This window comes from Pongo abelii, chromosome 17, assembly GCF_028885655.2.
Source record: "Pongo abelii isolate AG06213 chromosome 17, NHGRI_mPonAbe1-v2.0_pri, whole genome shotgun sequence".
Taxonomy (NCBI): domain Eukaryota; kingdom Metazoa; phylum Chordata; class Mammalia; order Primates; family Hominidae; genus Pongo; species Pongo abelii.
Window position 1 is genome coordinate 10,343,502 of NC_072002.2, and position 72,089 is coordinate 10,415,590.

General features: G+C 40.3%; 1 protein-coding gene across 1 annotated transcript; it reads left to right on the forward strand.

Moving 5' to 3' along the window:
• Positions 1-4,014: 4,014 nt before the first annotated feature.
• On the forward strand, positions 4,015-45,048 carry LOC134759396 (protein FRG1-like). The gene is made up of 7 exons (XM_063716999.1): positions 4,015-4,049; positions 12,921-13,046; positions 13,826-13,883; positions 15,675-15,786; positions 18,051-18,155; positions 21,785-21,792; positions 44,910-45,048. The coding sequence occupies exons 2-7, from the start codon at positions 12,977-12,979 to the stop codon at positions 45,046-45,048; spliced, it is 492 nt and encodes a 163-aa protein (XP_063573069.1). The 5' UTR covers positions 4,015-4,049; positions 12,921-12,976.
• Positions 45,049-72,089: the final 27,041 nt, after the last annotated feature.

Here is a 72,089-nt window from a genome sequence, read left to right on the forward strand (position 1 = left end):
CCTAAACTTCTATGATATTAAATATTACCCTTTCTAGAAATTCTCCTTAGCTTTGATTTTATAATTTTACTCTAACTCTGTTCATTCCTTCTTTTATAGCCTTTCTTTTCTCTATCCCTTTACTGCAGACATGTTTTAAGGCTTTGTTCTTGACCTTCTGATCTCTCCACATTCATTCCCTCAGAGCATGAATCCATTTTCTTGGTGTCGGCCTTCCTGACTATCTGATTATTACCATCATATAACGATGTTGGTGATGAGCATAGCTAACATATCCTAGGCATTTTCCATATACGTTATAATAAGCACCCTATATAATTCCTACCATTTAATTCTTCAACCCTAAATGATACTATTACTAACCACATTGTATGAGATGAGGAAACTGAGATTTTCATCAAAACCATGGAAAGCCAACGTGAGGAGCGCCTGTGTGTTTCCTTTGTTAATGCCTCTGGGCATCATGGCATGTGGATTGAGGTGGAATGGGGATTAGTAAGCACAGCACTCTGAAAACACCAGAAAATATGATAGCGGGTAAGGACGCTCATCTCTGCACATTGAGATGGTTTTGTTTCTGAGTCAAGTTTGAGATGAGCCAATCCTGAATCCATGGTGCCACCAGAGATCACGAATTTAATAAGATCTACGTGGATGCTTGGAACCCAACTGGTCTCTGTTTTCTACTTTAGGGAAAGAGCCACAGCTTGAGTGGGGTGGTTTTGGTGTCACATACGCTATCAATAATACCCACCTTTTTGGTGTCACATACGCGATTAATAATACCCCCCGCTGCAGAGGAATCACGGTGGAGTACTCCTCGTTTCATCCCATGCTCTTGTGATGGATCCCTCTCACCTGTTTACTGATTTCTTTCAAATTCTTCAGCGACCACAGGACCCCGACTTGCCTTCTCTATACTGGATCCCATCACTGCTTTACAGGCCTGGCCTGGTCGCGGCTCCTCACACCAGCGCTGCACGGCTCCCTCCATGCCTCTGCCCTGTTTCCGCCAACAGACAGGACTAGCTTCCTCCATCTCTATCGGGCAAAAGCCTGCCCAGCTCTCAAGACCCTCCTCAGATGCTGCCTCTGTGATTAGGCTTCTTCCTGACCCCTGACCCTGTAACACGCGCCACCATAACTCTCCACCTTAGCCCACTTTCCCACAGCACTCGCGACGTCCGCGGCCCTCAACATGGTGCTTCATTCTATTTTAGGGTATTTCCTGCTTGTTTCCTGCACACACAGTCGCGCGAGGCACAGCCCCGAGTGACCCGCGCACAAGTGGCCCACGCTTCCAGAAGCGCCGCCGCGAGACAGCGAGAGTAACCTGAGCCGCTTCCCGCCCCCGCGGGGACCTTAGCCAGCCCGCAGCTCTAGCGGGAGGCGGTTCCACAGCGCGCATGGCAGCCCCAAAACCATCAGCACCGGCGCCTGGGGCGGGCTTTCCCCACCTCTGGGAGGCATGAATCCTCAGGGGCTCCTCGAGAGGGCGCCAGGGAGCAGATGCGTGCGGACACCTTTCAGCCCTCTGCAGCCGCTGTAGCTCCCCTCCCCCCTCCCCCCCTCCACGCCAGAAATCCGGAAGTGGAAATGTCAGCCATTCAGCGTTTGGGTGAAGACGAAAGGAGGTTCTGGACAGACGTACGCTTTCAGGGAGTGTTTACTTCACCTCCACTTCTGTTCCTCCCCGCCCTGGTGCTGCTCCGGGTCACATTCTCGTCCTGGGCCAGCTTCAGACTCTCTGCGCAGAAGTCTCCCGGAGCCATGGCTGAGTACTCTTATGTGAAGTCTACCAAGCTTGTGCTCAAGGGAACCAAGGCGAAGAGGTGGGTCCTGCAGCTCCGGCGGGAGCCTCCTCAGTTCTTTTCGGATGCACTCCATCCCCGCGAATCCGGTGGAAGCCGTGGTCTGGAGAGCCGGCTTCGTGGCCTCCCAGGCTTCGCCCTGACCCTTTCTGGGCTGGACGGAGGCCAGATCGCAGTTCCTGGCGCCTGTGCAGACAGGTGCAGCCTCCCGCGCGGACGACCCTGGAAACAGGATAGATGGTCGGGTGATCCGTGGATCTGTACCCATGAGTTTCGGTCCCCTGAGGCATCTCTCCAGGCCTCTGCCTGTTGGGTCTGTATTAGTCTGATCTTGTACTTCATGATAATAACTTCCTTTATTAGGGATTATTCTTTTCTCCATTGTCTCTTCTTGGAAAAATTATTGATTAATTTTTTCTAAGCTAATATGTAGAGTGAAACCAGGATGAATCACCCAGTGGTTGAGGTGTATATGGGCTTTGATAGGGATATGGGATGGAACCTGCATTCTGTCATTTACTAATTTTGTAATTTGTGGCAAATTGCTTAATATGTCTGAACTTTCATTTACTCATTAAGAGATCAAGTATCTTTGTACCTCCGTTTACACATTTATACTTTCAGACCATTTTTTATACCTTTAGAAGACTGTGAGGATTAAATGAGAGAACATACATGCAGTAAATACATTGAGCCAAATGTGAGGAGGAGGTCGTAGTGGTAATTTATTAGCTCTTTAGGAGAAAAGTACCTGTGCATTCATATCCCCGCTTCTTTTTTAACTGGCAGATTTGCCTGAGGTTGACTGTACATACAAATATTGAGCATTTCCTCCTGGCCTCCGTGATAAATAGAGGTTTTGATATTGGTAGGCGAGATGGAAAGAAAGTATCAAGGAGTGAGCTGAAGCCACTGCCCTTGAGAGCCCTTTCAAGGAGTCTGGCCTCATGAAGATGCCAGAACAAATGCAGGTATATCCCGAATGAATGTTAGATTTTTACTCTGTGAATTTCCTGTGAGGAATGGTGAGTTATCTTCTGAAAACTTTATGATGAAAATGCAGACAAGAGTGTCTTAAGATTATCGTAATAATCATAATTAATGCTTATATAGCGCTTTCAATGCGCCAAGAAATTGTTGTAGGCACTTTGCACATTAACTTTTTTCAAATCGCTCTTGGGTTTTTATTTTTTATTGCGATGTAATTCATAATTATAAAATTCACCCTTTTGTACAGTCAGTGGTTTTTAGTATATATTCAAGAGGTTCACCACTGTCTAGTTGATCAGCATTTTCATCATCTCAGAAGGAAATCTCTTCCTACCCATTAAAGCAGTCACATCCCATCCTCCCCCTCTCCTAGACCTTGGCAACCACTAGTCTGCTATCTATGTGAAATTGCCTATTCTGAATATTTCCTAAGAAATCATGCAACATGTGGTCTTTTGTATCTGGCATCTTTCACGTATAACATTCTTCAGGTTCATCATTGTTGTAGCGCTTGTTCCTTTTTATGGCTGCGTAGTATTCCATTGTATGGATGTAACATTTTGTTCATCCATTCATCAGTTAATGAACATTTAGGTTGTTTCCCCTTTTTGACTATTGTGAATAATGCTAGTGTGAATGTTCTTACATAAGTATTTTTGTGGGTGTATGTTTTCATTTCCCTTTGGTATACATACTTAAGAGTAAAATTGCTGGGTCATATGGTAACCCTTTAACTTTTTGAGGAATCACAAACTGTTTCCTGTAGATGCTGCATCATTTTACATTTCCACCAGCAATGTGTGAAGATACATATTATCTCTTAATCCTCACAATAGCCTTAAGAGTTAAGTTATTATCCTAATTTTTTAAGTGGGGAAACTGACTCACAGAGAGATTCGATACCTTTTCCAAAAATTACAGAGCTAAGAAGTGACAGAATCAGGATTTAAAATCTGGCAGTGTGACTCTACAATCTGCTTTGAACTTTAACATAATATGTACAAAGCATGAAGCCAATTCTCAGTACTGTATTTAAGAGGGCATAGCAATGTAAGTCTCCTTAAATCAATAATTTATCAATGAAACAGCTTAAAGACTTCCAAGTTTCAATCTTGTGATATTTATTTATCACACAAATCAATATACCTGAACTCATCTATATAAATTATGTCCTGTAGTAAGAAGAAAAAGAGCAAAGATAAGAAGAGAAAGAGAGAAGAAGATGAAGAAACCCAGCTTGATATGTTGGTGAGTCAGTTTTCAGTGTTTTATTCTGAAAAAAGTTAACATTTCTTGAGATCTCATTGAAAATATTTTCCTAGATAGAAATTTATGATGTATTCATATTTGTCTTAAAGTGCTTAAATATTACCTACAGTTGCAAATTGCATTTATTCTTTAGCACAGTAGATGCTACTGATACCTTTACTTCATTGTCAGAACAGAGCACGCGAGAGAAGAATTACAACTCTCTGACTTACTAGGCACCATTAGACTGCTTAATAGCTGCAGATTCTGATACATAATTTTAAAGACTTAATGTAAATGTTATTCAACCAAATATATTTTACAAGTTATTTTCTTTGAATATATATACATTTTCGTTGTAGAAGTCAGTTGCCTCTTAAACAAAGTATCTTCACAGGAAAAGTCATTATTTTGTGAACTCTGAAATGAATGAAAATTTTAAATACAATACCAGGGTAGCCTGTAAATGATACTAGAAATAAACTGACCCAAACACACTTAACCATTCTGTTTTCCATTTAGCTGTTTCCATACTTTTTTTTCTCTCTCTTAAAACTTGGCAAGTTGCATTTTGAAACTTCATAAATTATGGGAGCTTTAAAAATATATAAAATATGGAATGGTATAAAGCTAATGTTCTGGAAGAATCATTGCTTTTGAAATTGCAAATCAACAATTCTAAAATTAAGGTAAATATCTAGGGTGGATATGTAGATGTGGAATTGCTGTGTCAAAGGATAGGTGAATGTTTATATAAGAAATTGCCAAAAATTTTCTAAAGTAGTTGTGCTATTTTAGCCTCCCACCAAGAATGAATTAGTTCTCCACTTACATCCTTGCCAAGAGTTGATGGTGTTATCAGTCTTTTCTCCCAGTCTGAGTTTTACATTTTCAGTTTCTTAATGGTGGTTTTTGGATGGACAGGTTTTTTTTTTTTTTTTTTTTTTTTTGAGATGGTGTCTCGCTCTGTCACCCAGACTGGAGGGCAGTGGCGCGATCTCGGTTCACTGCAAGCTCCACCTCCCAGGTTCACACCATTCTCCTGCCTCAGCCTCCCAAGTAGCTGGTACTACAGGCGCCTGCCACCACGCCCAGCTAATTTTTTGTGTTTTTAGTAGTGACAGGGTTTCACCATGTTAGCCAGGATGGTCAGAAGCTTTTAATTTTTATAAAGCTTAGTTTATTTTTTTTATTTTATGGTTACTGCCTTATCTCTTTGATCTAAGAGATCTTTGCTTACCCCAAAGTCAGGAAAATATTCTACATTGCCTTTTAGAGGCATCACAGTTTTAGTTTTTACATTAAATCTGTCATTAATCTCAAATTAATTTTTGGCATGGTGTGAGTTTGGTTTCAAGATTTACTTTTTTTTTTTAAACATCTTGATAGCCATTTGTGCCAGCACCACTGATGTTTCCTTTTTCCATTAATCCAGTTTCATATCTTCATAAAAAGTCAATTAACTTTCTATGTATTGGTCTATTTCTGGACTCTGTTTTATCGATTATCTGTTTTTCTTTTGGTATATTTCTCTTGATTGCTATAATTTCATGAAGTCTTGAGATCAGGTAGTGTGTGTACTCCAACTTTGTACTTACTATTAGTTTATTAATTTCTACCGTGAAGCCTGTTGGATTTTCTTGGAGAATTGTATTGAGTCCAGATCATTTGGGGGAGAATCAACATCTTAATATTGAGCCTCAATATTTCATAATTTTCAATGTAGCAGTCTTGCATGCCTGTTTAAAAATTTATTCTTAACTATTTTATAATTTTACACTACTGTCAATAGAAGTTCTGAATTTGATTTTCCAGTTGTTTGCTGTCAGTATATAGATATACAGTTGATTTTGGATAGTGACTTTTTAGTCTGATAAGTCTGTTTCACTTATTACTTCTAGTGGTTTGTTTATATAGGAAACGAAGGAATTTGCAATTATGTTTCCTGTGACTATCGTTTTACTTCTTTTTTTTTTAATCCTTATGTCTTGTCTTGCTTTTTATTGGTTTATTATACTGTCCAGGACTTCTATAGTGTTGAACAGAAGTCATGAGAATGGGCATAATTGCATTGTTTCCAAGCTTAGGCAGAAAGCTTTCAGTAGTCCACCATATGGTATGATGTCTGCAGGATCTGCAGAGAAAACCTTTATCAAAATGAGGACATTCCTTTTAAACTTTGTTTCTTGGGAGTTTTTATCATAACGATGGTTAATGCTGTCAAATGTGTCTTTCTGTATCTGTTGAGATGATTATACAACTTTATTCATTCTGCCAATGAATTACATTGGTTTCATTTTCAACTTTTAAACTAACTTTACATCCCTGAGATAAACCCCTCCTGGTTGTGGTGCGTTGTCCTTTGGGATATTGCTAGAGTTGATTTCTAGGTTTTTTTTTTTTTTTTAAGATTTTTATATTGGTGTTGATGGGAGATATTGGACTTTTGTATCCTTTTCTTGTAATGTCTTTATTTGATTTTGGTGTCAAGGTGATATTGGGTGTCAGAAAATTAGATGGGAAGTGCTGTCTCCTTCACCGTTTTTGGAAATAGCTGTGTAAGATGGGTATAATTTCTTCTTTACATGTTTGACAGGATTTACCAGTGAAGTCATCTGAACCTAGAGGGTTTTGTTTGGTTTGGTTTTAATTTTTTGTGGGAGAATTAAGATTTTTTAAGAGATATTTTCAGATTTTTCGGTTGTCAGTTTTGATAATTTGTGTCTTTTAGGAAAATTTCATTTCATCCAAGTTGTTGGATTTATTGGCATAAAATTGTTCAAAATATTCCTTTAATATCCTTTTAATGTCTGTAGAATCTAATCTGTATTGCAGTCTCTTCATATTGGTAATTTGTGTTTTTTCTATTTTTTCCTGGATCAGTCAGTCTAGCTGGAGGTTTATCAATTCTTTATAAGATCACTTATTTTAGATAATTAATGATCTTTTAGTACAGGGGTATTCAATCTTTTAGCTTCCCTGGGCCACAATGGAAGGAGAAGAATTGTCTTGGGCCACACATAGAATACACTAATGATAAGCTGATGAGCCAAAAAAAAAAAAAGGAAAAAAATCTCATCATGTTTCAAGCAAGTTTATGAATTTGTGTTGGGCTGCATTCAAAGCTGGCCTGGGCCACATGCAGCCCTCAGGTTGGACAAGCCTGTTTCAGTGTTACTTATTTTCTCTTTTTATCATTTTCTATTTCATTTATTTTCAGTCTTTTTTTTCCTCCCTTTAACTAATTTTCAGTTTACATCGCTCTTGTTTTATTGCTTCTTAAGAAGGGAGTTAGATCTCTTCATTCCATGTTAATTTTAGTTATAGTCAACACATTTTGTTTCATTTTGATTCCATTCAAAATATCTCCAAGTTTTCCTTGTGATTTTTCTTTTCATGGACACTTGAGTTATTTAGAAATGTATTGTTTTTAATTTCTACTACATAGAGATATTGTAGGTATGTTATTGTTGCTGATTTCTAATTCATTTATAGTATAGTTGGAGAACATACTTTCCTAGTGAATTTCCGTGTACACTTGAAAAGAATGTGTATTCTGCAGATGTTGGTTCAGGGTTTTTTTTATTTTTATTTTTATTTTTTTTGGAGATGAAGTCGTGCTCTGTTGCCCAGCAGGCTGGAGTGCAGTGGCACGATCTTGGCTCACTGCAGCCTCCGCCTCCCAGGTTCAAGTGATTCTCCTGCCTCAGCCTCCGGAGGAGCTGGAATTACAGACACCTGCCACCATGCCTGGCTAATTTTTTTATATTTTTAATAGAGGCGGCATTTCACCAAGTTGGCCAAGCTGGTCTCAAACTCCTGACCTCAGGCGATCCACCCGCCTCAGCCTCCCAAAGTGCTGGGATTACTGACGTGAACCGTGTCACCCGGTGATTCAGTGTTCTTTAGATGTCAGTTAGATCAACTGGTGGAGCTTGTGACTATGCACATCTTCTGTGTTCTTACTGATTTTTTACTCATCCTACAATGTATTGAGAGTTATGTTAAAATCTCCAGCTGTAATTCTAGATCTGTCTACTTAAGCAGTTTTTGCTTAAAGTATTTTGAAGCTGTCATGTGTACTCATTTAGGATTGTTAAGTCTTCCTTATAAATTCAGTCTTTCATTTTCATAACATTTTAACCTTTATTTCTGTTAAATGTCTTGATGCCTAGTGAAATTATTTGACCACACTTTTGCTCCTGTCAAGCCTGGGCCTTTGTTAGTTTGTGCTTATTTATTAGGTTTTTGCCTGTAGACTTAGACAGTGACTCTTACTCTAGGAAAGGTTCATCCTCACGGGCCTCAGCCACATGTTCTAGGTATATTTGATGAGTTCTCTCCACTCTGCTATGTCCCAAATTTGTGTGATCTCTGGCATCTCCAGTCAGCCCTCAGAAGTGCCAGCCACTCTGCAGAGGCCTTGTGGAGCCTGCCTGCTGTAAGCACTCCCCCCAGCCCTTGGCCCTAGACCTGCAGAGAACTTTTGCATACTCTTTTGAGGCCTCACCTGTATGTAGTTCCCTCTTCTCCAGTACCTTATTCTATAAACTTCAAACATGTTAGTACTGCAAGACTCAGCTTAGTGACAGTGACATTTCCTCATTTTTGGAGGTCTCTACCTCTCTCTGTGTGGTCAAGAAACTGCCATTGGGCAGAAAACAGAAGTGTGTGTGAGATTTGCCTCCTGTGTTTTCCTGTTCTCAAATATCACAGTCCTGTTCTGCCTGTGTTCCAATCCCCGAAAACAGTTTTCTCAAATATTCTATCCAGTTTCAGTTTTCTTCGTCATAGTGGGAGGGCAAGTCCATCTTGGCTGGAAGAGGAAGTCTTTCTTCGTCTTTTTCTCTTTGTCCTTCTACCTTCTTTGGCAATGTGGATTTTCTAAACTTGCCGTATAAGTAAGCATGTGCCTATTTGTGAAGGGAAAGAAAAAAACCTTTTAATTTTTTAAAGCTGTTCTGTTGGTTGCTCACAAGGATCTGAAGGGATTGGTAAATAGGATGAAAGAAATTCTGTCTTTCAAATGGAGAATACCATGTGTGACATTAATAAAAATGAGCATGTCTGTAAGCAAGTAGTTTCACTGAGCTCTGCTAGATTCAGAAGCAATTGAACTTACAACATCGTAGTTTGCAAAACACAGATTTGATTTACCCAGGAACTATAGTTAAGTAAGCTATGGGTTAATAGAAGGTCTGTGAAGGGTACTTAGACTACAGTAAGATTGGGGAAGAAAATTCCATTTCCAAATCTAAGCTATATCATTCCTTTGTGCCAAGCACATAATGAAGGCAGATATTTAAGAGGGCCCTTAGCACAGAAGCACTGGGTTAGTCAGAAGGCGAGGTGAGCTGTCACACAGCCTTGATGCTAGAATTAGGGTGCCCTGGTAGTATCTTATCAGCCATGACACTGGTGCATGGGTACTTTTTTTGTTTGAGACAGGCTCTTGCTTTGTTGCTCAGGCTGGAGTGCAGTGACATGATCATGACTCAGTGCACGCTCGACCTCGTGGGCTCAAGCAATCCTCTCACGTCGGACTCCCGAGTAGCTGGGACCACAGTCTTGTACCACCATACGCAGCTAATTTCTTAATTTTTTTGTAGAGATGGGGGTCTCCTTTTGTTACCTAGGCTGATTTTGAACTCCTGGGCTTAAGTGATTCTCCTGCTTCCTCCTCTCATAGTGCTGGAATACAGGCATGCTAGACATATGTAAACATTGTAAACTATATGAAAATATGTGAAAAGCTTTGTTATGCATTGTGAGACAACACAGCGGGAATATTTCACCATCTTCCTCAGGTTTAAAAGGAAATAACTTTAAGCATTTGTTTAAATAGCAAGTAATGTTTCACAGTGGATTCTCTTAAATTAAGCTTGAGCGTCTGCAGCATATACACAGCTTGAGCTGTAACCTGACGTAGAGACAGGCAACTTCAGTGCCCACTGTTCTTAGGATCCACTGCTTTTTCACAGCTAAAACACACAAGTGGCACTGTTAAGTATTATGTTACTTTAGTCGTTAAACATATAAGCATACCTCCAAAGGTTGAATGTAGGCCACTTGCAGAAAGTAAGCAGAATGCTCATATTTAATTCTTGATGATACTGTGTTTAGCTTTCTTATTCTTTGAAATGTCATTGAGAAAAAATACTGGCATCTACACAAAGTAATTTCTTTTTCAGTTGACAATATTATTAGTAATGTTATTGTATCATTTCCCTACTTGGACAGAGTGTGAAAATTTTGAGGAGCTTTTCTGCCAGAAATTTCTTCATTTGCAAAACATTAATGAGATATTATATTTAAATGATTTTATTTAATAATAAGTGTACTTGGTGAACGTGGCATAGAACATACAAAATAAAACTAATTTTAAATTATTAACTATTACATTTATAAGAAAGACTTGCGAATCATACCACTGTTCATAATGATTCTGAATAAAGCATTATTTCTTTTACTGAAAACAATTGTAGCTATAACTCAATCATCTAAATTGTCATTAGTTTTATTGCTTTCTAATCCTCTTTAGCTGAAACTTTAATTTTGATTAATTTTCTTTTTCTCCATTGGCTTTGTGTGTGTGTGGAGGTAAAATACACAGAATATAGAACTTGCCAGTTTTTCTATTTTTACGTGTACACTTCAGTGGCATTTAAGTACGTGTACCATTTTACCTTACCACCAGCATTGCACAGGGTTTCAGTTTCTCCACATCCTGCCCAACATTTGTTTTTCTGGTTTTCTTGGTTTCTGTTTTTTGTTTGTTTTGATAATAGCATTCTAATGGGTGTGAAGTGGTATTGCATTATGGTTTTGATTTATATTTCCCTAGTGACTAGTGATTTTAAGCGTCTTTTCGAGTGCTTATTGGCCATTTGTATATCATCTTTGGAGCAATGTCCGTGTATATGGTTTGCCCAGTTTTGAATTGTGGTATTTGTCTTTTTGGAGTTCTCTTTATAGTCTGGATATTAATTCCTTATAATGTATGTAGTTTACAAATATTTTCTCCATTCTCTGGGTTGCCTTTTACTCTGTTGACAGTGGTTCTTGATGCACGAAAGTTTTTAATTCTGATGAAGTCCAGTTTGCCTATGTTTTCTTTTGTTGCCTGTGCTTTTGATGTTCTAAATAAGAAATCATTGCCAAATTCATTGTCGTGAAGCTTTTACCATTTTCTTCTAAAAGTTTTCTAACTTTAGCTCTTACATTTAGGTCTTTGCTCTATTTTAAGTTACTTTTTGTATTTGGTGTTAGATAAGGGTCCAACTTCATTTTAGCTACAATTTTATGTATTTTAAACTTGATTATGAAAAGCATGAAGTGTTTAGTTGAATAGAAAATTTTGTGCAGTGGAATTAACTGAATCTTTAAAACCTTTTTATTATGGAAATATTTAAACTATTCCACACATAGAAGAATATAATGAGTCCCCCATGTGCCCAGACCCCAGCATTAATTATCAATATTTTGCCAATCTCGTTTCATTTACATACACACCCCCACACACGTTTTTTCCTAGAAAATTTTAAGTAAAATCACAGATATTATGTCATTTTACCCATAATTACATAAATGTACATTTCTTAACGTGGTATGTCTTTCTCTCATCACCTGTTTTGTTCTTTACTTTTATACATTATACTATGTCATTATCAGACCTTGTAAAATTAACGAGAATTCCTTAATATGTCATATCCAGTTAATGATTGACTCATTTCTACTCCAGTTGAAGTACAATTTAGGAGGAGGTTTGAGGATATTTTTTAACATTAAGATATAAACTTTTATAACAACTGGTAAAAAAATTGTTGCTAGAGTCTAACATTTCTATTGGTAAATTGGAAATTAGTATACATAGACATAGATTCTGCTCATTTTGCTTTCAATCTAAAATCATAGTTAAGATTACTGGCTGGGTGCGGTGGCTCACACCTGTAATCCCAGCACTTTGGGAGGCAGTGGTGGGTGGATCACGAGGTCAGGAGTTCTAGACCAGCCTGGCCAATGTGGTGAAACCCCGTCTCTACTAAAAATACAAAAAAAAACTATTCGGGCATGGTGGTAGGCTCTTGTAACCCCAGCTACTCGCGAAGCTGAGATAGAGAATTGTTTGAACCCAGGAGGCGGAGGTTGCAGTGAGCCAAGATCACGTCACTGCACTCCTGCCTGGGTGACAGAGTGAGACTCCGTCTCAAAAAAAAAAAAAAGATTACTATGCTAGAAAGTCTTCCTGTAGAGGCATTTTTAAGAAGCATTATGATAGGCACTGCCTCTGGAAAGCAGGCGTGAATAGATGCCTGAGATCTATCATGAGAGAGACCATTCTTCATATATCAATTTTTACGTTCACATGTTGCCTTTTGTTTTGTTTTAGTCTTTTTTTGAGAGAGGACCTTGCTCTGTCCCTCAGGCAAGAGTGCAGTGGTGTGACCATAGCTCATTATAACCTTGAAATCCTGGGCTCAAGTGATCCTCTTTCCCAGCTCCCCGAGTAGCGATAACAGGCATACACCCCCATGCCTGGCTCTATGTTGCTATTTTGTATTTTAAAAACCTAATCCTGACTGTGCTGGTAGTCGCATGAATCTGTGCACATACATGCAAACAAGTACATGTAAAACTAGTGAAATCTGAATAAGCTTCATGGATTATATCAATGTCAGTTTCCTGATTCTAACAATGTATGATACTTATGCAAGATGTCATCATTGAGACAAAGCGAGTAAAGGATATGTGAGATCTTCATAGTATTTCTTATGACTGCAAAATAAAAAGATTTTAAAACTAAGTTATAATAACAAAGAACTCTGTGTCAAAACTAAAATATAAAGTTGAAATATCAATTTTATTTTTTAGGAATCTGGTGGACAGTAACAAACTTTGGTGAAATTTCAGGAACCCTAGCCATTGAAATGGATGAGGGAACCTATATAAAAGCACTCGACAATGGTCTTTTTACCCTGGGAGCTCCACACAAAGAAGGTTTGTGTCTGGAAGGGAAGATCCTGCCGCAAGTGTAGATTTTAGGACATTCATTCACTTAGGCCAAACTCTAACTAGTCTCAAATGTTTTTCAAAGGAATGGAACCATTGCTTTTGATTCTTCCATTTTTTTAAATTCCTTAATATTTACCAGCCATTGGCAAGTCCCTCTTTCTAATATAAGTGTTTGAAAACATTCCGTATAGTTCCAGAAGAATATCTTTGGAAATCAAAACAATACGAATAATTAATATAGTAAGTGGAAAGAAAAAAGAAAATCTATTTGTGTCAAACATGTTTGAATTTCTTTTTTATTCAGACCTATTACCAAAACTAACCTGCGTGCATTTAACAATTTGAAGTTTCCTCATTTTCTTTAGCCCATTAGAGGAAGCACTAATGAGATACGAAGTAATTAGAAGATAAAAAGCAGTATCATTTGGTCAGCAAGGCCATACATTGAATAAATGAAATCATTTAGCTTTTTTAAATAAGTGCTTATTTATGACTGTATTTTGAAACATAAAGAGAAGCTATCTCAAAAGTTATTAAATAAGCATTATATCACCCTGTCTTACTCAGTGTATAAAATTAGCACTGTAGTTAAAAGAAGGTAAAATAGATCTTGATTCCAAAGATACAGTATTACAGTGACGTCAGTATATCTGAATATTCTTACATTTAATTGCAGAAGAAAATAGCCACTTTTTTAAAGAAAATAATGTCTTTATATTTATAGCAAATGTCAAATTTATTTTCAAATGTTTTTTCTCCAATAGTTGATGAGGGCCCTAGTCCTCCAGAGCAGTTTACGGCTGTCAAATTATCTGATTCCAGGTGAGCTTATGTTGTAATATAATTAGTAACCAGTTATTTTAAAATTTTAATTTTATTCATTAAAAATTTTAGTATCTGTCTTAAGCCCATGGTAATTTTGATATAAAAAATGAAATAGCTTTTTTGAAAAGTAGATTTTATGATCTACTTTTAGTGGATTTCCTATCAATATATAATGCTAGGCTGGAAAAAAGATATGTAAGTTAAAAAATGAAGATTAGTAATTTCTCACACCAAATAAGATAGATTAAAAAAATCAAATAGTACAAAACCTGGTTCACTGTTGCTATGATATTTAAACTCACTGTTTGGAAGTCTAAAGACAAACAGGAAGACTCAAAAAAGGAATATTGTTGAAACCAGCAGAGAATGTTACAGCATCATAACGACAGAAAGAATATTTTTACTCACTATTTTTACAGTATTTTATAAAGTAGCCATTTTATTCTCACCTTGTGCAGAAGTATAGAATGATTCTTTGAATAAAAGATACTGAAAGTGAATTTACATATTTTAGTAATTGGTTACATCAACATGATAATGATTTCTGTTATATAATCATTAACGTATAAAGGAGTAAAAGTTAATTCTGGCATCCAAGGAGATTCTTGGTAAGGTAAAAGTAAACATAATTTTAAAAAATCACATTAAGATGATTATTTCTATACTTTCTTTGAAAGTCTGATGAGTAGGGTGAAAGACAAAGAATAAAAGCAGAGGAAGAAAAAATTCAATAGTTTTAAACTGCTTTACAATTATAAACAAAAAAGGATTATAAAGAAAATTAACTGACAAATGAGGAAAATATTTGCAACAATCTTAATAGGCAGTGAGTTCTTACTCTTCACATGTATCTTGTATAGAATTCATAGCACGGAAGACCCCAGTAGAAAAATTGCGAACAATCAGATCTGAATAGAAAAATGGGCAAGGGACATTACCAGATAATCTAAAAACTAAAAAGGAAAGGAAAAAAAAAAAAACAGTTGTTATTCTAGTTAACTACTAAAATGCAAATTAATAGAATACTGCTTTTTCCATATCAGGTTTTCAAGTATTTTTTTGGAGTCATAATATTTAAAAAAATCCATGATACAAAACATACTGTGGTAATTTGAGGTAAGAATGTAAATGGAAGCAGCATTTTCTGGAAAACAGTTTGATGACATAAAGTTTTAGTAATTTATTATTGAAGTTTATAACTAAAGAGATATAATTGAAGAATGATGAATTTTGAAAATATTTGTTATGTAATATATAACGTACAATGTTTATATTAAAAAAGCAAAATATAAAACTAAATTTAAAACTGCACTGTCCAATATGGCAACAACTAGTCACATGTAGCTTTTTTTTTTTTTTTGGAAGGCACAGAGTCTCACTCTGTCACCCAGGCTGGAGGGCAGTGGTGTGATCATAGCTCACTATAACCTAAAATTTCTGGGCTCAAGCACTCCTCCTGCCTCAGCCTCCTAAGTAGCTGGTATTACATGTGCACACCACCATGCCCAGCTAACTTTTTAAATTTTGTGTAGAGATGGGGTCTCACTATGTTGTCAAGGCTGATCTTGAACTTCTTGCCTCAAGCAATTTTCCCATTGCCTTCCCAAAGCACAGAGATTACAGGAGTAAGTCACCACTCAGCCACATGCATCTTTTGAACACTTGGAATATGTCCAGTCTGAAGTTTTAGATATGTACACAATCACACACATACACATATCATGTTTTGATGTCCTATAATTAATTTTCTCTCAGTTTTTAACTTTCATCTATCTTAGTAATGTACACAATTGCCCTGAAATCTGGCTATGAAAAATATCTTGGTATAAATTCAGATGAACTTGTTGAGTGTTCAGATGCAATTGGACCAAGAGAACAATGGGAACCAGTCTTTCAAAATGTAAGTGCTGTTATGGTTTATAAAAACTTCCTGTTAGTTTAACAGAAAGTCTGTAACAGTCAATCATAATATATTTAAAAAAAAGTAGGATGTAATAGTATAATACATTAAACTGGAATAAATCAGTAAGAACATAGAGCCTTAAAGAGATCTCAAAATAGAGTGCAACAAAAATAGCATTAGTACGTTTCCCCACAATTATTTCTGTATACTCTTAGTGCCTAGATGTGGATCTCATTTCCATTGAAGAACCAGTCAATTTTAGGTCACAGAGTAGGAAAACAGAATAGTTTCTAAGTATCTTCTTTGTAGCAGAAATCATGGATGCTTTCAGAAACATTACAGACTGTAAGTGAACAGTGGAGCTAGCTAAGACCAAGTTGTGACAATTTGTGTATAAAATATAAATAGTAATAATTCATTAAAGTAAATTATCTCTAAAAGACTTTCAGTTCATAAGCTTAAAATAGTTTATGAAAAGATGGTTTTAATATAAGAAGAAAAAAGATAATATACTAATTCTTAATTTTAGTAAGTAGACAGTTGTAGCGTATGGATGTTTTGTTAAATCTTTGTTGATACAGAATACGTAATTTCCTTTTTCTGTTTGTGTGAGAAGTAAAGATTGAACAAAAATATGTGAGTGTTAAACTGTCTTTAAAAAGTAGATAACTATATCAAAAACAGTAAGGACCAGTGGGCACCACGCAGAACAAGCAAATAGAAGATAAGCTCAGCTTTTGAGTAGCAGCTTTGGTAGTATACAATAGTGAACTGAAAATAGGAACTCAGCAGTGTTTTCTAAGATGACAGATTCAACAAACTTCCCACCAGAAAGAGGTAATCACTTAGACTAATTTCCTCATCTCCTAGGATAAATTCTTAAGTCAGTGACTTGAAAACTATTTTGACCCAATCCATTGATAAATGCATTTTTACATTGCAGCCAAGCACATACATATGTGTAACTGAAGCAAGAGTTGTACTTAACAATACTTACTTATCCATGTGTTATGCACCTTGACATTTCTTATTCTCTTTTACCCCTTCCTCTGTGTGTCTGTGTGTATTCCTTTTCCTCCCCACCCACCCAATACCGTTCAGTAAACACTGCGTTGATTTCATTACCTGCTAATGTGTTGCAATCCCTTTGAGATGATCCTACTAGTTATGATGAGATGCTTCTAATAAAAGTTACACCAGTAGAAAATGCCAATATTTCATAAGACCAAGATGATAACTTAGATAGAACTAATAATACAACACTTTAGGAAAGTTCATTTCATTTTATTTTTAGGAAGGACACTAAGTTTCAAAAATTTAAATTTAAATGAAAGAGGGTCTTAAAACTCTATTGCAAAAAGGACTCAGCTGAATAATCTGTGGCACAGGTTTAAATCACCTTGGACCACACCGCCATGTTCCAGGGCTCACCAGGAGCCATCCAGATGAGAGACCACCCAGTCCTTATGACTTGACTAAGAAATTAAATACGTGTTATCAGCACGTTTTTAACTGGATGTGATACAAATTTAACACATTTTGAAATCATTGTATTTATAAATATTTTGTCTAAATGTTATGGTATTCCAAGTTTTCCAAAAGAATCAACCAAATACAGGTTATAAATAAAAGTTATATTTGTTACAGGAGTTAAGCTAACCAAATTTATAACCCAGATTTAGATACACAAGAAAATCAGTTTTTAAAGTTTTGTTTAATAGAAAGCAGTGTAATATATCAAACATTAAACAACTAAAAATATATAAGAATATTTATTTTCACACACAAAAGTCCCCCAGACATTGATTCTTAAATTCAAAACACCAAAGGCATTGTATATACCTTTTCATGTTTTCTAATTGTGAAGAAAATAAATTTTACTTAAAATGCTAATATTTGAATGAATTATGCATTCATAATTATGTTCTTGTCTTTAAAGTTAATTTTTGAAATAGAACTAAATCAGCTTTATCTTCAGTAGATCTTTTAGAAAGGAAGCAATCCTACCTCATCTAATTAGAATTTAGTCCTACTAGGAAGATACACTACAAATGTTTATTGTGGTAAACTTTGAATAATAAAATGAAAGGTGATTTTGGTTTCCTTTTCTATATGTTCTTGTATTATATTTTTCAGGTTTTTCTCTAAGTTCTTTTCTGTGATTTTTAAATCAGGGAGGAAAAATTAATTCAGTCTAAACACTTAATGTTTCTTCTACAAGAAGTATCCTCATGGCTATTTTGTTATTTTGTTTCACTTAGGGGAAAAAGGCTTTGTTGGCCTCAAATAGCTGCTTTATTAGATGCAATGAAGCAGGGGACATAGAAGCAAAAAGTAAAACAGCAGGAGAAGAAGAAATGATCAAGGTAATGATGACATTTTATAAAGATTACTGCTTTCACACATGCGATGTGACTGTATCTCTTCAAAATGTTGTCATTTACTGTCACTTTAAAGATTTATTTAATAGCTTTTTATAATGTGGTGTTTCAAATAGACTTATTTTTAATTATAAATCCCATAGCTGATGGATTGTTTATACAATGTGGTAGAGAAATCAGTGCATCTAGGAGCTACCTTGCCATTATCTCCATGGATTAGTATCGTTTTTCTGGTAGTTCCACATGCTCTTTTTAAGCTTTCATTTTCTTATTTCTTCTATTTTAAAATCTAATTTTTAAAATAGATAACATGTACACGTGGTCCAACATTTTTAAAGCATATGAAGTAAGATGAAGACATATGCCTGCATACATCTTACTCACATGTGTCCCAGCTCCTGTTCCTCTTTCCTTTGTTTTGTTTTTTTATAGCCTCCTAAAATTTCTTTATAAACATATGAATATATTTATAATTTTCAACTGTTTTACACTAAAGGCAGCCTCCTCTATAGTCTTCTTGACTTTGATTTTTTTTCCTTAAAATTGTATCTTGGAGAGTTTTCTACCATTAGTTTGAATGTATAAAGTTTTCTCTTTTTCTTGCTTTTCCTCCATTTCTCTCTCTCTCTTTTTTAACAGCCATATAATATTCCATTTTAGGGATATACCTTAATTTATTTAGCCTTTTATAGATGGAAATTTAGGCTGTTTCCAGTCTTTTGCTCTTATGAACAGTGCTGCAGTACATAACATTGAATATGCATCAATTTGTAGATGTGCGGGTGGACCTGAAGATAAATTTCCAGAAGCAGAATTAACAGTTCGGGGTATACGTGTTTGTATTTATGTAATGCTTGAGCTTCTGTGATGATAATCACGCTATGAAACATAAAAAATCATAGCAGAACTTCTGGGGCCTTATCCCTTACATTTTAAAAATATTTGTATTAATAGTACCCGTCTTCTTTGCATTAGGAGAAATATGAATCACATAAAACATGATTTTTATTTTATTTTTAAAATTTGTGTGCATCACTAAGCTGGAAATAAAAGTTGCTTATTCCAGGCTAAATTCCCTCATCCGTAGTCAGATGCATTATCCATTGCACCAGTGGCCTGTGCCCTACTTAATCCTACTCTTTGTTTACATCATTGTAAAAGTTACACAGACATCTTCATATCAAGGTGAAATTCTAAATAATACTGTTAATATAACCTAGATAAATCAGGTAGTTAACTGGAATTTGATGAAAACATTTAAGGCTTAATTTTTTAGACTCACAAATGCCACTGATCTTTAATGATAAACATATACCAGGATGTGTCTAAAGAATAACTCCCCACTTCTTGACACATGGTTTTTCTGTGTCTTGGGATTCCATCACTGTACTGACCATCGTGAACCTTGCTTTGTTTGTCTCTGTTGAGAATCACAGGTTGCATCCAGTCTGACCCATATTTGCTCTGTAAGGCATTGTGGGGGCCAGAGTGGAAGGCTCTAAGAGAGGGGGCAAATACCTTTTCTAAAATGCCCTTCGTTCTTATAATTAGAGCATAAAAATTTATGTTACATTTTTCTCTACTACCAGTGCAATTTAAAAGCATCTATCAATTCTCTGTATGTGGTACATGTTAGATATCCGATCATATGTTTGATTTTCTTTTTAGAATAGCCTTGATTTCAGATAATTTCAAATCTAAAGCTCAGACAATTTCAATCTAAAATGTAGGTATTTTCCTACAGTTAGAGAAGTGAAATGTTATATTTTTTCGTTGCATGCATCCGGCACATGCGTTGTAGTCTTGAATTTCCATAATGCTCCTGTGAGGTGGATGTGAGCTCAGCCTTACAGACAGGAAGACAGCCCCTGACCCTCCTTACATCCTCGTGGTTTTTGTCAGTCAGTTCATGCAAATCACAGTGATTTCAAGGCATGGTAAGACAGGATGTGTACCCAGGCCCAGCTGACTCCAGAGGCCACTCTCAGTATTTCATAGCACATTGCTTCTCAGGAAACAGGTCATTGAGGAAATGCAGACGGGTTTGTGACTTACATTTATCTTTACTTATTTATATTTTATTGCATCATGTTTAAATTATTTTTCATCTGGATATCATCACAAAAGTGTTATTGAAGGCAGTTGTAAATATATGTGCAGTGCTTGGCACTTATACAAAGATACAAAGATACTTACACAAAGATTGTGTTTTTCACTATTTGAAGAAATTTTCAGACGAAATACAAAGTTTTCTGGGTCTCTTTGGTTAGTCAAGTACTTGGAAGCTCTGAACAGTGATTATTTAGGACTCTTTTCGTACCATTTGATTACAGGCTGTCCTATTCTCTGTCAGCCTTTCACCTTTATGACCTTGCCTTGTCTACCAGAACACAGATCCCTCTTACTAAATGTAGCATTGTGCTACAGGCCCTAGCAGGGAATGTTTTCAGGTCTGGGACCCCTCTAATCAAAACTGTCACAAAGATGTCATTGGCACAAACACGTTATTTGTCATCACTTTCTAAGCAGCACTGGAACTGGACTCTGGCCACAGAGATCCCTTAGGAGACATGAGTCCTTGCCATTGGCAGTTGCTCGTTCTGCGGGTGATCCTAATTGATGAATGCAGATCAATTAACTTATGACATGTGGTAGTAAACATCTATGCAAACTTAAGAGGATATAAGAAGCTAGTAAAAGAGGTGGGTTCTAATTAATTAAAAACAAGTTGTGTAATGTTAAAAATTTTAATACTTTGGTAATAGTCTGTGCAATGTAAAATAGCTATTAAGCTTTCAATCTAAGCAAATAAACACTTGTCTACTAGGGATAATTTGATCCTAGTGTATTCACTTGGAGGACAAATTTAAATTAATGATTGTTTTATTGCCTAGCAGGATCTGATGTGTAAAATATTTCTGAAATAATTTTGTCTGTAGTGTTTCTGACACAAGGGCTATGGAGGAAGTATGTGATAGCACTTACTCATGTAGATTATATATATGAAGTAAAAACACATACCCAGAACCAGTCTTTTTCTGAATATAGTTGCTCAGTTAATTTTTGCTTCTGCTTAAGAAATCATCTCGAATGTTCTTATGTGATAGGTAAAGTGGGGAAGGGAGAAGATAAACATATAACCCATTGGATTCTCTTTTCCAATATCTAGATTAGATCCTGTGCTGAAAGAGAAACCAAGAAAAACAATGACATTCCAGAAGAAGACAAAGGAAATGTAAAACAATATGAAATCAATTATTTGTATGTATGCTTTTCCTTTTAGACCTACAGATTTGATGTTGAAGTGGTTATCAAAGTGCTTTCAAAATAAATTACCTAATTAGCTGCGGATGGTGGTGCATGTCTGTAGGCTCAGCTACCCGGGAGGCTGAGACAGGAGGATTGTTTGAGCCCAGGAGTTCAAGGCTGCAGTGAGCTCTGATCACCACTGCATTCCAGCTTGCGTGACAGAGCAAGACCCTGTCTGAAAAAGTGAAAACTGATGGACAAGAAGAGGCAACACAATTTAGCTCTAGGACAGAGCACTGAGCTAAATGCTTTTCTTTTCTTGAGGGTTCAGTTTTCCTAATCATCCTACCAGCTCCCAAAGCTAGTCACTCGGGTTAGTCAATCTCTCTATTCATTCATAGAATGGGCGTGATGCCAGTCAAAGGCTGTGCTATGGCCAGGACACAGAGGACTCCAGCCAGCATGCACTAATAGAAGTGGGGCCTTCTGCTACCCAATCAATGAGTGGCCCTCCTCTTGAGAGGTCATGAAGGTCATCTTTGTTGTTCAAAACTTCAGCTTATTAAAAAAAATACAATTAGACATGTTTTTCTCCCACAAGAGGGAGTCTTGCTCTGTTCCGAAGACTGGAGTGCAGTGCCACTATCTCGGCTCATCGCAACCTCCGCCTCCGAGGTTCATGTGATTCTCCTGCCTCAGCCTCCCGAGTAGCTGGGACTACAGGCACATGCCACTACGCTCGGCTAATTTTTGTAGTTTTAGTAGAGACAGGGTTTCACCATGTTGGCCAGGCTGTTCTCGAACTTCTGACGTCGAGTGATCGGCCTGCCTTGGCCTTCCAAAGGGCTGGGATTGCAGGTGTGAGCCACTGCGCCTGGCCTACAATTAGACTTTTTTAATAAGTGAAAAAGAAATTAACAGTATTTATAAATTTAATAGTAAATATGTATATTCAGAGTTTGAGATATTTTTCAATGAAGACATTTTCTTTGCAGAAAGAAATTTCAGAGCTTCCAAACCCACAAACTTAAAATAAGTAAAGAAGACATTAAAATTCTTAAAAAGGCTCAGAAAGATGGATTTTTGCATGAGACGCTTCTGGACAGCTAGCTATTTATTTACTTATTTTCACTATTTTCTGTAGCCAATGGAAATGGCATGTAGAAAACCTATATTCTCTTAAATTACTGTAGTTTCCACATTTTTGTCTTTATTTCTGATTTATGAATGTGGCAATATTACCTAGAGAGGACATCATGAGTTTGGGAAAAGACTGTCAAGAAAGAATATCTAAAAATTATAACCGATTCTAAGTATATATTTTAAGAAATTGAGGATTGACTGTATCTACTTCATAAATTTATCATTATCTTTTTATAATTATTAGAACCAGAGTTAGAAAAAAGCAGTTTGACTAATAAAAAAATTATGTGGATTCTGTTAGAGTAGTTCAGGTTCCTTAAAATAAGCACAGATCAACTAAAAAACTAAGTATAAAAGCTAAACAAGTGAAATTGAAGCAGTTTTATTGTACGATTTGGAAGAGTGCAGGATGTTTATCATAGCACATTGTTAATACTTATTACTCTTCCTATGTAGACAAGTAATGTCCTAGATTTACCATATAGAAAAACAGGTAGAGACGTTTAGCTGTGAGTGTACAAGTATAAATAAATTAATTGCCAGATTTTGACAATCACCAGCCGCTCATTCTAGTCCTATGTTGCAAAATTACTCTTATCCTTTTTTTACATTACTTGATAAATGCAATGTTTAATTACATATTTCCTGTTAACTAGCTGGTAGAATTCATACCTACAGTCAGTAAATAATGTTAAGAATTTTTTCCAGCTGAGCAAATGAATATGTATCTAGTTGTAAGAAATCAAGAAGAGGATATAAAATATAATCAGGGTGTGGACTCTAAAATGGAATAAGCTCTATGTCCTGTAACTTTTTTCACTTGTAATAATACAGCATTCTCACCCTGTTAAATGGAAATTTAGAGCACCCTTAAATTCTGGAATAATTAAAATTGCTATTTGGATTGAAAAAGCCCTTAGGCAACATTTATTGAATATTAGAAAATAACTTTTATAAGATTAGAATCTATTTTTTATAGAAACCAAATTTAAAAGTATACATATTTTAACATAAGTGTTTTGGTAAAACAATAATCAAAATCAGACACAGAGTATTAAAGCTTTTTATATTTATTAGTAGTTGAATATATATGGGATGTTTTACATAGATTAATTTTACTATTTTTCTTTGTTTAAACAAGAGAACCAAATTGAAAGCCGACACATACTGCAAATGACTGGGATTTTTGTTTCTGCCTTATCTTTTTGTTTTTTTTTTTTTCTGAGTAAAATATTCAGAGGGAATGCTTTTACAGAGTTCTTGAATTGTTGTGAAATTATTGTTTAGCTAGTAGCTAGTTTAACCAGGATTAAACAAGTTTAATCAGGATTCTTCATGGATGTACTTTTTAGCTAACTACAGTTTTTCACATGGAAATGAACCTTACAGTACACACTTAACCTACCACAGATTTTTTTTTTTTGGATTTCCTGTCCTGAAGAATGAACTGTACTAGAAACCAATTCTTTCTGCGCTACTTGTTGAATCTTTCTTACTGGATCGTATTCTTACTTTACTTTAGACAATAGATGCTTAATCAGTGCCTTTAATAGGAAGTTAGAAACTCCAAATCCAATCAACAAGGCTTTGATTCTACCTCCTAAGTACTACCCAGATCACAGACAATCCAAATATCAGAACTAGGCGGCTGGGCAGAGAGGACAAATCATCTATTAGGGAGTGGGACAGAAAGTGGGAACACTATAAAGGAGCAAGTAGGCTCAGAAAAGAGGCGAGAGTAGTACTGGGGAAACGCCCTACTGAGGACAGGTTTGCCACAGTGGATATGTATGTGATGCTTTTGTCCTCGTGGACTGGAATGGAAGCTGATAAAGAAGTTCTGATGCTACATGTTGCTTAGGTCTGCTTTGTTGTAGCCTGTCTCTTTCAGAGTTTCTAAACACAATATTCCTGTGGCATCTAACGCCAGTGAGAGCTCCAAATCCAGGCTGTGTATCAGATGCCACGGGAAATTCTGCCTCAGGACTGAGGTTGGTTCAAGCATCTGGATGATGTCAAAAGCACACGTTGTGTGTTGGCCTAACCTGAAAGACCCTATCTAGTTCTAGCCTTTAAATTAGTTCTGTCACCAAATCTAGAGTTACATGGCATCTGTACAATCTGGGTAGCTGAGGCATGGGATCAGCCCTATAAAGGAGCTTTTGGAGCTTTTGTTGTAGGTCTAGCTTCAACTTGGAACTCCAGTTCCAATAGCTGGACTTTCTCTCATCGTGTGTTCTGATCCTTGGATTGGGAACAAAGTAACCGCTCTGATCCCACAAAGCAGTGGTTCTGGTTCCCAACTGGTGACTGTTTTGCCTCCCAGGGGACATTTTTGCTTTTCACAACGGGAATACGGTGTTAGATGGTAGAGGCTAGGGATGCTGCGAAGCATGTGGCAGAATCCTGTTACGCCCAGAATGCTAACAGTGCCAAGTTTATGGAGCCTTCCCACCCATGGGCTTGGTCTATTCCTTGCTTTTGCCAGCCCCCTAACCCTTAAACACAACAGTTCAAATCTATATGCATAAGCATCTCCTAGGGACCTGAACGTTTCCAATATCGGCTACTGAGACCCATCCGTAGAGATGCAGGCTCAGGAGGTCTAGGATTGGGCTCAAAATTTGCATTTTAACAAGTACTCCAGGTCATTCTGAAGCAAGTGATACAAACCACACAATGAGGAACACCGCCTTCAAGAGACTAAATCTTGCTTCCCAACACTAGCTTCCTATCTGAGACCATCTGCCTGCTGACTCGCTTTCCTGGCACAAACGTTCTTCATGTAGGCACAGTGTGTTCCTGGACTCCATGTCAACCCATTCACCCTCATGTTCCCTTGGTTCCTGTCCCCAGTCCAGTGAGCAGAACTGATTACAGATCTTCACAACAGAAGATACAGATTTAAAATAACTTGCCTGTTCCCGTTGACTTTATCCACTAGTGAAGGAGGACAAGTGGACCAGGGGAGAGGGTAGGTAGGGGCTCCTTCCCTATTCCTAACATTCCACTTTATACAAACCCCAGCTAGACCACTGGGAGAGCAACGGAGGTTAAGAATGACTGCATCTAAATATTGTCATCTGGTCCACTCTTCTTCCATCTTGTACACAAGAATATCATGAGTTTTGTTTAAAGCACCGCTGAAACCAACATAAACTCTGGCTTAGCATGCCCCTGACAGATCAGTCTAGTAATCTTGTCAAAACCAAGATTACCTAAAAGCACTAACCAAAGGAAAAGCTCCTTCACCCCAACCTATGACTGCTCACATTTTTCACATTGAATCATTTCAATTGTATTTTAAGGTTCATTCACTCTTTACCACCTCCAAGCTGCTCCTGAACACAACTGATTACTATTTTTTAATTTTGAAAACTTTCTCACTTCTAGAATTTCTACTTTAGCCTTTGTTATTATTGTAGTTTCTTCTTCTCTGCTGTGATTTCCTATCCATTTATTTTAAGGGTTTTTGGGGTTTTGATTTTAGTAATAATTACAATAACTACTTTAAAAATCCACAGTAATTCCAACATCTGGGTCATCTCGACATCAGTCGCTCTTGATTGCCTTTTTCTTTGAATATGTTTCTTTATATGTTTGATATAATGACAATGAATTCTAAAGATTTTAAAACTAGATTTTGTTTTGTTCCTCTGAAAATTTTGATAATTTTTTGTTGTACTATTTTGTTTGTTTTTTTTATCTATTTTATACTTTACAACATATTTTCCTCCAATGATTTTAACATTTCTATTTCTCAACATATTTATGTTTATGTTAAAAATTACTCAAAGTAGCTTGATGCACTGACTCCCATCTGTAATCCCAGAACTTTTAGAGGCCAAGGCAGGAGAGTCACTCGAGCCCAGGAGTTGGAAACCAGCCTAGACAATAGGGCAAGACCCTGTCTCCACAAAAAATTATTAGGGTGGTGCAAAAAGTAATTGCGGGCTTTGCCATTACTTTCAATAGCAAAACCCGCAATTATTCTTGCACCAACCTGATAAAAAATAAGCTGGCTATGGTGGCCTGTGCCTGTGGTCTCAGCTATTTAGGAAGTGAAGGCAGAGGTGGGAGGATTGCATGAGCCCAGGAGTTCCAGACAAGCCTTAGACCCTGTCTCTATGAGAAAAAAAAAATTAGCTGGGCCCACGTACCTGTCGTACTAGCTACATGGGAGTCAAAGGCAGAGGTGCCAGAATCACTTGAGCCCAGAAGCTCAAGGCTACAAGGCACTGTGATTGTGCCACGGCACTCCAGCCTGGGTGATGGAGCACGACCCTGACCCAAAATAATAATTATAATTACAAAAAGGAAAGACCTAGAACACCAGGTTAGGGTTAAGTATTCTAACATTTAGCTGACTTACTCTGTTCTGTATAAAACAGGTTGCCACAGAAAATATAGCATGCCCAGTTAATTTTAAATTTCAGATAAATAAATACTTTTTTCAGTGTAAGCATATCCGATGCAATATTTGGGACTTGCTTATACTAAAATATTATTCCTTGTTTATCTGAAATTGAAATTTAACTGGGTATTACATAATTAGAGCAGGCTGACCATAAAAGATATGAAGGCTGATCAAAATTCTACTTAAAACTTCAAGCTTTATAATAAATGCATTATTAATCAAGAACTATTATTTACTGAGATCTGTGTAGATCCCCATATTTATCTTTTTAAATGTGAATCTAGGAAAGCTACATAAAGAACATTTATACAAATAAATGACTGTTCTATAGGTGAAAGGAAAACTCTAGTTTTATTTTTCTCCCTAAATTTAAACTTTATTCTACATTTGTATAAACAATAAAATTACAGCTCAACTTTGGAAACAGAGATCATAATATGGAAATAAAGCAAAGATCCTAGAAATATTTAACAGGTAACAAATCTTTCACATCATCTTACTATAGCAACTAAACATATAATAATTTAGAATGATCCATTAATTATAAGTAAAGAATAAATTCTTTTACAGAGCATAACTATTAATATTATTGACCATCATAAGAGCAAATATTTTAAGTAAAACACCATGAATACTTTACAGAAAGGAGCGAGTTGCAGACCCAGTCATTCTTGGATTTCTTTCAACACCAGGCTTTCTTCCCTTTTGGCCTGAACTGGGAGTTGAATATTTCCTCTCTTTTCCCTCTAGTCTCTGAAGCATCTTTTGTACTAGAGGTATGTGCAGAGACTTTCCGGAAATTTGGATTTGTAAATTGTGCTGTTGTATCTTCTAGGCACTGCAGTGATCCAGATATAGAGCTGTTGCTCTCGCTTATATAAGTGCAACATTTTGATTCAAAAAAGGAAGTAAAAGGAAGAGAGTTGATTACGTTTGGCTACTGACATTAATAATAATAAATAATAATTGTACTTCTAATATAAACATCTGAAAGTTTTAGTTCTAAGAATGGCTGCCCACATACGAAAATTATGTAAAAATAATTAATGCCTATTATAATTTCTTTAACCAATCAAAAAGTATAATTTAAGGATGGCTTTTTAAGGATCAAATTGCAGCAATTGTTAAAAGTAGATATTAGTCATATTTATTAAGTGACACACAGTGATACTGAAGGCACTTATTTCTCAAGAAACATCATTTTTTCCCAACAAGAACATACTACATCCTAGACATCAAATGAAAATAAGCTTTAATTTTCACCACAGGAGGGCGACAATCAGAGAACTGAGGTGGTACAGATCCATTAGAGGACGATATTCATGAGTCTATCAGTCTCTACTGTAGGACAGAGCAAGAATTTTTAAAGAATCTCTGTGAAGGCTCCTTTTCAAAAAAATACAAAGATTAAAGCCTTTGAAACGTAAATTATTTTTTCCAGTTATTACATTGAGGACAAACTTATAGTTGTAAAGTTAAGATTTTTATAACTACCCCTAAAATTGATTCTCAGTGACTCCCTTGATCTACATATGTTAAGGAAAAAGGCAAGAGGAAGATGTGTTAAATATTTTCCTGTTTTTAAAAATCAGTTTCAATATAAGGTATACCCAAATAATGGTGAATTAAATGACAATGAAGGTAAGTTACAGCAGATGCTCACTCATCAACATGCCTTGAAATTAAAGGTTTATAAGGTGCATAAGAGCAAAGTTTTTGATGTTGCCATTACATTCACAAAAGTATCTGAGGCACGTACAGCATGAAGTTCACTAAGTGCTTGCAACATAGCCAGCACTAAATTTTGTTGAATAAATAAATGAATATTTTTGTATAGCATCTGCTCAAAATTTCTGATATAAAAATGAAAAGAATCTGAAAACATACAAAACTGAAATTTCCCACAAACAGCTGCCAATTCGTACAAATAAGATGAATTTCAAAAGGAGTACATGACAGTAAAATCAAGTTTCAAAATGGCTGGCCTTTTTTAGCAAAACCCATGTTCAGAAAAAGGAATAAGACATCAAATGTTTTGAGAACCAAAATTTTACTGCTGTTTCTCTAACACTCTATTGTTAACCTGAGCCGCCATCCTCTTACCGTCAATAACAGATTTTCATCATAAAATACAAGAAACAGGCCGGATGCCGGTCAATAACAGATTTTCATCATCAAATACAAGAAACGGGCAGGGCACAGTGGCTCACACCTGTAATCCCAGCTCTTTGGGAGGATGAAGTGGGTGGATCACTGGAGGTCAGGGGTTTGAGACAAGCCTGGCCAACATGGTGAAACCTCATCTCTATTAAAAATACAAAAATTAGCTGGGTGTGGTGGCAGGCTCCTGTAATCCCAGCTAATCAGGAGGCTGAGGAAGGAGAATCACTTGAACCCGTGAGGTGGAGGTTACAGTGAACTGAGATCAAGCCACTGTACTCCAGCCTGGGTGACAGAGCAAGACTCTACCTTAAAAAAAAAAAAAAATAGGCAACATAACAGAATCTGTGGGACACATTCAAAGCAGTTTGTAGAGGGAAATTTATAACACTAATTGCCCACAAGAGAAAGCAAGAAAGATCCAAAATTGACACCCTAACATCACAATTAAAAGAACTAGAAAAGCAAGAGCAAACACATTCAAAAGCTAGCAGAAGGCAAGAAATAACTAAAATCAGAGAAGAACTGAAGGAAATAGAGACACAAAACACCCTTCAGAAAATTAATGATTCCAGGAGCTGTTTTTTGAAAAGATCAACAAATTCGATTGACAGCTAGCAAGACTAATAACAAAAGAGACAAGAATCAAATAGGTGCAATAAAAAATGATAAAGGTGATATCACCACTGATCCCACAGAAATACAAACTACAATCAGAGAATACTATGAACACCTCTACGCAAATAAACTAGACAATCTAGAATAAAAGAATAAATTCCTCGACACATCCTCCCAAGACTAAACAAGAAAGAAGTTGAATCTCTGAATAGACCAATAACAGGCTTTGCAATTGTGGCAATAATCAATAGCTTACCATTTAAAAAAAGTCCAGAACCAGATGGATTCATGCTGAATTCTACCAGAGGTACAAGGAGGAGATGGTACCATTCCCTATGAAACTATTCTAATCAATAGAAAAAGAGGGAATCCTCCCTAACTCATTTTATGAGGCCAGCATCATCCTGATACCAAAGCCTGGCAGAGACACAACCAAAAACGATAATTTTAGACCAATATCCTTGATGAATGTTGATGCAAAAATCCTCAATAAAATACTGGCAAACAGAATTCAGCAGCACATCAAAAAGCTTATCCACCATGATCAACTGGGCTTCATCCTTGAGATGCAAGGCTGGTCCAACATACACAAATCAATAAACGTAATCCAGCATATAAACAAATCGAAAGACAAAAAGCACATGATTATCTCAATAGATGCAGAGAGGCCTTTGACAAAATTCAACAACCCTTCATGCTAAAAACTCTCAATAAATTAGTTATTGATGGGACATATCTCATAATAATAAGAGCTATCTTTGACAAACCCACAGCCAATATCATAATGAATGGGGAAAAACTGGAAGCATTCCCTTTGAAAACTGGCATAACACAGGGATACCCTCTCTCCCCACTCCTATTCAACATAGTGTTGGGAGTTCTGGCCAGGGCAATCAGGCAGGAGAAGGGAATAAAGGGTATTCAATTAGGAAAAGAGGAAGTCAAATTGTCCCTGTTTGCAGATGACATGATTGTATATCTAGAAAACCCCATCATCTTGGCCAAAAATCTCCTTAAGCTGATAAGCAACTTCAGCAAAGTCTCTGGATACAAAATCTACGTACAAAAATCACAAGCATTCTTATACACCAATAACAGACAAACAGAGAGCCAAATCATGAGGTAATTCCTATTCAAAATTGCTTCAAAGAGAATAAAATACCTAGGAATCCAACTTACAAAGGATGTGAAAGACCTCTTCAAGGAGAAGTACAAATCATTGCTCAATGAAGTAAAAGAGGATACAAACAAATGGAAGAACATTCCATGCTCATGTGTAGGAAGAAACAATATCATGAAAATGGCCACGCTGCCCAAGGCAATTTATAGATTCAATGTCATCCCCATCAAGATACCAAAGTCTTTCTTCACAGAAATGGAAAAAACTACTTTAAAGTTCATATGGAACCAAAAAAGAGCCCGCATCCCCAAGTCAATCCTAAGCCAAAAGAACAAAGCTGGAGGCATTACGCTACCTGACTTCAAACTATACTACAAGGCTACAGTAACCAAAACAGCATGGTACTGCTACCAAAACAGAGATATAGATCAATGGGACAGAACTTAGCCCTCAGAAATAATGCCGCATATCTACAACCATCTGATCTTTGACAAACCCGACAAAAACAAGCAATGGGGAAATTATTCCCTATTTAATAAATGGTGCTGGGAAAACTGGCTAGCCATAAGGAGAAAGCTGAAACTGGATCTCTTCCTTACACCTTATACAAAAATTAATTCAAGATGGATTAAAGACTTACATGTTAGACCTAAAACCATAAAAACCCTAGAAGAAATCCATGGCATTGCCACTCAGGACATAGGCATGGGCAAGGACTTCATGTCTGAAACACCAAAAGCAATGGCAACAAAAGCCAAAATTGACAAATGGGATCTAATTAAACTAAAGAGCTTCTGCAAGTCAAAAGAAACTACCGTCAGAGTGAACAGGCAAACTGTAGAATGGGAGAAAATTTTCCCAACCTACTCATCTGACAAAGGGCTAATATCCAGAATCTACCATGAACTCAAACAAATTGACAAAAAAAAAAACAAACAAACAACCCCATCAAAAACTGGGCAAAGGATATGAACAGACACTTCTCAAAAGAAGACATTTATGCAGCCAAAAAACACATGAAAAAATGCTCATCGTCACTGGCCATCAGAGAAATGCAAATCAAAACCAAAATGTGATATCATCTCCCACTGGTTAAAATGGCGATCATTAAAAATTCAGGAAACCACAGGTGCTGGAGAGGATGTGGAGAAATAGGAACACTTTTACACTGTTGGTTGGACTGTAAACTAGTTCAACCATTGTGGAAGTCAGTGTGGAGATTCGTCAGGGATCTAGACTAGAAATACCATTTGACCCAGCCATCCCATTACTGGGTATATACTCAAAGGACTATGAATCATGCTACTATAAAGACACATGCACACGTATGTTTATAGTGGCACTATTCACAAGAGCAAAGACTTGGAACCAACACAAATGTCCAACAATGATAGACTGGATTAAGAAAATGTGGCACATATACACCATGGAATACTATGCAGGATAAAAAATGAAGATTTCATGTCCTTTGTAGGGACATGGATGAAACTGGAAACCATCATTCTCACCAAACTATCACGAGGACAAAAAACCAAACACCACATGTTCTCACTCATAGGTGGGAATTGAACAATGAGAACACATGGACACAGGAAACGGAACATCACACACTGGGGACTGTTGTGGGGTGGTGGGAGTGGGGAGGGATAGCATTGGGAGATATACCTAATGCTCAATGCCGAGTTAATGGGTGAAGGACACCAACATAGTACATGTATACGTATGTAACAAACCTGCACGTTGTGCACATGTACCCCAAAACTTAAAGTGTAATAAAAAAAATGTCAAGAAACAACAGATACTGGCAAGGCTGTGGAGAAATAAACACTTTTACACTGTTGGTAGGAATGTTAATTAGTTCAATCATTGTAGAAGACAGTTTGTCAATTCTGCAAGGATCTAGAACCAGAAATACCATTTGACCCAGAAATCCCATTACTGGGTATATATCCAAAGGATTATAAATCATTCTATTATAAAGACGCATGCATGCGTATGTTTATAGCAGCACTATTCCCATTAGCAAAAACGGAATCAATCAAAATGCCCATCAATAATAGACTGAATAAAGAAAATGTGGTACATACAAGCCATGGAATACTATGCAGCCATAAAAAGGAATGAGGTCATGTCTTTTGAAGGGACATGAATGAATCTGGAAACCATCATCTTCAGCAAACTAATACAAGAACAGAAGACCAAACACCACATGTTCTCACTCATAAGTGGGAGCTGAATAATGAGAACATCTGGACACGGAGGGGAGCAACACACACTGGCACCTGTCAGTGGGGACAGTGAGGGAGAGCATCAGGATAAATAGCAAACGCATGTGGGGCTTAATAATTAGGCACCTAGGTGGTGGGTTGATAGGTTCAACAAACCATCATAGTGCACGTTTACCTACGTCACAAACCTGCCTGTCCTGCACATGTATCCTGGAACTTAAAATAAAATTTAAAAAAATAAAATAAAAAAACAGAAGAGTACTGAAAATTAGCCCACAGTTCCACAGCCTGTACAGCAAGCATGATGCTGACATCTGCTAACCTTCTGGGGAGGCCTCAGGAAACTTATCAATCATGTTGGAAGGGAAAGCAAGAGCAGGAGGAAGAGAGAGAGGGGGAAGATCCTACACACTTTATACAACAAGTTCCCATGAGAACTCTATCACAAGAGCAGCGCTAGGGGGATTATGTTTAACCAATAGAAACTGCTCCCATGGACCAGCCACCTCCCAGCAGGCCCCATCTCCGACAATGGGAACCACTGGAGGCTGCTCCCATGGACCAGCAACCGGCCAACAGGCCCCGTCTTTGACACTGGGAACCACTGGAAACTGCTCCCATGGACCAGCCACCTCCCAGCAGGCCCCATCTCTGACACTGGGGATTACATTTCTATAGAAGTTTCCCATAATTTTGGAACACATACTAATAACATTTATAAAAATACAGTCCAAAGTAAACGAAACACCATTCATTCTTCTATTTGAAAGTTTTCCCTCTATTCTAATGTCACAATCTCCAGCGTTATTAATCAGAATCCTGCATTTAAGGGCATCTGTTAAATTTTATAGCTGATTATAAAACCATCATTTAAAGAGGACCAAAATGAGACAACAATTGTCTGCGAATGACAGGAACATTAAAAGCAGCCACAGTTAAAGACACGAACAACAGCCTTTAAAGTAGAATTTGCTGTAGAGCCTATTATGAGGGAGATATTTCTAGTTCTTACCTCTTTTATTCTAAACCATGGAAAAAGAACCTATCAAATAAAGTCCTTCTAGAAGAGTGAAGGGCTCCTGGGAATGTTCTCTTTAATCCATGATGTGGGATAAGGGGAGTTTTGACTGATTATGAGGCAATGTATATACCACTAAAGTTTCAACACCCTAAAAGGAAAAAAAAAGGGGTGAGGGAAGTCCTGGAAGAACCAGATGTAGCCGTAGCAGAAGATGATTTCAATCCACTGACCCCTGAATTGTGGGCTGGTTGTGCTGCATCGCTCTGTGACTTATGGTTCTGCCGCAACAAAGATCTAATTCCCAGGGTTATAGGAAAAGATACCTGCGGTACCCCTGAGGCACAGAGAAGGGAGAAATCCAAACCTGACTTAAGTCTAGGGTTCTTAAGCCACACAATCTGCTCACAAGCGGGACCTTAACTCTGAAGATACTGATTTGGGGCTGTTTCAAAGAAATAAATTATAAATATGACTGGGAAAGAGAACAACATTCCCCATATCCAGTGGCAAAAAAATGAGGGGGAGGGAAGAAAGGAGAGAGGGAAGGAGAGAGGGAAGGAAGGAAGTAGGGAGGGAGTTAGGGATGGAAGGAAGGAAGGAGAGAGGGAAGGAAGGAATGAAGGAAGGAAGGAGAGAGGGGAGGAGGGCAGGAAGGAAGGAACGAGAGAAGAAAGGAAGGCAGGACAGAGGGAGGGAAGGAAGGAGAGAGGGAAGGAAGGAGGGAAGGAAGAAAAGGAAGGAAAGAGGGAAGGAAGGAAAGATGAAAGGAGGAAAGGAGGGAAGGAAGGGAAGGAACTTGGATATGCACAAAAACAAAATTTGAATTAAAACGAAGTCTATCATCTGACCTAAATGGAAATGTACTATTTTCTAAAACAATTTATACAGTCCAAAGATAAAAGGGTGCTGATTGGTATTTGTAACTCTCCAGCATATATTCTGAATCAATTTTAGCATCTGCTGAAATCTACCAATTGGCATACCTTCACATACTTAATCAATACTGGAGCTCAAACTTTGTTATACCTGAAATTTCACTAAATTTAAACATTGCATCCCCTAATCCTAGCAGAGTAACTGCATATAGAATAGGGGACAGATAGTTATGCCTCACATTTGTTACCTTGACTAAATTTCCCATAGTCATAGAAGCCTTTGTCCATAGGGGACCTGGATGCTCTGACCTAATGGGTAACAAATTGATATTAAATCATTTGCACTTACACACTGACTTCACCAAACGTAACCTTACAGAACTCCCTCTCCCGTTTTTTTAATTTGATTTATTTTTAATTTTTCATTTTTTTAGAGATGGGGTCTTGCTCCATTACCCAGGCTGAATGAAGTGCAGTGGCACAATCATAGTTCATTGCTGTCTTGAACTCCTGGGCTCAAGCAATCCTCCCATTTTAGCCTTCCAATTAGCTGAGATTACAGGCATGCACCAACACAGCCAATTAAAAAAATTTATAGAAGTTGAGTCTTGCTATGTTTCCTAGGCTGGTCTCTAACTTCTGGCCTCAAGCAATCCTCCTGCCTCGGCCTCCCAAAGTGCTGGGATTACAGGTGTGAGCCATCTTGCCTAGCCTCCCCATCTTGATAAATTAGCAAATATGGTACAACACAAATTACAACATGACTTCAAATAAATAAAACTTATTATATAAGACTTAATTAACTAGTGAAGGGTGATAATACTCATTGCTTCAACTTTTAGCAGTAGAATTTGGCCTGTTCTTAAACCTGCAAATAATAAATGATGTTTCACAGTGCATTGCTGTAATGTGACTGCAGTGCTCTCATCCATTAAGGCCCTCGTACCCAATGCCTAATATTGTGGTTAACTTTTTCTTTTATTTCAATAGGTTTTGGGGGAATATGATTGTTTTCTTTTTTATTTAAATAGGTTTTTGGGAAACGTGGTGTTCAGTTACAGGAATAAGTCCTTCAGTGGCGATTTCTGAGATTTGTGGTGTACATCACCCAAGCAGTGTACACTGTACCCAATGTGTAGTGTTTTATCCCACACCGCACCCACCCCACCACTCCCAGCCTTTCCCTGAGTCCCCGAAGACCATTGTATCATTCTTATTCCTTTGCATCCTCATAGCTTAGCTCTCCCTTATGAATGAGAACATACAATGTTTGGTTTTCCATTCCTAAGTTGCTTCACTTAGAATAATGGTGTCCAGTTTCATCCAGGTTGCTGTGAATGCATTATTTCATTCCACGTTATGGCTGAGTGTTATTCCATGAGGTAAATATTTATACCACATTTTCTTTATCCACTTACTGATTGATGGGCATTTAGGCTGGTTTCAAATTCTTCCAATTGCATATTGTGCTGCTATAAACATGGTGTGCAAGTATCTTTTTCATATAATGACTTATTTTCCTCTTAGTAGATACCCAGGAGTGGAATTACTGGATCAAATAATAGGTCTGCTTTTACTTCTTTGGAAATCTCCTGTTTTCCGTAGCTGTTGTAATAGCTTACATTCCCTCCAAAAAGTGTAAATGTGTTCCCTTTTTACCACATCCATGCCAACATCTATTAGTTTTTGATTTTTTGATTATGACCATTCTTGTAGGAGTGAAGGAGTATCATATTGTATTGTGGTTTTCATTTGCATTTCCCTGATAATTGGTTATGTTGAGCATTTTTTCATGTGTTTGTTGGCCAGTTGCTTATCTTCTTTTGAGAATTCTCTGTTCATGTCCTTAACCCACTTTTTGATGGGATGTTTTTCTTGATGTTTTGTTTGAGGTCCTTGCAGATTCTGGGTATTAGTCCTTTAATCAGAAGTACAGATTGCGAAGATTTTCTCCCACTCTGTAGGTTATCTGTTTACTCTGCTGATTATTTCTCTTACTGCACAGAAGCCTTTTAGTTTAATTAAGTCTCATCTATTTCTCTTTGTTTTAGTTGCATTTGCTTTTTGGGTTATTGGTCATAAAGTCTTTGCCTAAGCCAATGTCTAGAAGGTTTTTTCAATGTCGTCTTCCAGAATTTTTATGATTTCAGGTATTACATTTAAGTCCTTGATCCATTTTGAGTTGATTTTTGAATAGGGTTAGAAATGAGCATCCTCTTTCATTCTTCTATGTGTGGCTTGCCATTTATCTCAGCACCATTTGTTGAGTAGGGTATTCTTTTTTTCTTTTCTTTTCTTTTTTTTTAGAGCTTCATCTATTTATTTATTTATTTATTTATTTATTTAATTTTTATTATTATTATTATTATACTTTAGGTTTTATGCTACATGTGCACAATGTGCAGGTAAGTTACATATGTATACATGTGCCATGCTGGTGAGCTGCACCCACCAACTCGTCATCTAGCATTAGGTATATCTCCCAATGCTATCCCTCTCCCTACCACAACCCACAACAGTCCCCGAAGTGTGATGTTCCCCTTCCTGTGTCCATGTGTTCTCATTGTTCAATTCCCACCTATGAGTGAGAATATATGGTGTTTGGTTTTTTGTTCTTGTGATAGTTTACTGAGATTGATGATTTCCAATTTCATCCATGTCCCTACAAAGGACATGAACTCATCATTTTTTATGGCTGCATAGTATTCCGTGGTGTATATGTGCCACATTTTCTTAATCCAGTCTATCATTGTTGGACATTTGGGTTGGTTCCAAGTCTTTGCTATTGTGAATAATGCCGCAACAAACATATGTGTGCATGTGTCTTTATAGCAGCATGATTTATAGTCCTTTGGGTATATACCCAGAAACGGGATGGCTGGGTCAAATGGAATTTCTACTTCTAGATCCCTGAGGAATTGCCACACTGACTTCCACAATGGTTGAACTAGTTTACAGTCCCACCAACAGTGTAAAAGTGTTCCTATTTCTTCACATCCACTCCAGCACTTGTTGTTTCCTGACTTTTTACTGATCACCATCCTAACTTGTGTGAGATGGTATCTCATTGTCATTTTGATTTGCATTTCTCTGATGGCCAGTGATGATGAGCATTTTTACATATGTCTTTTGGCTGCATAAATGTCTTCTTTGAGAAGTGTCTGTTCATGTCCTTTGCCCACTTTTTGATGGAGTTGTTTGGGTTTTTCTTGTCAATTTGTTTGAGTTCATTGTAGATTCTGGATATTAGCCTTTTGTCAGATGAGTAGATTGGAAAATTTTCTCCCCATTCTGTAGGTTTCCTATTCACTCTGCTGGTAGTTTCTTTTGCTGTGCAGAAGCTCTTTAGCTTAATTAGATCTCATTTGTCACTTTTCTCTTTTGTTGCCATTGCTTTTGGTGTTTTAGACATGAAGTCCTTGCCCATGCCTATGTCCTGAATGGTAATGCCTTGGTTTTCTTCTAGGGTTTTTATGGTTTTAGGTCTAACGGTTAAGTCTTTAATCCATCTTGAATTGATTTTTGTATAAGGTGTAAGGAAGGGATCCAGTTTCAGCTTTCTCCATATGGCCAGCCAGTTTTCCCAGCACCATTTATTAAATAGGGAATCATTTCCCCATTTCTTGCTTTTCTCAGGTTTTTCAAACACCAGATAGTTGTAGATATGTGGCATTATATCTGACGGCTCTGTTCTGTTCCATTGATCTATATCTCTGTTTTGGTACCAGTACCATGCTGTTTTGGTTACTGTAGCCTTGTAGTACAGTTTGAAGTCAGGTAGTGTGATGCCTCCAGCTTTTTTCTTTTGGCTTAGGATTGACTTGGTGATGCGGGCTCTTTTTTGGCTCCATATGAACTTTAAAGTAGTTTTTTCCAATTCTGTGAAGAAAGTAATTGGTAGCTTGATGGGGATGGCATTGAATCTTAAATTACCTTGGGAAGTATGGCCATTTTCACGATATTGATTCTTCATACCCATGAGCATGGAATGTTCTTCCATTTGTTTGTATCCTCTTTTATTTCATTGAGCAGTGGTTTGTAGTTCTCCTTGAAGAGGTCCTTCACATCCCTTGTAAGTTGGATTCCTAGGTATTTTATTCTCTTTGAAGCAATTGTGAATGGGAGTTCACTCATGATTTGGCTCTCTGTTTGTCTGTTATTGGTGTATAAGTATGCTTGTGATTTTTGTACATTGATTTTGTATCCTGAGACTTTGCTGAAGTTGCTTATCATCTTAAGGAGATTTTGGGCTGAGACGGTGGGGTTTTCTAGATATACAATCATGTCATTTGCAAACAGGGACAATTTGACTTCCTATTTTCCTAATTGAATACCCTTTATTTCCTTCTCCTGCCTCATTGCCCTGGCCAGAATTTCCAACACTATGTTGAATAGAAGTGGTGGGAGAGGGCATCCCTGTCTTGTGCCAGTTTTCAAAGGGAATGCTTCCAGTTTTTGACCATTCAGTATGATGTTGGCTGTGGGTTTGTAATAGATAGCTCTTATTATTTTGAGATACGTCCCATCAATACCTAATTTATTGAAAGTTTTTAGCATGAAGGGTGGTTGAATTTTGTCAAAGGCCTTTTTTGCATCTATTGAGATAATCAAGTGGTTTTTGTCTTTGGTTCTGTTTATATGCTAGATTACATTTATTGATTTGCAGATATTGAAGCAGCCTTGAATCTCAGGGATGAACCCCACTTGATCATTGTGGATAAACTTTTTGATGTGCTGCTGGATTCTGTTTGCCAGTATTTTATTGAGGATTTTTTCATCAATGTTCATCAAGGATATTGGTCTAAAATTCTCTTTTATGGTTGTGTCTCTGCCGGGCTTTGGTATCAGGATGATGCTGGCCTCATAAAATGAGTTAGGGAGGATTCCCTCTTTTTCTGTTGATTGGAATAGTTTCAGAAGGAATGGTACCAGTTCCTCCTTGTACCTCTGGTAGAATTCGGCTGTGAGTCTATCTGGTCCTGGACTTTTTTTAGTTGGTAAGCTATTGATTATTGCCACAATTTCAGCTCCTGTTATTGGTCTATTCAGAGATTCAACTTCTTCCTGGTTTAGTCCTGGGAGGGTGTATGTGTTGAGGAATTTATCCATTTCTTCTAGATTTTCTAGTTTATTTGTGTAGAGGTGTTTGTAGTATTCTCTGATGGTGGTTTGTATTTCTGTTGGATCGGTGGTGATATCCCCTTTATTATTTTTTATTGCATCTATTTGATTCTTCTCTCTCTTTTTTTCTTTATTAATCTTGCTAGCGGTCTATCAATTTTGTTGATCCTTTCAAAAAACCAGCTCCTGGATTCATTAATTTTTTGAAGGGTTTTTTGTGTCTCTATTTCCTTCACTTCTGCTCTGATTTTAGTTATTTCTTGCCTTCTGCTAGCTTTTGAATGTGTTTGCTCTTGCTTTTCTACTTCTTTTAATTGTGATGTTAGGGTGTCAATTTTGGATCTTTCTGGCTTTTGCTTATGGGCATTTAGTGCTATAAATTTCCCTCTACACACTGCTTTGAATATGTCCCAGAGATTCCGGTATGTTGTGTCTTGGTTCTCGTTGGTTTCAAAGAACATCTTTATTTCTGCCTTCATTTCGTTATGTACCCAGTAGTCATTCAGGAGCAGGTTGTTCAGTTTCCACGTAGTTGAGCAGTTTTGAGTGAGATTCTTAATCCTGAGTTCTAGCTTGATTGCACTGTGATCTGAGAGATAGTTTGTTATAATTTCTGTTCTTTTACATTTGCTGAGGAGAGCTTTACTTCCAAGTATGGTAGTCAATTTTGGAATAGGTGTGGTGTGGTGCTGAAAAAAATGTATATTCTGTTGATTTGGGGTGGAGAGTTCTGTAGATGTCTATTAGGTCCGCTTGGTGCAGAGCTGAGTTCAATTCCTGGGTATCCTTGTTGACTTTCTGTCTCGTTGATCTGTCTAATGTTGACAGTGGGGTGTTAAAGTCTCCCATTATTAATGTGTGGGAGTCTAAGTCTCTTTGTAGGTCACTCAGGAGTTACTTTATGAATCTGGGTGCTCCTGTATTGGGTGCATATATATTTAGGATAGGCTTTTAATTGGAGCATTTAGTCCATTTACATTTAAAGTTAATGTTGTTATGGGTGAATTTTATCCTGTCATTATGATGTTAGCTGGTTATTTTGCTCATTAGTTGATGCAGTCTCTTCCTAGTCTCAATGGTATTTACGTTTCCGCATGATTTTGCAGTGGCTGGTACCGGTTGTGCCTTTCCATATTTAGTGCTTCCTTCAGGAGCTCTTTTAGGGCAGGCATGGTGGTGACAAAATCTCTCAGCATTTGCTTGTCTGTAAAGTATTTTATTTCTCCTTCACTTATGAAGCTTAATTTGGCTGGATATGAAATTCTGGGTTGAAAATTCTTTTCTTTAAGAATGTTGAATATTGGCCCCCACTCTCTTCTGGCTTATAGATTTTCTGCCGAGACGTCTGCTGTTAGTCTGATGAGCTTCCCTTTGTGGGTAACCTGACCTTTCTCTCTGGCTGCCCTTAACATTTTTTCCTTCATTTCAACTTTGGTGAATCTGACAATTATGTGTCTTGGAGTTGCTCTTCTCGAGGAGTATCTTTGTGGTGTTCTCTGTATTTCCTGAATCTGAATGTTGGCCGGCCTTGCTAGATTAGGGAAGTTCTCCTGGGGAATATCTTGCAGAGTGTTTTCCAGCTTGGTTCCATTCTCCCCGTCACTTTCAGGTACACCAATCAGACGTAGATTTGGTCTTTTCACATAGTCCCACATTTCTTGGAGGCTTTGCTCGTTTCTTTTTATTCTTTTTTCTCCAAACTTCCCTTATGGCTTCATTTCATTCATTTCATCTTCCAGGGCTGATACCCTTTCTTGCATTTGATCGCATCGTCTCCTGAGGCTTCTGCATTCATCACGTAGTTCTCGAGCCTTGGTTTTCAGCTCCATCAGCTCCTTTAAGCACTTCTCTGTATTGGTTATTCTAGTTATACATTCTTCTAAATTTTTTTCAAAGTTTTCAACTTCTTTGCCTTTGGTTTGAATATCCTCCCGTAGCTCGGAGTAATTTGATCGTCTGAAGCCTTCTTCTCTCAGCTTGTCAAAGTGATTCTCCGTCCAGCTTTGTTCCATTGCTGGTGAGGAACTGCTTTCCTTTGGAGGAGGAGAGGTACTCTTCTTTTTAGAGTTTCCGGTTTTTCTGCCCTGTTTTTTCCCCATCTTTGTGGTTTTATCTACTTTTGGTCTTTGATTATGGTGATGTACAGATGGGTTTTTGGTGTGGATGTCCTTTCTCTTAGTTTTCCTTCTAACAGACAGGACCCTCAGCTGCAGGTCTGTTGGAGTACCTGGCTGGCCGTTTGGTTGTCAGTCTGCCCCTGCTGGGGGGTGCCTCCCAGTTAGGCTGCTTCGGGGTCAGGGGTCAGGGACCCACTTGAGGAGGCAGTCTGCTGGTTCTCAGATCTCCAGCTGCGTGCTGGGAGAACCACTGCTCTCCTCAAAGCTGTCAGACTGGGACATTAAAGTCTGCAGAGGTTACTGCTGTCTTTTTGTTTGTCTGTGCCCTGCCCCTAGAGGTGGAGCCTACAGAGGCAGGCAGGCCTCCTTGAGCTGTGGTGGGCTCCACCAAGTTCGAGCTTCCTGGCTGCTTTGTTTACCTAAGCGAGACTGGGCAATGGCGGGCGCCCCTCTCCCAGCCTCGCTGCCGCCTTGCTGTTTGATCTCAGACTGCTGTGCTAACAATCAGCGAGACTCTGTGGGCTTAGGACCCTCTAATCCAGGTGCGGGCCACAATCTCCTGGTGCACCATTTCCTAAGCCCATCGGAAAAGCCCAGTATTCGCGTGGGAGTGGCCGGATTTTCCAGGTGCCCTCTGTCACCGCTGGAATGGGAACTCCCTGACCCCTTGCACTTCCCTAGTGAGGCAATGCCTTTCCCCCCTTCGGCTGGTGCACGGTGCACTCACCCACTGACCTACGCCCACTGTCTGGCACTCCCAAGTGAGATGAACATGGTAGCTCAGATGGAAATGCAGAGATCACCAGTCTTCTGCGTCGCTCATGCTGGGAGCTGTAGACCGGAGCTGTTTCTATTCGGCCATCTTGACTCCTCCCCAAGTAGGGTATTCTTTCTCTGCTTTATATTTTCGTTTCTTTTGTTGAAGATTAGATGACTGTAAGTATTTGGCTTTATTTCTGGGTTCTCTATTATGTTCCATTGATCTAAATGGCTATTTTTATACCAGTACCATGCTGTTTTATTGACTATGGCCTTCTACTATAGTTTGAAGTCGGCTTCTAGATTTGTTCTTTTTGCTTAGTCTTTCTTTGGCTATACAGACTCTTTTTTGGTTCCAGGCTTTTATTACCTTAAGGTATGTCCCCTCTATGTCTTTTTTATTTCCATGTGAATTTTTGTAATTCTGTGAAGACTGATGTTTGTACTTTAATGGGGATTGCACTGAGTTTGTAGATTGCTTTTGGCAGTATGGTATTTTCACAATATTGATTTTACCCATCCGTGAGCATGGGATATGTTTCCATTTGTTTGTATCTATGATTTCTATCTGCAGTGTTTTGTAGTTTTCCTTGTAGAGGTCTTTTGTCTCTTTGGTTAAGTATTCCAGATATAATTAAGATTTTGTCTGCAAAGATTGCATGCAATTGACAATTATAGGAATATGCTATTATAATTATAGGAATTATAATATTCCTAAGGTTTTTATTGCAGCTATTGTAAAAGGGGGTGAGTTTTTTATTTAATTCTCAGCTTGTTCACTATTACTGTATAGCAGAGCCTCTGACTTATGTACATTAATTTTGTATCCTGAAACTTTGCTGAATTCATTTACCAGTTCCAGTAGCTTTTGGGATGAGTCTTTAGGGTTTTCTAGGTATACAATCATGTCATCAGCAAAGAGTGAGAGTTCGACTTCCTCTTACCGATTTGGATGCCCTTTATTTCTCTTATCTGATTGCTCTGGTGAGGACTTCTAGTACTGTGTTGAATAGAAGTGGTGAAAGTTGGCATCATTGTCTTGTTCCAGTTCTCAGGGGGAATTATTTCAACCTTTCCCCATTCCATATATTTTTGGCTATGTGTTTGTCATATATGGCTTTTATTACCTTAAGGTATGTCCCTTCGCTGCTGATTTTGCTGAGGGCTTTAATCATAAAGGGATTCTGGATTTCATCAAATGCTTTTTCTATGTCGATTTTGCTGAGGGTTTTAGGCATAAAGGGATACTGGATTTTGTCAAATCCTTTTTCTGCATGTACTGAGATGATCATGTGATTTTTGTTTTTAATTCTGTTTATATGGTGTATCACATTTATTGACTTGCAGATGTTTAACCATCCTGCATCCCTGGTTTCTCTTCAGATCGTATACATCTTTCACCTTATGATGGTTAATTTTATTTGCCAAGTTGGGTTGCCTAGATATTTGGGTAAACACTGTGGATGTGTCTGTGAGGGTGTTCCTTGATGAGACGAACATTTGAATATGTAGACTTAGTAAAGTAGTTGCCCTCCCCAGTGTGAGTGGGCCTCATCCAATCCATTAAATCCCAAATAAAACACAAGGGTAGAGGAAGAGAGAATTCACTCTCTTTGATGATTTCAGAGCTGTGATGTAGATCTTCTCTCGCCTTTGAAGTCAGATGTGGACTGTAACTTATGCCAGCAGCTTTCCTGGTTCTCAGGACTTTAGGCTTGGACTGGAACTCCAACATTGGCAGTCCTGGTTCTCCAGCTTGCTGACTGCAGGTCCTGGGACTTCTTAGCCTCCATAACCACATGAGCCAATTCCTTACGATAAACCTATATATATATTGATGCAACTGATAAATATTTTGTTGTTACAGATTTGACTACCATGTTCTTTTTGTGCTTATTTTAACAGTCCCAGTCATAGGCTGCCTTCATCTCTGAAGGGACCAGGTGACCCATGGAGTGCCTCGGCAGCCTTGTCATTGCATGCAATCTTCACAGACAAGATCTCACTGCAGCCACCTTTCTACAGGAGAACAGGTGTGACATTATACTGATGACATCATTCTCAGGGAAAATTCATTTTACACACTAAGGACACGTAGAGACAAGGAGGCTTACACAAAGGGAATGGACCTTTCCCCAACACAGTAATGCAAGGCCCTGCCACTTTGCTTCAATTCCTGAAAATTCCTTGGTAAACATGTTGCTGCTCATTCCTGACACTTTCAAAAAATAGTTATTCATCCTCTCAGCATCCATAATGTTAATACAAGCCTAATATTCCTTAATTTGTGTTTTGTTTTTTGGAGGCACAGTCTTGCTCTGTCACCCAGGCTGGTATGAAGTGGCATGATTTCAACTCACTGCAGCCTCGACTTCCTGAGCTCAAGCAATTCTCCCATCTCGGCCTTCCAAGTAGCTAGGACTGCAGGTGTGTGCCACCACACTCAGCTAATTTTGTTTATTTTTTTGTAGAGAAAAGGTCTCGCTGTTACCCAAGCTGTTCTCAAACTCCTGGGCTGAAGCGATCCTCTTGCCTCAGCCTCCCAAAATTCTGGAATTACAGGTGTGTGCGACTGCACACAGCCCTTTAATTCTTTACTTGGGGTTCAGGTGACAACATATTTCTTATTTACAAATTTTACTTAATCTCACTGATGCTGTCATTCGCAAACTGACCCACCTTGAATGAAGCCTCCTGCAACAAGTCTTGAATCTGTCCGAATTTAAATTAACAGGTGCTCCTGTGAATTCCCTCAGAGAACACACTGTGGATGCTTTAGCAACCTCTTCCCATGACTCCTGAAGTATCTTGGTTGCATATGGTGGCCATAAGTAGTCCATGGGCTTCTGATGTAAAAAACAAACCTGCCCCTCCTGACCCTATTCAGTACAGCACCAGGGAAGTGATTGCTGACCACATACTGGACCCTCTGGAAACAGAGGGCTTTGCATCCATATCCACGAGTTTTCATGCCCATTTGTCCATCAGGCCTTGGGAAGCAGCACCACACAGCCTTGGCACAGCTGCAGAGACCTCCTTGCCTCAGGATGGAGTCAAACCTGGACCTCCTGCCATTCTCATCTGCAGGAAACACTGGCCTCCTTCATCCTCAGGCTGTGTTGCTGGAAGTCATCTGTCTCCGAGGCCCCTTGGGATCGACTGAATGACCAGCAGTCAAGTTCATCCACTTTCTGAGTGGATGCCATCATCTGATGTGATGGAGCTCTGTGGGATTCTGCTGCCTTCCCTCCCTTAGCTACGATGTCCTTGATAAAGGATGACACCCAAGCCTCAGCACAACTGGCCAAAGTTGAAGTGGTCATCTCAGCACTGATGCTGGGCCAACAATTATTCCCATTTTTACATTTTTACAAATTTTTTGCAATTACCAAGGATTGTCCACCTTCACTCCCCATTGAATTAAAGAAACTTCTTGCCTCATGGGTACTCAGAATACAATCAAGGTAACAGATGCCTTTTTTTTTAGTCAAGGACACAGTACGGATCTCACAGGGACACTCCTTATCCCCTGCAGAGTTCCAGACACTACTGATTGTGGCCAAGGCAACATTTCATCAGAAAACACAGCGATAGGCTCGTGAAAGTGTCCAGTAGGGCTTCCACTGCCACTATAGGCTGCAGCCAGCTGCTTTAGTTGAGAGATAGACTGAGCTCCTCAAAGAATTCCTCTTTAAGTTACAAAGCAGCGAGTGGATGCCCTGCTGGGTTCCACTGTTACCACAGGCTTTGATTACTCTAAGTTCATGCTTCTTAGGAAAGTGCACTTTTTACAGCAATGCTACACAGTTCCCTCAGTTGCCTTTACTGGACATCAAGGAGTTCAAATTTTTGACAACCGTTCAGTCCTGAACTGTCCAAGGGGTGGAGGTAGCTCCATACAGGAAGCTACCTGCTGCTTGTGGATCAGTAATATCAGACTTGCCCAACAACTCACTGGAGACATGAAAACCAATGCATGGGGGGTGGATGATGTCACCCAAATATTTATGAACACGGTTGTGCTGCCAGAGACCCCAGAACTCTAAACCAATGCATGGGGAATGCATGAAGTCACCCAAATATTTACGAACACGCTTGTGCTGCCAGAGATCCCGGATCACTTTTCCTGCCTCCTGCTAAATAAATGGGGGCAGTAGCTTTGCATTGGCTTCCACATTACATTACTCATAACTGTGGCCTTCCTAATCTCTCATGTCCCTAAGCACTTATTACAATGTCTCAGCTGCTTTCTCTCAGCCTCTCAAAATATTAGTCATCATGAAAATAAATGTCTAATGTTAAAGCATCAGGGGTCAATTGTATTGTGACACCCAAAACTTCATGCAGCACCCCACCATGTCCTCAGCCTAATGGCTTTCATGCCCCCACCAGACTGCAAAACTCTGAATTAGTCAAGCACATCCCTGAAGGGACCAGGTGTTACCCCACCCTGTGATTTCTACCAAGCCTGCCTACCACACCCTATGTTCCAGAGTGCAACCCTGAATAGACCTGCATAAATGCAGTGTCATCCCCCGCTGGGCTGAGTATGTGTGACGAGTAAATTACTGGGAATTTCGTCTGCTCAGTGTTTGTTTTGTCTGCAGCCATTCCCAGAATTCTAGGGCAAGACTAGCTTCTTCACCAATGGGGTGAACAGGAAGGAACCCAAGTAGGAATTGCCTTTTTAAAAAAAATCCCTTCCCACCCTCTTAATTCTGTAATGAATGCATTTTTATAGCTTTTTTCTCATTCCATTACCTGAGGTCAGCCACTGATATTTAACCCATCTTTATCCTCGGAGGAGAGCAGAGGAGAACTGGATATATTGATTTCGCTAGCGGTGACATGATTTCCTCCTGTGCCACTCAAATTCTCTCCTTTAACTTGATGCTCAGTAGGTTGTGTTTCACTCGTCTTTGCAGATTGTTAGGAAGATGAGAATCAGCTTTCATTTTTGATGTTGCCATAGAGAAAACTCCATGGTAATCTTTATTTGCACAATCAACTTTTTCTTTTCCCCCAGAAATTGCAAATTCTTATGTGAGAGACAGCTTTCTGAAGTCTGCAAACATAGATTATCGTCTCTCTTTTGATGATAAATTTCTTATATCCCCACCAACAATAAAATACTTACATATAATTTTGGCATGTCATATTGATTGCCAACTACACGTAAGAACATTCCTTGATTTTAAATCTAGACTAATTATGAAAATTTGGGTAGTCACAAAAAAAATTGTGTACAAATTTATAGATCTTAGGATTAAATGAGTTACTATTAACTAATATTTATTGTGCAGTCAGTGTATGGCAGAAGCTTACTAGGTACTATTTCATTTTATACTTAAAACAACATTCTATGCAAAATGCTATAATTTCCCCATGCCTCCAATTTGGACATGATAAAACTGGGTATCGTAAAGTTTTCACCCCACAGTTCTCTGCTTAATAAGAAGTAGAAGTAAGTCTAAACCTAAGTCATCTGATTTCAGAGCCCCTATAGTTAAATGCTCTAAATGCAGCTTCCCATGGTGATGGTGACTATTAGAGCCTGTCACATGATGTATGCCAGTGCTTCCCTGTAACGTGTGCATGATTCCCGTGATGATGGTGACTGTGACAGCCTGTCACATATGATGTAGGCCAGTGCTTCCCTGTAACGCGCACAGGATTCCCGTGATGATGGTGACTATGAGAGACTGTCACATATGATGTAGGCCAGTGCTTCCCTGTAAAGTGTGCAAGATTCCTGTGATGATGGTTACTAGGAGACCCTGTCAGATATGATGAAGGACAGTTCTTTCCTGTAACATGCACAAGATTCCCGTGATGATGGTTACTATGAAACCCTGTCAGATATGATGAAGGACAGTTCTTTCCTGTAACATGCACAAGATTCCCGTGATGATAGTGATTATGATAGCCTGTCACATACGATGTAGGACAGTGCTTTCCTGTAACATGCACAACATTCCCCTGATGATGGTGACTATGAAAGCCTGTCAGATATGATGTAGGACAATGCTTCCCTGTAACATGCACAAGATTCCCATGACAATGTGACTATGAGAGCCTGTCACATATGATGTAGGACACTGCTTCCGTGTAACATGCACAAGATTCTCATGATGATGGTGACTATGAGAGCCTCACAGATACGATGTAGGGCAGTGCTTCCCTGTAACATGCACAAGATTCCCGTGATGATGGTGACTATTAGAGCCTGTCACATATGATGTATGCCAGAGATTCCCTGTAACGTGTGCAAGATTCCCGTTATGATGGTGACTATGACAGCCTGTTACATATGATGTTGGACAGTCCTTCCCTTTAACATGCACAAGATTCCCATCATGATGGTGACTATGAAAGCCTGTCACATATGAGGTAGGAGAGTGCTTCCCTGTAACATGCACAAGATTCCCGTGATGATGGTGACTATGAGAGCCTGTGACATATGAGGTAGGAGAGTGCTTCCCTGTAACATGCACAAGATTCCCGTGATGATGGTGACTATGAGAGCTTGTCACATACGATGTAGGACCGTGCTTCCCTGTAACATGCACGAGATTCCCGTGATGATGCTGACTATGACAGCCTGTCATATACGATGTAGGACAGTGCTTCCCTGTAACAGGCACAAGATTCCCATGATGACGGTGACTATGAGAGCCTGTCACATATGATGTAGGACAGTGCTTCCCTGTAACATGCAGAGGATTCCTGTGATGATGTTGACTATGAAAACCTGTCAGGTACTATGTAGGACAGTGCTTCCTTTAACATGCACAAAATTCCCGTGATGATGGTGACTATGAGAGCCTGTCCCATAAGATTTAGGACCGTGCTTCCCTTTAACAATCCCAAGATTCCCGTGATGATGGTGACTGTGTAAGCCTGTCACATATGATATTGGACAGTGCTTCCCTGTAACGTGTGCAAGATTCCCGTGATGATGCTGACTATGAGAGCCTGTGACATATGAGGTAGGAGAGTGCTTCCCTGTAACATGCACAAGATTCACCCTGGAATCTTATTAAAATGCAAACTCATAGACCACACTTTGACTAGCTAAGACAAGAGCATTTAAATGGATGTCCAGGTGACAGTGCTAAGATCCTACTGTTCATGTGGGCACTGGCTCACCATATTAACGAAGCTTAGGACCTCCAGTCCCTGCTGGAAAAGAAATACAGATACATAGGATGTGACTGGGCATATGGAATGCCTGTTGTGTTCTCGACATTGTACTAGACACTAGAGATAAAAAAAAGTCAAATATCCCTTACCTCTTTCTGAAAGGAGCTTCATACACAGTGGCTTCTGACTGCATTGTATATTTTCTCTTCTGTCTTGGGTGGGTGAGCTCTATCTCAATGTTGGTAACTGAACACTGCCCAGTGGGTTTGACGGGAGAGACCATGGCTAGCTGTGCTCCCACATAGGTATGACCATAGCATATCTTGTGATGCCATTTTCCCCTTGTCAAAAGGCTCCTTCCAGTATCATACACGCTCCCCATAATTATAAATTCTTCCTCCTTCCACTAAATGTTCCTAAATCTTGCAAAGATAAAAACATAAACCACATTCTTGTCATATTAGTTATATATTAATGATGAAAGTTCCTTACTTTTCTTTCTTTTTTTTTTTTTTTTTGCGACGGAGTCTCGCTCTGTCCCCAGGCTGGAGTGCAGTGGTGCGATCTCGGTTCCCTGCAAGCTCCGCCTCCTGGGTTCATGCCATTCTCCTGCCTCAGCCTTCCGTGTAGCTGGGACTACAGGCACCCACCACCACACCTGGCTAATATTTTTGTATTTTTAGTAGAGACGGAGTTTCACCATGTTAGCCAGGATGGTCTTGATCTCCTGACCTTGTGATCCGCAAGCCTCCCAAAGTGCTGGGATTACAGGCATGAGCCACCGCACCCAGCCCAAGTTCCTTACTTTTCATGTGTTTAATATTTTCTCCCAATTTATAGACTATATTGATTAAGAATAAATTTTAGCCATGCACATGTATTACAAACTTCATGATATACTTTGCTGTTTTTAAATTTCTTATACTCTTATAAAATGTTTGTTCTGGACTCACGTTGGCTTCCATTTCTTCCCTCTGGCTTCTATTTAGGCTATGAGCAGAGATGGACGAGGTGGCTACTGTAATGGATCAAGGCTATGAGCAGAGATGGATGAGGCAGCGGCTGTAATGGATTAAGGCTATGAGCATCTTGTGAAGTAGGATGTTAAATCTGTAAATGTCAGAATGAATCCAAACTTACCAATTCAAAACTGGATTGTAAAAATCTCGAAAAAGATTGAAAACACAGCTCTACATTTTAGGAGGCTGAGGCAGGCAGATTGCTTAAGTTCAAGAGTTGGAGACAAGTCTAGGAAACATGGAAAAACCGTCTCTACAAAAAAAATAATAATTAGCTGAGTATGGTGGTATGAGCCTGTAGTCCCAGCATTTCAGGAGGCTGAGGTGAGAGGATTGCTTGAGCCCAGGAGGTAGAGGCTGCAGTGAGCTCTGATCGCACCACTGCATTCCAGCCTAGGTGACAGAGTGAGACCCGTCTCAAAAACAAACAAACAAAAATAACAAGCAAAAACAGCTCTAAACGAAAGTGGCTAGAAAAGTAGTTCAAGTTGTTCCTGTCTGGTTAAATAGAAACATAAATGAATTACTTATGTGCCCCAGTGGCTTCATAATGCTAAGAGAAGAGTCAATTATTCTAGCAGGTTCTACAAAACTTTATCATATCATGGGATTCAGTGAAAGCATCAAATCATAAATATAATAATCAAATCTGAAAGTGAATCTAGTTTCAAAGACCTCAGAAGCCAGTGTGTAGGAAGCTCTTTTCAGCTAGAGACAAGGGATTATTTGACTTCTTATCTCTGTTATCTAGCACAATGTCCAGAACACAACAGATATTCCATATGCACAGTCACATCCTATGTATGTGTATTTCTTTTCCAGCAAGGACTAGAGGTCCTAAGCTTTGTTTATATGGTGAGCCAGTGCCCAAATGAGCAGGACAATCTTAGCACAGTCACCTACACACTAATTTCAATGCTCTGGCCCCTTACCCAAGCTAGTCAAAGTGTGGTCTATGGTTTTACATTTTAAAGGATCCCCAGGTGAATCTTGTGGCTGTCAAAGGAGGAGAAGCACTGCCCTCAAAATATAGAAAAGGTGAACTAACTTATCCAGGCAGGCTGACTATTTATTTATGTATTTATTTATCTCGTTGATGGGAAGATTCAAATTGACGTACACAATCACCCCCATAAGGATTTCAGGTAAAAAATAAACAAAGGTTTAGATAGCAGATATGTTTTACAGTTACCGCACCAGTCTTTTTACTACAGAATCTAGTAACATATTTCCAATAGATCTAGGTGAAAATTTCTATCTTATGAGCGTTCTGTCAGTATTTTTAAAATGGGTTACCCTATTAGTGGCCAAATTGAATCTCTTACAGGCATCTCACTCAAACTGCAGTCATACTTTCCAATAGGCCCCATAAAAATCCTTGTTCTGGAGGAATCTAATATATTTATCCACCTCTTTAGACACTTAGATAAGTATAATAATACAAGTTTTGTGTGTGTGTGTGTGTGTGTGTATTGTGTACCTTGTGGCCTCTAGTCCACTATCTACAGCACCTGAAGATGAGGCAAGTTTAATGTGAATAACGTCCAGCAATGTTAGAAATCTTGACTTTTATGTGCCTATCAGAAAATAAAGTTGAAGGTTATTGTAGAGGAAATTTTCATTCTGGAAAAAATGCATACTGTTTGAATATTACTTTCATGCTTTCCACAGATATTATACACAGATATTATATTCCAAGTATTATGTCTTAAAGTCTTCAAAAATAGAAAATTCATTTTATATTTCTAGCTGAAAATAATAACAGTAATTAGCCTACCTTTGGGGAAATGTGATAAAAATACTAATGACCATCACAACTCATTAAAAGCATAAAATGTGCAATGATTTAAACTACATGTTCTTTCTATGAATCTGCATAGAAATATAGACACATTTGATAAATGCTATTTAAAGTCTGAGTGCTTTGGTAAATGACTCATCTATAGGTTTATCTGCCTTCATAGTGAGAATTAGATTTCTATTCTTTATAAAGCAGGGAATACAGATTGTGCATGGAGTAAAAGCATTCAATCCTTATTAATAGCGATGGTAGCTGCGCTACAGAAAAGAAAGCCTGTCAGAGTAACGTGTTCAATTTTACATCATAATCAGTGGTATGTCGATCTCTGTTGAAGGCAGAATTAAAGACGCCTTCAACATTTTTAAAATAATAGATGAAAAACATCTCAAAGTCACTTTTAAAATTTGAATTGGCGACTCCACATAACAGGAAAAGGACCAAGAACATCTTAAATACTTCACGATGGAAGTGATGTTTTAAGTGCAATTTCATCAAGGAGAAGCTTTTCCAGAAAGTCTTTTGACCTCGGGAAGAAGCTTATTTACTCTGGTAGTTTCTATTAAGATGAGAAAGACTTGATTTTTTAAAAACAATAAAAAATTTACATAGTTTAATCTAGTGTTGTGATTTCAAAAGTACTACTTTTGCCCTTATAGTTACACATGTGTATTTATATGCATTTTCTTGGTTCATTCAAACGCCAATAAGATACTTTACTATCCAGGCCCCTTAAAAGCCAAATTAATTTATAAAAGTGAGGATTGTATGTATGCTGTGAGGTGTGCGCAGGTGTATGCGTGTGATGTGTATGTATGGTGTGTGTGTTTGGTCTGTGTGTGTAGTAGGTTCATGGGGTATATATATGTGTGTGTGGTGTGTATTATGGGTGTTATGTGTGTATACTCTGTGTAGTTTGTGGGTGGTGCATGGTGTGTATATGTGCTGTGTTTGTGGTGTATGTGTGTGGTGTGTGTGTGTACTATGTGTGGTGTGGTGTGCGTGTGATATGTCTGTGCAATGTGTGGAGTATGTGATGTGTGTGTGTATGGTGCTGGGTGTGTGTGCACTGTGTGCAGTGTTTGATGTGTGATGAGTGTAGAATGTGTGGTGTGTGTGCACAGTGTGTGTGGTGTGTGTATGTGATGTGTGTGCTCTGGGTCTGTGGTGCTATATATACATGTGCAGTGTGTGGGGTGTATGTGTGGGGTGTGTGTTTGATGTGTGTGGGGAGTATGGGGTGTGTGTGGTGCTGCATGTGTACGTTGCGTGTGTAGTAGATTCGTGTGTGGTGTAGTGTGTGCAGTGTATGCTTGTGTGCACATTGTGCAGTGTGTGGTATGGGGATGTGTGCATTTTCACATTGTGTGTGTGCAGTGTGTGTGTGCAGTGTGTGTGTGCACATGGTGTGGTGTGTGTGGTGTATCAGGGGTGTGCGTGTGTGCACCTCGTCTGTGTGCAGTGTGTGTGGTGTGTGGGGGTGTGTGTGCATGTGCACATGTTGTGTGTGCAATGTGTGGTGTCTGTGGTGTGCGTGCATGTGCACGTGGTGTGTGCAGTGTGTGTGGTGTGTGGGGGTGTGTGTGCGTGTATGCATGGTGTGCTGTGTGTTGTGTGTGTGGTGTCTGTGTGGTGTATGTGTGGGGCATGTGTGCTTGTGTACACAGTGTGTGTGGTGTGTATGTGGTGTGTGCATGTACACATGGTGTGGCATGTGCACTGTGGTGGGGTGTATGTGTAGTGTGTGGTGTCTGTGTGTGGGGTGTGTGTGCACATGGTGTGTGTGCAGTGCGTGCGTGTGCAAATGTGTGTGTGCAGTGTGGTGTCTGGGGTGTGTATGCGTGCACATGGTGTGTGTGCAGTGTGTGTGTGGTATGTGTGCACATGGTGTGTGTGCAGTGTGTGGTGTCTGTGGTATGTGCATGTGCACATGTGTGTGCAGTGTGTGGTGTGTTTGTGCATATTGTATATATGCAGTGTGTGGTGTCTGTGTGATGTGTGTCATGGTGTATGTGCAGTGTGTATGGTGTCTGGGTTGCGTGTGTGTGCACATGGTGTGGTGTGTAAAGTGGGTGTGGTGTGTGCAGTGGGTGTGGTGTCTGTGTGGTGTGTGTATGTGCATTGTGTGTGGTGTCTGTATGAAGTGTGTGCCTGTGCATATGGCGTGGTGTGTGCAGTGTGTGTGGTGTCTGGGGTGTGTGCATGTGCAGATGGCTATGTGTAGTGTGTGTGGTGTCTGTGTGTGGTGTGTGTGTGTGCACATGGTGTGTGTGCAGTGTGGTGTCTGGCGTGTGTGTGTGCACATGGTGTGGTGTGTGTAGTGTGGTGTCTGGGGTGTGTGCATGTGCACATGGTGTGTGTGGAGTGGGTGTGGTGTGTGTGGGGTGTGCATGTGCACATGGTGTGTGTGCAGCGTGTGTGGTGTCTGGTGTGTGCATGTGCACATGGTGTGTGCAGTGGGTGTGGTGTGTGCAGTGTGGGGTGTGTGTGTGCGTGTGCACATGGTGTGTGTGCAGTGTGTGTGGTGTCGGGTGTGTGTGCGTGTGCACATGGTGTGTGTGCAAAGTGTGTGATGTCTGGGGTGTGTGCATGTGCAGATGGTTATTGTAGTGTGTGTGGTGTCTGTGTGTGGTGTGTGTGTGTGCACATGGTGTGTGTGCAGTGTGGTATCTGGGGTGTGTGTGTACACATGGTGTGGTGTGTGTAGTGTGTCTGGGGTGTGTGCATGTGCACATGGTGTGTGTGGACTGGGTGTGGTGTGTGTGGGGTGTGCATGTGCACATGGTGTGTGTGCAGCGTGTGTGGTGTCTGGTGTGTGCATGTGCACATGGTGTGTGCAATGGGTGTGTGTGTGCAGTGTGGGGTGTGTGTGTGCGTGTGCACCTGGTGTGTGTGCAGTGTGTGTGGTGTCGGGTGTGTGTGCGTGTGCACATGGTGTGGTGTGTGCAAAGTGTGTGGTGTCTGGGGTGTGTGCATGTGCAGATGGCTATGTGTAGTGTGTGTGGTGTCTGTGTGTGGTGTGTGTGTGCACATGGTGTGTGTGCAGTGTGGTGTCTGGGGTGTGTGTGCACATGGTGCGGTGTGTGTAGTGTGGTGTCTGGGGTGTGTGCATGTGCACATGGTGTGTGTGGAGTGGGTGTGGTGTGTGTGTGGGGCGTGCATGTGCACATGGTGTGTGTGCAGCGTGTGTGGTGTCTGGTGTGTGCATTTGCACATGGTGTGTGCAGTGGGTGTGGTGTGTGTGCAGTGTGGGGTGTGTGTGTACTTGTGCACATGGTGTGTGTGCAGTGTGTGTGGTGTCGGGTGTGTGTGCGTGTGCACATGGTGTGGTGTGTGCATAGTGTGTGGTGTCTGGGGTGTGTATACAGTGTGCGTGGTGTCTGTGTGTGGGGTGTGTATGTGTGTGTGTGGGGAAAAGAAAGAGATCAGACTGTTACTGTGTCTATGTAGAAAGAAGTAGACATAAGAGACTCAATTTTGTTCTGTATTAAGAAAAATTCTTCTGCCTTGAGAAGCTGTTAATCTGTAACCGTACCCCCAACCCTGTGCTCCCTGAGACATGTGCTGTGTCAAGTCAAGGTTAAATGGATTAAGGGCTGTGCAGGATGTGCTTTGTTAAACAAATGCTTGAAGGCAGCATGCTTGTTAAGAGCCATCACCACTGCCTCAAGTACCCAGAGACACAAAACACTGCGGAAGGCCACAGGGACCTCTGCCTAGGAAAGCCAGGTATTGACCGAGGTTTCTTCCCATGTGATAGCCTGAAATATGGCCTCGTGGGAAGGGAAAGACCTGACCGACCCCCAGCCTGACACCGATAAAGGGTCTGTGCTGGGGAGGATTAGTAAAACAGGAAGGCCTCTTTGCAGTTGAGACAAGAGGAAGGCCTCTGTCTCCTGCTCGTCCCTGGGCAATGGCATGTCTAGATGTTAAAGCCCAATTGTATATTCCGTCTACTGAGATAGGGGAAAACTGCCTTAGGCCTGGAGGTGGGACATGATGGCAACAATACTGCTCTTTGTCATTGAGATGTTTATGTATATGAACATCAAAAGCACAGCACTTTTTTCTTTACTTTATGATGCAGAGACATTTGTTCATATGTTTTCCTGCTGACCTTCTCTCCACTATTACCCTATTGTCCTGCCACATCCCCCTCTCTGAGAAACGCCTGATAATGATCAATAAATACTAAGGGAACTGTGAGACTGGTGCCAGCGTGAGTCCTCCGTATGCTGAGCGCCGTTCCCCTAGGCCCACTTTTCTGTCTCTATACTTTGTGTCTCTTTCTTTTCTCAAGTCTCTTGTTCCACTCGACGAGAAACGCCCACAAGTGTGAAGGGGCAGGACACCCCTTCACGTGTGCACATGGTGTGTTTGCTCTTTGTGTGGTGCCTGTGTGTGGGGTGTGTGTGCGTGTGCACATGGTGTGGTGTGTGCAGTGTGTGTGTTATGAGTGACTGTTTCTGTTAGCATGTGGACATCAGTCTTCCAGACCAGCTTTCTCCATGTGTCTGGGAACATAAGAAACAACTTTCTGCAATAATTGTTACACAACTTTTCCAGAGAGGGACGAAATCTCTGTCGTGAGTGGGTATCTGCGTCATTGCAGGAGGGAATGTGATGTCCTGGCTTGGCTCACACCCTCTGAGAGCTTAGGCAGGGTTCCTGCTGGATCCCTCACTGTGGCCAGAGAGGGAGGGCTCTGTTTCACCACAGGGAACCAGAAGAAGACTGGTGCTTGGGAAGACCAGGTAATCATAATAGTATTAATGATAGTGGTAATAATACTGTTTTATACATTGTATATGTCATAAGGATTTTAACTTTCATGTAACATAATTGTTAAAATGTCCCCAGTTTGTTTTGTGCTATTTACCTGGTGTTGAAATGTGTAAGAATTTACATTCTAGGTACGTTAGGTTTATTCCTTTTTATATGGTTTCTGTTTGCAATTCTGATTTTAGAAGATATTCATTCATTCTCAAGGTCATAAAGCACACACACATCTAATTTTATTTTCTTTTCTCCCTCTCTCTCTTTTTTTACATTTAATATTGGAATTTTATGTAAGGTGTAGGACCATGATTCAATTCTATCATTTTATATTCTCAAACCATTACCTAATATTTTAATATCATAAATGGAAAAATCACTCTGTTTTGTGGGTTTAAAATATTACCGTTACTAGATAAAACTACACTCAATTTCTGTGTTTTTGATTCTCTTTCATTAATGTGTTTATTTTTGTGCCATTTCAAATTTGTTTAATTTTGAATAGTAATAACAATCTTAAATATCTTATAGTAAATTTTATAAAATTGGCTCTCATGTGTGTGTTCAATATGTGGATTTAAAATCACATTTTCTTTTTTGAAAATATTTTTCTTGTAATTTTTATTGGAATTTGAGCATATTTTTAAATTATTTACAGCAAACTAAAGAGTTAATATTATTGAGTCCTCTCATCCAGAATGTGACATGCAAATTCCTCAAACCTCCTTTAATGCCATTTAGTCAAAATTAATATGTTAATCAATATAAATTAGTATAAATTAGTATAACTAATGATTAAAATAAATTAATGTGTTTGGCTCCACGTTTCTGTCTTCTGCCTTCTATCACTGATGTTTTATTCCTATCCTTGTTGTTTTCTATAGTTTCTTTTATTATGTCTTTTTCTGTCTTGTGATTTGAAAACTATATGACACATTGTAAGGTTTTAATTTTTCTAATTTTTTGCTTTTAATTTTAACTAATTTTATTTTTTAGAGGAGTGCAGGTTCACAGCTAAACGGAACAGAGAGTACAGACTTCTCATATGTCTCTTTCCCCACACACAGCCTCCCCTCTACAGCTTCCTGCCTTACAGGATCACACCTGTGAAAACCAGGAACCTACCTTGACCCTTCATTATCACTCAAAACTTACAGTGCACATTCATGTTTACTCTTCACATTGTACTTTCTGAGTCTTGACAAAAGTACATTGGCAATGGGATATTATTCACTGCTAAAAGGAGATGATCTATCAAGCCACAAAAAAAATATGGAGGAAACTTAAATGCATATTGCTAAAAGAAGAAGCCAATCCGAAATCTAAATAGTGTTCGATTCTAATTATGTGACGTTCTGGAAACGGTGAAACTATGGGAACAGTAGAAAGATCAGTGGTTGCCATGGACCAAAGGGAAGGAAGAGATGGATACACAGAGCACAGAGAATCTTCACGGCAGTAAAACCATTCTGTATGACACTGTAATGGTAGATATATACATCTGTAAAAATCTATCTTAACTTTTAATCTTTTAAATTACTTTGTTTTTTTTTTTTTGATGGAGTCTTGCTCTGTTGCAAGGCAGGAGTGCAGTGGCACGATCTCGGCTTACTGCAAACTTCGCCTCCTGGATTCAAGCGATTCTCCTGCCTCAGCCTCCTGAGGAGTTGGGACTACAGGCACCCACCACTGCATCCGGCTAATTTTTGTATTTTTAGTAGAGACTGGGTTCACCATCTTAGCCAGTCTGGTCTCAAACTCCTGACCTTGTGATCCACCTGCCTTGGCCTCGCAAAGAGCTGGGATTACAGGCATCAGACACCGCACCTGGCCGTTTTTGTTTTAAGAACTGCAGACAAGCTGGGTGCAGTGGCTCAAGCCTGTAATGGCTACACTTTGGGAGGCTGAAGTGGCTGGATTGCTTGAGCCCCGGAGTTCAAGTCCAGCTGGGCAAGATAGTGAGATACCGTCTCTACAAAAAAAGTATTAAAAAAATAGCCAGGCATAGTGCTGCATGCCTGTAGTCCCAGCTACTCAGGAGGCTGTGGTAGAAAAATCACTTGACCCAGCAGTTTGAGACTGCAGTGAGCTATGATCATGCCACTGCACTCCGGCCTGGGCGACAGAGCAAAACCCCATCTCAAAACAAAGAACAACCAAAAACCTACAAGCATACTCAGAGATATTGTGGGTTTGGTTCCAGACAACTGCAATAAGGCAAATGTTACAACCAAAAACCTACAAGCACATCTCAGAGATAGTGTGGGTTTGGTTCCAGACCACTGCAATAAGGCAAATGTTACAACCAAAAACCTACAAGCACACCTCAGAGATAGTGTGGGTTTGGTTCCAGAAGACTGCAATAAGGCAAATGTTACAATCAAGTTAGTTGCATAAACATTTTGTTTCCCAGTGCTTATAAAAGTTATGCTTAAACTATATGGTAGTCTAATGATTATTTAATAATTATTAATTAGTAATTAATAGCATGTCTAAAAAACTGTGTACATACCTTAAATTAAAATACGTCAGTGCTAAAAAATGCTAATGAGTATCTGAGCCTTACCAAGTCATAACCTTTTTGCTGGTGAGGGTCTTGCCTCTATATTGATGACTGCTGGCTAATCAGTGTGGGAGCTGCTGAAGGTTGGGTGCCTTAGTCAATTTCTTAAAACAATGACGTTTGTTCCTTTCACAAAAGATTTCCTTGTAGCATGTAATGCTGTTTGACAGCATTTTATCAACAGTAGAACGTCTTTCAAAATTGAAGTAAACCCTCTCAAACCCTGCTGCTGCTTTATCAACTAGGTTTATGGAATACTCTAAATCCTTTGGTGTCATTTCAACAATGTTTGTAGCATCTCCACCTGGATTATATTCCATCTCAATAAAATATTTTCTTTCCTCGTCCATAAGAAGCAACTCCCTATTTGTTCAAGTTTCATCATGAGTTTACAGCAATTTCATCTCACCTTAAGGCTCTAATTCTAATTCTAGTTGTCTTGCGATTTCTACCACATCTGCAGGGACTTCCTCCAGTGACATCCTGAGCCCTCAAAGTCACCCATGAGGGCTGGAATCAACTTCTTCCAAAGTCCTGTTAATGTTAATATTTCAACCTCCTCCCGTCAATCACAAATGTCCTTAATGGCATTTAAGGATTGCTATTAAGGACGTTTGTGATTCACGGGAGGAGGTTCAAGTATCATGAAAGGATTAATGGTGAATCATTTCCAAAAGGTTTTCAATTCAATTTATCCAGATTCATCAAAGAAATCACTAGCTATGACAGCTATACCTTTACAAAATGCATTTATTAATTAATAAAAACACTTGAAAGTCAAAACCACTCCTTGATCCACAGGCTGAAGGTAAATATTGTATTAGCAGCCATGAAAATAACATTAATTTCCAAGTACATCTCCATCTAAGCTTCTGGGTAGCTAGGTGAATTGTCAATAAGCAGCAATCTTTTTTTTCCTTTTTCCTTTTCTTTTATTTTTTCTTTCTTTTTTTTTTTTTTATGTAGTTTTGCTCTTGTTGCCCAGGCTGGAGTGCAGTGGTGCAGTCTCAGCTCACTTCAAACTCCGCCACCAAGGTTCAAGCCATTCTTCTGCCTCAGTCTCCCAAGTAGCTGAAATGACAGGTACTACCACCATGCCCGGCTAATTTTTTTGTATTTTTATTAGAGATGGGGTTTCATCATTTTGGCCAGGCTGGTCTTGAACTCCTGACCTCAGGTGATCCTTGGCCTCCCAAAATTCAGGGATTACCAGTGTGAGCCTCTACGCCTGGCCAAGCAACAATCTTTTTAAAGGAATCTTTTTTTTTTTTTTTTTCTGAGCAGTAGGTCTCAATAATGGGATTAAAATATTCAGTAAACCATGCTATTAACAGATGTGCTGTCACCCAGACAGTGATGTTCCACTTCTAGAGCACAGAAAGAATAGATTTTGCATAATTCTTAAGGGCCCTGAGATTTTCAGAGTGGTCAATGAGCACTGGCTGTAACTTAAAGTCACCAGCTGCAGTGGTCCTCAAAGAGAGTCAGCCCATCCTTTGAAGTTTTGAAGCCAAGCATTGACTTCTCTCTAGCTATGAAAATTCTACATTTTCACTAAGCTTAATCATTTCTACCTCTGGACTTAAAGAGAGAGATGTGCAAGTCTTCCTTTCATTTGAGTTCTTTGAGGCCACTGTGGTTACTAATAAGCAACCCCGGTGTTTGTCACCCTCCTGCCTCCTCTATCGAGTTCACTCACACTGGGGCGTGGGGAACGGCGCTTAGCACACCCCACATGCCCTGCTTCCCTGTGGCTCTCCCACAGGGGGCTTTCGTGAGCCAGGCAGCAAGGGACATCCCCCTGCTCCAGCCCAGCCAGGCTGCGCAGGCAGAAGGACTCTTCCAACCTGCCTGGGCATGCAGGGCTTTGTGTTTGCTGCCCTGGCTCCTCTAGAACTGGGGCTCTTCCATCCTCAGACTCCCTGGTGGCCTCCACACCCCAACAAATGACACGAAGACCAGAACCCGCAGCGTGACGGCCTGCTGGGTGCGTGCTCAGTGGGATAGCTTAGGTTCCCTCAAGCTGAGTCACAGGGGCAAGGTGTGCTTCTGCCACCCACGTCCCACCGGAGTCCGTGGGGGGACTGGAGCCCCAGGTCGCCAGGGCGGCATGGGAACCCAAAGACGAGGCACCTCCATCTCCGGAGCTCTCGACCCCGGAGGCCTCCGGGTCAAGCACAGATGCCAGCCATCCAGGCACCTCACAACAGCTCCAGGAGCCGGTGTGCTCATCTGCACTAACCTCCAGCCTGTTAGATGAGCTCCTGTCAACCCCAGAGTTTCAGCAAAAGGCACAACCTTTCCTAGATCCGGCGCCACTGGGGGAGCTGAAGGACTTGGAAGAGCCCGCTTTGCTGGAACCACTACTCAGCCAGGAAGAACACAGGGCTCTGCTGGAGGAGCAGGTTGGGGCGGGGTTTGGGCGGGGTGGGGGCAGAGTGGCGGCCTCTCTTTCGCGGTGAACCTCAGGCTTGGTGTGGAGAGTCGTGTCTTCCCTTCCAGCTGACCTGCCTAAGATCCCTGAGTTCCAGGTCCAAGGAGAGACTCCACACAGAGGAAAGCTGTCAGGAATGACAAGAAAGAACTGCTGAGCATCCCGGGGATCCCAGGGCCGGTCCAGGTACTGTGAGGTGGGCTGTCTACTGCGCATGCGCGGGTTTCCAGGCAGCAGCCTAGGTTTTCTAACTAGCCCAGGCGGAGCTCTCATCCCTTTTTCCCCCGCGTTCTTCAGTCGGGTTGGCGGAGACCTTAGTCCGCGAAACACTGGGCCGGGGCAGAAGCCAGGCCAGTTCTCCTTTCTGCGGCTCGACTCCTCTGCCACTTCGCTAACCATAACTTGCCAACCCTTGTCCCGCCAGCCTCCTTGCCAGCACGATGGAGCGCCTTGCAACTAAATGTAGACACGAGACCCCGTGCAAACCGGGGTGCTGCCCTTTCCAGGCAAGAGGGAAGGCAGACAGAGATGAGGACAGGAGCGGAGACAGAGTGAGATGGAAGGATGGAGCTAGGAAATGATGGGTGGAAGGAGGGACCCCGGAAGGGAGAGAAAGAGGGAGGGAGGGAAAAAGGGAGGAAAAAACTGGAGGAGGGAAGGAAGAACACAGGGAAGGATGGACCAAGGGACAAAAGGAGCAAGAAACAGAGAACGGAAGGCAGAGAGAAAAACGGTCTTCTGCCTCCAGAACCAACAGGACCCAGCACTCCGGGAAAATGTTGGGTGCCCAGTGCAGTCTAAGTGCTGGGCCCACAGCCCCTTTGGCCGCGGGGTGCTCAGCGGCCCTCTGGATCGCCAGCCTGGGTTACTTCATCCCGGAACAATTCAGACCAATTCCATTTCCGAAGGAATGAGCGAATTCCCCAGAGAGCAATGAGCCGAGACTCAGGTGGTTGTCTGTTTTTCATCCACATGGTTCACAGATGACATATCCCCACTTTGAGCCCTGCAACACAGCGCAAGGCGGATAGTCCCAACCACACAGGAGTCACACTCAGGTCAACTGAAGCGTGATTCTGGATTCCACATTTCTTTGCCCTCTGCAAAGGTGCCTGTTTCTCAAGTTTCTGCCCCCCGAAAGCTTGACCATGTTGACTGTTTGTTACCCGAGCTCTGTGGGGCCCCAGAAACTTCCCGGAATGCGTGGAAGACCAGCATCGTGTCGGTGCTCTCCTTTCCAGTTTTCAAACAGGCTATATTGGAGACTCCCCATTTTGCAGGAAACAGGAATCCATCATCTGGCCGTGATGCACGGGATATTTCTTTTCTCTGTGGTTTCACTCTCGTTGTCTACGTGAAAATGAACGAGATCCACACATCTGCGTGTGTGAGACTATCACAGCAACTGTGACACCCACGCGCTGGCAATAGAGTTGGCAGCCTCATCCCGGGACAAAGGTACTGATGGACATCCAGACACACCCCACCACAATCATTAGCAAACCCACTCCCAAACACACAGACACACACGGGCGCACGCGCGGGAACACAAGCACACACACAGAGACACAAAGACACAGACAGCTTGAAGGAGAGAAAGGGACAGAGGGATGGAGAGTTAGAAACGGAAGGAGAGAGAAACAGTGATCGAGAGAGAGACAGAGAGGAACCGGGGAGATTGAGAGAGAGAGAGAGCAAGGTGGAGAGGGAAGTAGAGAAAGGGAAAGGGTGAGTGAGCTAGAGAGGAAGAGCAACAGAACCTTGGAGAGAGAGGCTCTATCTGGTAGACAGGGGCCCCTTTGGCCAGGGTAGGGTGGAGGGTGCCTGGGCCGGGCTGGAACAGGGGGACAGGGCCGCCCATGCGGGAAAACCAACAGAGCCCTGAGACGTGTTTTTACTTTGATTGGTTGGTTGCTTTGGGGGTACGTTGCGTAGCGTCATTCCTTTGTTGGCTCCTCCCTGTCCTTTTGGTGCCGTGGGCCCTGAAAGTTGTGGAGTGCGCCCCTCTGTGGCAGGAGCAGTGGCGCTGAGCGTGCCCACGGGCCGCGGCTTGTGTCTCTCTCGTTTTCCGGGTGGTATGGCCGTAGACAATGGCAGTGGCGCCTGGCTGGCCCAAGAGCCCGGTCCAGCTACACACGCCTGATTCCAAGCGTCACCACTAACCCGGGGCCGCGAGGCTGGGATCAGGCACCCCGGAGCCTCTTGCCCATGGCCGGGCTGCTCTCCCCCCTACGCCCAAGCACCACCAGTCGCCGCATTGAGCTTTCCGCCAACCTCCCAGAGCGTCCCGCTGTCGCTGGCGGCCAGACCAAGCACGAGACCGCCCAAGCGCCAGAGGTCTCCATCCCCTGTCAGGGCTCTGGACTCTCCAGGCGGCTACCCTCTCGCTGACATTCCAGGCCTTCCCCCGGCTCTCGAGCTCCAGAGCTTCCAACACCTGGGGCCCGCTCAGGACGGGGTGTGCTCCGAGGCGTCAGGGCCTAGGGCCCACGGTCCTGGGGTCCGCTCCGGTCCTCCGCCTTGCCATGGAAAAATTATTTTGGATTCCTCGCCGCCCCTCCTGCAAGGCCCCCTCTTGCCCCACACACCCAGAGCCACCAGGGCTGCCCAGGGGCGAACAGCCGGCCCAGCCACGCGGGCGCTTTTTCTCACAACACCCACACCATCGTCGCTTGTTCCGATGAGGACACGCCGTGGCCAACGGGGTAGGAATGCTCTGCATTGCCCCGCGCTAGCACTAGAGCCCCGGCAGCCTCATCCCGGGAAAGAGTGGCTGACGGACACCCAGACACACCCCACCACTACCACGAGCAAACCCACCTTGACACACACACGGATACACACGGGTGCACGCGTGCACACACACACACACACGGACACACACACCACACCAGGCACACAGGCACAGACACACAAAGACACAGACACAGATAGCTTGAAGGGAGACCACCCCTCATATTGTCTTATGCCCAATTTCTGCCTCCAAAGAAAGAAGTAAAATCTAAAAGGCAAAAATGAAATCCACAGGCAGACAGCCCTGCGCCACATCCTGGGCCTGGTAGTTAAAGATCGACCCCTGACCTACTCGGTTATGTTATCTATAGATTACAGATATTGTATAGAAAAGCACTGTGAAAATCTCTGTCGTGTTTTGTTCTGATCTAATTACCGGTGCATGCAGCCCCCAGTCAGGTACCCTCTGCTTCCTCAATCCATCACGACCCTCTCACGCAGACCTCCTTAGAGTTGTAAGCCCATAAGAAGGACAGGAATTGCTCACTCAGAGAGCTAGGTTTTTGGAGACGTGAGTCTGCCGATGCTCCCAGCTGAATAAAGCCCTTCCTTCTACAACTCGGTGTCTGAGGGGTTTTGTCTGCAGCTCCTCCTGCTACAGAAGGAGGGCAAGGGAGAGAGGGATGGAGAAATAGAACCAGAGGGAGAGAGAGAGACAGCGATAGAGAGAGAGACAGAGAAGGGGGAGGAGAGACAGAGAGGGGGGAAGAGAGAGAGCCACAGTAGAGCGCGAGGTGGAGGGGGAAGTAGAGAAAGGGTGAGGGTGAGGGTGTTATGGAGCGACAGCGACAGCGACAGAGCCTTGGAGAGGGAGGCTCTGCTCAGGTAGACAGGGCACCCTTCAGCAGGCCGGGGTGGGGTGGAGGGTGCTTGAGCTGGGCTAGAACAGGGGGTCAGGGCCCCCCACCCGGGAAAACAAAAGGAGCCCTGAGATGTGTTTTTTTTTTTTCTTGAATTGGTTGGTTGCTTTGGGGGTGCGTTTCATAAGGTCCTTCCTTTGTTTGCTTCTTTCTGTCTGTTTGGTGCGGTGGGCCCCGAGATTTGTAGAGTGTGCTCGTTTGTCTGGCGGGAGCCAAAGCGCTGAGCTTGTCCACGGGGCGAGGCCTGGGTCTGTCTCCTGTCTTCAGGACTGGAGTTCACACGAAGTCAGTGGAATTGGGAAACCGGGTGCACAGGGACGGATTTCCTCGTGGCTGGCGAAGACAATGTCCTTCCCCTGGGGAAAGCAGCCCATGGGTTCTGGAGCAGAGGTCTTGGCTGGGGTCTGTGGGACCCGCTGCCCCTGACCGCCCCTTCCGCTGGCTTGGACGGTTGCGGCGTCGCTGGATGAATGAATAGAATAGCCTGGGAGTCCGGGGAGCATGAAGACACCGGGGACCTCAGGGAACCCGCGCCTGCGCCCTCGGCGTTCGTCCCGTCCCGCCCGGCTTGTAGCCAGGCTCCTGGTTGGGCTGCTGCGGGTCGGAAGAAGTGGGATGCTGCTGCCTGGCGGTGCTGCAGTGGCGGATCTTCAGGAGGAGGTCCTGGGCTTCAGCTGGGGCGCGGGGGCTGTCAAGGGGGAGCAGAGGCGGGGGGTGGTTGGGAAGCACGGAGACAAAAGAGGGAAAGAGGGAGGGAGCGAGATGCCAAAAGCCTATGGTACCCGCTATTACCAGGCGGAATCCCATCCAAATACTAACCAGGCGGACCCTGCTTAGCTTCAACAGATCAGAGGCGAGCGAGCGCGTTCAGGGTGGTGTGGCCTAGACGCCAGCAGCGGCGCCTCGCTGCCCCAAGAACCCGGTCCAGCCACGCCCGCACGACTGCAGGCGTCACCGCCACCCCGGAGCCGCGGGTCTCGGATCCGGGACCCCCAAAGCCGCTTGTCCGTGCCCCCGGGCAGCTGTCTCCCTCTACACTCGAGCACCGCCGGCCTCCCAGAGAGTCCCGCCGTCACCGGCGGCCAGGCCTGTCGCAGGACCAATGTGGCGCCGCCCTGCTGTTGCTGGGGTCGCAGGAGGCCTCCGTCCCCCGCCCAGGCTTCCGGCTCTCGGGGCGGCCTCCCTTCCGCCCATGCTCTAGTCCTTCCGCGAGCTCCCGAGCTCCCGAGCTTCCACCACATCTGCCGGCTCAGGACGGGTCGTGCTCATCACTTAACTTTTTAACTTTTTGTTGTTTCTATTTATATTTTATTATGCTATGTCTTGAAATGTTGTTGTAGTTATTACTTTTGATTGGATATTATTTAGTATTCCTACTTTGAATAAGAGTAGTTTGCACACCACACAGCTATAGTGTTACAATATCCGGTCTTGTTTTGTATTCTATTAGCAGTGAGGATTTTTTTTTACCTTTAGGTGATCATTTATTGCTCATTAATGTCCTTTTCTTCCTGATTGAAGTACTCCCTTTAGCATTCCTTTAGGACAGGTATGGTATTCACAAAATACTTCAGCTTTTGTTTGTCTGAAAAAGTCAGTATTTCTTCTTTTTATTTGAAGAACATTTTCACTGTATATTCTATTCTAAGGTAAAAGTTTTTTTCCTTTAGTACTTTAAATATTTATTGCTTCTCTCTCCTGACAAGTAGAGTTTCCACTGTAAAGTCTGCTGCCAGACGTGTTGGAGCTCCCCAGTATGTTATTTGTTTCTTTTCTCTTTCTTCCTTTAGAGCTTTTCTTTATCTTTGACTTTTGGAAGATCTATGGAATGCTTTGAAGTAGTCTTTTTTGGGTTAAATCTGCTTAATGTTCTATAACATTTTTGTAGTTGGATATGGATATCTTTCTCTAGGTTTGGAAAGTTCTGTTATTATCCCTTTGAATAAATTTTTCTACCCCTGCCTCTTTTTCTACATCTTTTTTTAAACCAGAAACTCTTAGACCTGTCTTTGTGAGGCTATTCTCTAGATCCTCCCCTGCCTCTTTCTCTACATCTTCTTTAAAACAAATAACTCTTAGATCTGTCTTTGTGAGACTATTTTCTAGATCCTGTCGGCATGATTTGTTCTTTTTATTCTTTTTCTTTTGTCTCTTCTATGTATTTTCAAAGAGCCTGTCTTTAAGCTCACTATTTCTTCTGCTTGATCCATTCTGCTATTACATGGCTCTAATGCATTCTTCAGCATGCCAATTGCATTTTTCAGCTCAGAATTTCTGCTTAATTTGCTGTAACTATTTCAATCTCTTTGTTGAGTTTAGCTGATAAAATTTGGAATTTCTTTACTTTGTTTTCTTAAGTTTCTTTCAGTTTATTTTTAATACAGCTATTTTGAATTCTCTGTCTGAAACGTCACATATCACTTTTTCTCGAGGATTTGTCCCCAGTGCCTTATTTAGTTCACTTGGTGAGGTCATATTTTCCTGGATGGTGTTGATGCTAGTAGATGTCCTTCAGTGTTGGGACATTAAAATCTTGGGCATGCAGCACCATGTGAGAGGTTTAAAAAATAAAATTTAATTAGAGAATAAGTGAGTATTTATTGTATTCTTCACTGTCTGGGTTTATTTGTAGCTGTCTTTCATGGGAAGGCTTTTCACATATTTGAAAAGAGTTGGGTGTTGTGATCTAAGCCATATCTGCTTTATGGGGCACCTTATACCCAATAATGCTGTAATTCTTCCAGACTCAGAGAAGTACCACCTTGACAGCCTTCAACAAGACCCAGGAGAATTTTCTGGGTTACTAGCCAGAGAATCTTTTTCCTTACCCTCATTTTCTCTCAAAGATACAGAGTCTTTCTCTCTGTTCTAAGCCACCTAAAGCTGGGAGAAGAAAGACACAAGCACCCGTGGCCACCACCACTATGACTGTCCTGGATCAGACCTAAAGCTAGCACAACACGGGTCTTGCTCAATTCCTGCTGCATGCACTTTCTGACAACTGCCTATGTTCACTCAAGGCCTTTGGTCTCTACAATTAGCAGGTGGCAAAGCCAGCAAGGCCTGTGTTCTTTCCTTTAGGGCAGTGAGATCCCTCAGTCCCTGGCTGGGTCCAGAAGTGCCATTCAGAAGTCAGGGCTTAGGCCACTTTTTAATAGCGTTTTTTTTTTGTTTCTGTTTTTCTCTTGTAAATTTAAGTTCCTTATATTGAATATTAGATCTTTGTCAGATACATAGTTTGTAAATATTTTTTCTATAGGTTGTCTGTTCACTCTATTGATAATTTCTTTTGCTGAGCACAAGCTTTTAAGTTTAATTAGATCCCACTTGTCAATAGTTGTATTTGTTGTTTTTGGTATCTTTATCATGAAATCTTTGCCTGATTCTACGTCCAGGATGGTATTGTCTAGGTTGTCTTTCAGTGATTTTATAATTTTTGGTTTTACATTTAAGTATTTAATCCATCTTAAGTTGATTTTTGTGTATGGCATAAGAAAGAAGTCCAACTTCAATCATCTGCATAAGGCTAGCCAGTTATCACAGCACCATTTATTGAATAGGGAATCTTTTCCGCATTGCTTGTTTTTCCAGCTTCATCAAAGCTTAGATAGTTGTAGGTATGTGGTCTTACTTCTAACCCCTCTATTCTGTTCCACTGGTGTATGTGTCTGTTTTTGTACTAGTACCATGCTGTTTTGGTTACTATAGTGCTGTAGTATAGTTTGAAGTCAGGTAATGCGATGCGTCAAGCTTTGTTCTTTTTGCTTAGGATTGCCTTGGCTACTTAGGTTCTTTCTTGGTTCTATATGAATTTTTAAACAGCTTTTTTCTACTTCCGTGAAGCATGTCATTGGTAGTTTAATAGGAATAGCTTTGGGCAGTACACCATTTAAATGATATTAATTCTTTCTCTCCATTAACATAGAATGATTTTTCATTTATTTGTGTCTTCTCTGACTTCTTTGAGCAGTGTTTTGTAATTTTCATTGTAGAGATTTTTCACCAACCTAGTTAGCTGTATTCGTATGTACTTTATTCTTTTCATGGAATTTGTGAATAAAATTGCCTCTCTGATTTGGCTCTTAGTTTGGCTCTTGTTGGTGTATAGGAATGCTAGCAAATTTCGTACATTGATTTTGTGTCCTGAAACTTTGTGGAAGTTGTTTATCAGCTTAAGGAGTGTTTGGGTCACAACTATAGGGTTCAGATAGAGAATTATGTTGTCTGCAAACAGAGGTAGTTGGACTTCTCTTTCTATTTAAATACGCTTTATTTCTTTCTCTTGTCTGATTCCTCCATGAAGGACTTCCAATACTATGTTGAATAGGAGTGGTGAGAGAGGGCAGATTTTGCCCATTTAGTATAATGTTGGCTGTGAATTTGTCATAGGTGGCCTTTATTATTTTGAGGTATGTTTCTTTGATACCTCATTTATTGAGAATTTTTAACATGAAGATTTGTTGAATTTTACTGAAAGCCTTTTCTGCATCTGTTGAGACAACCATGTGGTTCTTATCTTTAGTTTTATTTATGTTATGAATCACATTTTATTGATTTGCCCATGATAGACCAACCTTCCATTCCAGGAAAGAAGCTTACTTCACTATGTTGAATTAGCCTTTTGATGTGTTGCTAGATTCAGTTTGCAAGTATTTTGTTGTGGATTAGTGAATGGATGTTCATGAAGGATACTGGCCTGAAGTTTCCTTTTTTTGTTGTGTTACTGCCATGCTTTGGTATCAGGATGATTCTGACCTTGTAGAAGAAGTAGGGGAAGACTCCCTCCTCCTCTATTTCTTGAAATAGTATCAGTAGGACTGGTACTGGCTCTTGTTTGTACATCTGTTAAAATTTGTTAATCTATCAGGTCCAGGGCTTTTTTGGGGGGTTGATAGGCTATTTATTACGGATTCAATTTTTGGAGGTCATAATTGGTCTGCTCAGAGACTGAATTTCTTCCTGGTTCAGTCTTGAGAGAGTATATGTGTCCAGGAATTTATTAATCTCTTTTGGTTTTCTAATTTGTGTGTATAGAGGTGCTCGTAGTAGTTGCTGGTTGTTATTTTTATTTCCCTGGGGTCAGTGGTAACACTCCCTTCATCATTTCTAATTTTGTTTATTTGAATCTTCTCTCTTCTTCTTTATTAGTATAGCTAGTGCCCTATCTATCTTATTAATTTTTTCAAAAAACCCTGATTAAGTGATCTCTTGAACAGCTTTTCATGTCTCAATTTCTTTCAATTCAGCTCGGATTTTAGTTATTTCTTGTCTTCTATAAGCTTTGTGGTTGAGTTCTTCTTGCTTTTCTAATTCTTTCAGTTGTGATGTTAGGTTGTTAATTTGAGATATTTCTAATTTTTTGATATGGGCATTACTTCTTATGCCCTACTCTAACTTTTGTCCTTCTAGAAAACTCAGAACTATGCTTTCTACACCAATTCAAACTTTCTCAGTGAATCAACCTAGTCTCCCTGAGGCAAAGTTAGCAATTTTCCATTACACATGGTTCTCTTTCTCTGTAAGAATATCTAATGCAACAATGCAAGTGTTTCTTTCCCTCCTGGTAATGCGGGGAACTCCTTTTGGCTGAGACCAATACTTAAAACCTTGTTCTTTCAACATTAATGAAGATCTATATAGAAAGCCTCCATTTTTACAAAAAAGATATAAAAACACCAATTAAAATAAATATGAAATTATATGAC

Excerpts from the sequence above, each read along its gene's own strand:
- LOC134759396 (XM_063716999.1), top strand. The coding sequence starts at position 12,977 with ATGGATGAGGGAACCTATATAAAAGCACTCGACAATGGTCTTTTTACC. Across the intron at positions 13,884-15,674 it reads GTCAAATTATCTGATTCCAG|AATTGCCCTGAAATCTGGCT; the intron begins GTGAGCTTATGT and ends AGTAATGTACAC. Across the intron at positions 15,787-18,050 it reads GGGAACCAGTCTTTCAAAAT|GGGAAAAAGGCTTTGTTGGC; the intron begins GTAAGTGCTGTT and ends TGTTTCACTTAG.